The 72089-nt window shown below is 38.0% G+C and overlaps 3 protein-coding genes and 1 pseudogene across 3 annotated transcripts; 1 reads left to right on the top strand and 3 right to left on the bottom strand.

The window, feature by feature from the left end:
• Window positions 1-28970: 28970 nt before the first annotated feature.
• Window positions 28971-31420, bottom strand: LOC117299178. Its single transcript, XM_033782638.1, has 2 exons — window positions 31216-31420; window positions 28971-30181 (listed from the first exon to the last, which is right to left on the bottom strand). Exons 1-2 carry the CDS (start codon window positions 31418-31420, stop codon window positions 28971-28973), a joined length of 1416 nt encoding a protein of 471 aa, XP_033638529.1.
• A 193-nt stretch (window positions 31421-31613) lies between these two features.
• LOC117299177 lies at window positions 31614-33830 on the top strand (annotated as a pseudogene).
• A 399-nt stretch (window positions 33831-34229) lies between these two features.
• LOC117299176 lies at window positions 34230-34817 on the bottom strand. The gene has a single exon (XM_033782637.1). It carries the CDS (start codon window positions 34815-34817, stop codon window positions 34230-34232), a length of 588 nt encoding a protein of 195 aa, XP_033638528.1.
• A 34030-nt stretch (window positions 34818-68847) lies between these two features.
• LOC117299175 lies at window positions 68848-69603 on the bottom strand. Its single transcript, XM_033782636.1, has 2 exons — window positions 69091-69603; window positions 68848-68919 (listed from the first exon to the last, which is right to left on the bottom strand). Exons 1-2 carry the CDS (start codon window positions 69601-69603, stop codon window positions 68848-68850), a joined length of 585 nt encoding a protein of 194 aa, XP_033638527.1.
• Window positions 69604-72089: the final 2486 nt, after the last annotated feature.

Below are 72089 nucleotides of genomic sequence, written 5' to 3'. Positions count from 1 at the left end.
ATTACCACACAAAATTACCACAGAAACACTCCTGTGGTATTCCTGTGGTTTTTTGGGACATTACCACAGGACGATTACCACACGATTATCACACAACATTACCACACGATTACCACACAACATTACCACAGGAATACCACATGCCAGTTACCACAGGAATATCACACATTTCAATGCAATATTACCACAGAAATATCACACACCAGTTACCACGGGAATACCACACGCCAGTTACCACAGGAATACCACACACCAGTTACCACAGGAATACCATACACCAGTTACCACAGGAATACCACACGCCAGTTACCACAGGAATACCACACGCCAGTTACCACAGGAATACCACACGCCAGTTACCACAGGAATACCATACGCCAGTTACCACAGGAATACCATACACCAGTTACCACAGGAATACCACACGCCAGTTACCACAGGAATACCACACGCCAGTTACCACATGGCAGGTACCACACACCATTACCACATGGCAGGTACCACACGCCGGTTACCACAGAAATACACCACGCCAGTTACCACATGAATACCACACGCCAGTTACCACAGGAATAACACACGCCATTACCACATGGCAGGTACCACACGCCATTACCACATGGCAGGTACCAAACGCCATTACCACATGATAACACACGCCATTATTACAGGATTACCTAGCATGCTTACCATGTCAGTTACTGTGAGACAAACATACAGGCATTACCACATGATTTTGATACAACAAAACTAGACTTCAAAAAAATACCATGCACAACAAACACTTTCGAATAAATGCTTCGTTATATTCTTCGATACGTGTAATGCAAACTTTTGAACAGAAAAAAACAGACTTGGTTATATAGAGTTTAAAATATATGAGGTAGTGTGTCAACATGTTGACAAAAGCTAACATCTTTTGAATGGAATGTTACTGTATTTATAAAATGTAAAATGCAGTATTACAAAGAAACACAATTAAATATAATATAGTCACAAACAGATAGGTAGAGACGTCTTTGGCAAGTGTGGTTGTCATGACAAACCGTTTACAGAAATACAGTTGTTAAAGTGAATTTTTAGTACATATGGATACAAATATATATATTAACTATACATGTGGTAGCAAGGCGATCTGGAAAGTTTAAATGAGATGTCATGACAAACATAAACAGTCTATAAGATAATTCTTTAAAAATGTGTATAAATGAATAAATGTACATGTGAAGACAAAGGTATACATTGTACATAAATAAGTTAACATCAATAACAACGTAAAATATAATATAATCACAAACAGATAGGTAGAGACGTCTTTGGCAAGTGTGGTTGTCATGACAAACCGTTTACAGAAATACAGTTGTTAAAGTGAATTTTTAGTACATATGGATACACATATATATATTAACTATACATGGGGTAGCAAGGCTATCTGGCAAGTTTAAATGAGATGTCATGACAAACATAAACAGTCTATAAAATAATTCTTTAAAAATGTGTATAAATGAATAAATGTACATGTGAAGGCAAAGGTATACATTGTACATAAATAAGTTAACATCAGTAACAACGTAAAAATTGTAAAATGCGCTTTATAAAAACTTGTTATTATTATTAATATGACCAAGATTTAACTGACGTATGAATACTATAATCACATCTCCAGTGAGATTTTTGCCCTCTTGGAAAGTTTCCTTTCATTGGATAGCTTGTTTCTGGCAGCTTCCCGCAGGCTTTTCTTCGGGAAATCCGGAAACTGTGTTTGCACTGTGTCTGTAAAAAGTAAAAGAGAAAAAACATGAAAAAGAGATAAATAGATAACTAGATTATTATATAATTACTAGTGCCAAGTTATTCTGTTCATTTCACTTAACCTTTAAACGGTGTCGATAAACAAATATATAAAAAAAACTAAAGTAATGATTGGGAAACGGCAAAAGATTTAATGTTGTGGCCTAAAATACTATTACTAAATATATATATATATTTGTATAAATTTAATATATTATACAATGAAAAAACACGAACTTGAATAACACCTTCAGTCTGTTGATAATTATTTATTAAAAAATACATAAAGATGTAACCCAGCTGAAGAAATATCAACAGAATGAAGGTATTTATCTAGTGCTTTTATTAAAATGCTGCATTTTAAATATTGATATTATTTCAGGCCTCAACATCAATTTGTTTGCCGTTTCCCGACAATTTCTGAAGGGTTAAAAAACCTATAAAAATCGGCTTGTATTCTTCGGTCTTTTTAACCTACTAAGACAAATTACCTTATACAAGGTTCATGGTTCTAATGCTCCTCTTATATTATACACTGTATATAATGGCCAGCCCAATGCATACAACTTACTGAATATTTCCTCCATTTTGGCGGGATTTATCTGAGGGCATGCCTCCTTCGCCGGCCCATTGGCATTGGAGGTTACCCCCGTCAAACTGTGTGAAGCCATTTCCTCGCGTGAAAAGGCCTTGGTCATGAGGTCCTGCAAGTACTTGGGTGGTGCAGTAGTAGCAGGCTTTATAAACATCGATGCCTACAATGCATAAAGGGGATCGAGAGGAAAAACTCAGTCAATAAATGCAAGTTTTAGCCTCAACAACAAGATGTAAGTAGCAGGCAAATATGTAAGCCCACGTGTTGTGACCTCTAACTCGGCAGGCTTTATTTGCTCACAAAAAGAAATGTAAAGTTGATAGAATTTTAAAAGATGAAAATAATTGGAAGATTTGTGTAACTGAAGACTACTACTATACTAGCTTCTCTAAAGCAGAGAACTTGCAGGTTTACATGTACAGGAATAAATTCATGTACATGCATGTAGAGTATTACCTGACCTGAAGCGTTAGTAAAGGGAGAAATCATATCATTCCCTTCTTTTTTCTTTGTACAGGTTCCAATGGATTGTAAAGAATATATCTCTGTCCTATTAATGACTGATGACAAATGTTTTATTGTAGCATATCACTTCATATAATAATACTTAACTCAAAACCCACCTTTTTTCCCCTGATGATGAGCTATGTGGGGATGATGATGATGATGAGCCAGCAGTGCTATACGGGGGAGACGACTGTCCCTTTGTTAAGGGAGCCCTTGGTTCCTTGGTGTCTTTCAATTGCCTGAGGAGTTCCGGAAGCTCTGGATGGATTAGAAATTAGACAATAAGATAAAGATACAACTTCACTTGTGCCAAATTGCTCATAGTCATTTTCTGAATGATGAAGAAAATTCTTCTACAAAGCAGAAATGTCTATAAGCGAGGAAAACATTGATCAGTGCTTGAGCTTCATAATGAGCGCGAGTGACCATTTTAAAGTTCTGCACATCATGTTAAAAAATATCAAATACTTGCGATGCAAGTTTTAAGGTACATTATTGTAACAGAGACTGTAATGTTGAGGTTATTCAAGTATAGTTAATAAATGTGTTTCAAGAAAGAGTAGAATTAAGAGTACATGACAGCACTCCTTCCCTTCTAAATAAGGCATTTTTTTTTCGCTGCACAGAAAAAAGCTACATACTGTCATGCTACGCAGTACGCACCTTTAAGGCATGCCATTGCAGCCACTACCGTGTCCCTTTCTTTGGTGACTTTCTTCAGCTCCTCTTTGAGGGCTGCATATTCTCCCCTTCATTTTCTGGGTGTCACTTTGCTCAATCTGAAAACAAACATGATAATAAATAAGGTATTCCTAACCGTCCCTTATTACAATGAAAACTGCAGAGGTAGCAAACATAAGCCAAACAACATGATACAGGAGAAATGTTTAAAACTGATTTTGGTTGAGTTTAACCGAGATATTGGATCACTTAAAATAAAAAGCCACACTAATCATCTCTCTCCATGTACATCCAAGTACATGTTTGTATTAGAAGAAAGCTTTAAGGAAATCATCATTCTCTCCTTTATACAATTTTGATCAATCTACGCATTTATGTAAATACTGTACAATACTCTGTAACTGAGTTTCCAAGCTGTTTTTACCTTCTCACCTACTTGGTTGCCTCCTTCTTTGCCAATCTGGCTAGGAGAGCATTGTCCCGCACTGACACAATTTTAGCTTTCTTTTGCTGGAAATAAATATAAAAAAAGCATGAAAATTGCGGTCAAGGAAAGTGCTTAGTGAATGCAAATACCATGTACTTAACAATCCAACAAAAACGTGCAAATGACCTGTCAAATTTTAACAGTGTTGTCGGTTCATATAAAGTAGTTAGTACAGGACAAAACACTGTTAGATCAATCAAATTATGTCAAATGCCACAGAAATCCTTATTACTTAGTAGGGCCTACTCCTTGAACTTGATCAGACTGTAGGATTGATCAAATTCAAATACAAAGATTGCAACTTTTTTTTACTCAAATGCTATTTTGTCGACAATGTGCAAATTGTACCTTTAACTGGCGCTTGTCAGCACTGGCACTAGTGGCAGCTTCTTCTTCCTCACTGCTGGTTTCAGAAACAAATCTATGTGGTCTTTTCTGTTGTCTGCCCAGCCTTGTTGTTTGTTTGACTGTCGGGCGATCCGTCAGTTGCTTGCATTTATCAAGCATTGCTGAGTCCCGGCGATCGTCTGTTTGGTATAATTAATAATAATAGCCAGTTAAATCAGAGATAAGAAAGTCTGCCATGTGATGTTTTTTTTTATAAATTCCATCTGTTTTGGCTATTTACAAGTAATAATATTGGCACTCAATCGGTAAGTTTTCATGATGCAGATCTTTGCGGATTAAAATTCCAATGGGGCATAAGAATAGGTTTGCAGTCATGCTGAGGCCAAGGATTATTGATTTATAGCCATAGGATACAGACAGAGTGGATTGGCCATAATTGGGGCTAGATCACCCACAGTATGACAGTCACACACTGTCACTGCATGTTTTGTTGCCGTCTGAGCATGCTGAGACTAAACTAGACTATAGTCAGCTACATGTAGTTTAGTAGTACTGATGATGGCAGACGGCAAGAGTCTACAGTCACTTCACTAGTTATTGTTCCATGATTCATAGTGACAAATCAAAATGTTAAAATAATCAATGGACAAATTTCCGTAGCCTGCTGCCACTATTTAACAACTATTTTATTTCATTATGAATTAATTACAGTTAAATACTCAAATGACATATTCCTTTTTGAAAAAATTCGTGAAAAAGTGGTGGCAGGACAGAAGCTTTTCCTACTCAATGTAGCATTTTTTTTAAAGAAGACGATGAAGACAAACTTACCGGCAAAGCAAACGACTCGGGCGACATATTTTGGCGTAGGCTTGTTCCCAGCGATGCTGGTGTTACTGTTATTGGCTGCAGCAGGCCACTTCACCATAACTTCCCTGGAGAAGTTCCACTGTTCGTTCGTGAAATTTGCACCTTCACCATCCCCCAGAGAGTCTATATCGATTAAACTTGTGCTCCCAATCTCAACTGTCCCTTCCGCGAAAAAATCATACAGGCAGAACTTCATTATGCGAAAATCAAGCTCAGAATAATTTCAAAGATTCACGTAAAAATTGTGGTCGTACCGTCATACTCATATGACCGTAAGTATCTCCGAATCCTAAATTCATGAATTTGCGCCAAAATGTCGAATTACGTATCGATATGCGCATGCGCAAGGCATATACATTATTACTTTTAAAAAAATGGCAAAGAAAATAACGGTTTTATGAATGTTAACATATAATTTTAAAAAATTATTTGTATTTATCTGGGTTGTTTTAATTGAAATAATTATGAAATCACAAAAATATTTAGTAACTGTGAATACAGTTTTTTACATACAATAATACAATATCCACGCATGCGTTGGAGGGGGTACGTAATGTATGCATGCAACAGGTCAACTTGTGTACTCTCGGAAACCCGTACGCATCTCCAGTTGGTCAACTCGTCTGGGTGCGCCCACAGGGTGGGGGTACGAGCTGGTGGCCGCCAGCTCGTACCCACTGATCTCACACGTACGTACACACACAAATCGTTCGGTATCCAATACAGGGAAGAGATGATAGATAGACACCGCAGCTTGTTGGAAATGTGAAACATTTATTTTTGACATTTGGGGCTCATAATCTCCTTATAAATAGCCGAATCGTGTCTGTCTGTGTCTGTGTCTGTGTGTGTGTGTGTGTGTCTGATCTGTGTGGACGATCTAAGCGCTATTTATAGTCGGTATTACTTTAGTTGCAAGTTACCATGCTAACTGTGTAGTGTTTACCATTAATTTTTGATCATCGAATTTGATGGCATGGCTAACCCCGCACCTAACCATGAACAAGCGAGGGGAGCAAAACGGAGACATGGCTACAAGCTGTATTTGACCGATACAAATGCCAAAGTACCAAGACAAACTGTTCACAACTGGAGAAAAAAATCTAGAACTTGAATTTGAAACTGAAAGTGAAGCAGGAAGTAGTTTTGGAACTGATGCCGATCGTACTCGTAGTCCACGTCTACGTCTCCGTGATGAAGAAGATGTACATGTAGGCCTACATCATGAGTACGATGATGGAGCTGATATTGCCTTGGACTCAGAGTCTGAGACTGAAGGACATGTTGTAAGTTTGAACTTTTGGAAATGTCCTCAAAGTTATATAGTTGATATAGTACTTTTTTAGTGGTACTACCGTAGTAGACTATAGTATTAAGTAAGTAGACCCAGTAACTGGGGCGCTGTTTTACTTCTAGAAACTATAGTATAAGTAAAATAAGGCTCTGTGAGCCTTTTTTATATGGGTCTAAACTAACATTTTGGGCCTCCGTAACGCACGTTTTCAAAATGGTCATTGATAGGTGAACATTTTATGCATGGTCGTTAGCCAGCAATAACTTCAGTTTATTTTGTACTAGAAAGCTAAAACTTTCCCATCACACTAAACATAACATTCACGTGGCTTGTGTTTTTGTGAGGCCTTTTTAACGAGTTACATGCAAAAACGTCTTCAAAAAATTAAATTTACCACGCAATACTCACGGTTGTTTTGGTCTTCATCGCGGCACTCACGCGGCATTCACACATTGTGCAAAAATTAAGACGCGGAGGGATAGGCTGTTCTTCATATCCCTTAAATGTTGACTCCATACAACATTTTTGGGGAAAATATGAGTACAGCGCCCTATAGTTACTGGGTCTAGTAATAGACTAGTACGTAGTACAGTAGTAGTAGTAGATCTTTAATCAGGTTCCTCGCGAGGATGGTTGAAAACCTGTGATCAAAATTGAAAACAGAGTTCGGGAAGAGGTTTAAAAATGCGCGATGCGGGGCAGAATTTACACAAAATTGCACTCATGGACATCGTGACAGTAAACAGCACATTATACAGTGACTGAGACTACACATTCACTCCTAAAGTGAATAAGGGATGCTTTATGAATATGTTGTTTGATATTGTTTTTTTTTTAGAGGCAAAAGTGACCCCAAATTATTAAATTTAATGCTTCCCTCTACAAAAGCATATGTAATTGTTGATAGCAGTACTACACACACAAAGTAGGGAAAGATTGAAAAAGTTGTGCTATTTGATAATTTGTTGGGAAAATAATTGACTGCTCAATTAAAATATATGCATGATGCATGTATCTTTATAGGGTATGGTAAAAACATTCATTCATTGCCATAAAAGAATGGGGAAAATAAGCGTGTTGATATACTTATTTTTATAAGTCTCATTTTTGTTTAAAATGTGTTTTTTTTCCTCAGTCACTTTCAAATGAAGAGGAGACACAGACAGATGAATATGACACATCAGAAGGAAGCTTTTGCAGAGATGATAATGCATATTTTGATGGGCGGTGAGGATAATGTTAGGTTGATGTTGAAAAATGTCAAGTAAAAATTATTTAGTGGTTTATTCTTCTTCTAGCACTAACTTAATTTTTCAAGTAAAGGTGGTGTGTCTCTTTTGCAGGCTAAAAACATTAACTATGGTAAACAACAGATAATACCAACTAGAAACTCCTAGAAAAAGATTAGACTTGTTATTGCCTCTTTGTGGAATTGTATCGATCGTTAAAAATTTACACAAAGTATGCATAGAAAATAGTCTGATTTTCAAACCCTTGTACCGTATGGTTGGACGTTCTGTGCTGCGCAAAGATTCAATCAGCTAAAATTTGGCCATTACCAGAGGTGGGTTATTTCTACTATGTTTTATCATTTAATTTTTTTAAAGCTTGACATTTATTTTTTGTTCTTCTTAATTTTTCAGCATATTGATCCAGATGAAGATGGAGATCTGATTGAAGAGCACCCGGGAGGAGAAGATCCGAGCGAAACAGACGATGACGAAGATCCAGGCGAAGAAGATCCTGATGAAGATCCAGGTGAAGAAGATCCTGATGAAGATCCAGGTGAAGAAGATCCTGATGAAGATCCAGGTGAAGAAGATCCTGATGAAGATCCAAGTGAAGATCCAGGTGAAGAAGATCCTGATGACGATCCAGGTGAAGATCCAGGTGAAGATCCAGTTGAAGATCCAGGTGAAGATCCAGATGAAGGTGACCCAGAAATTCTTCATGAAAACATCACTCAGGATCAAGCATTGCTCATGATCCTAACTTATGTTCTACGTCATAACCTAACTGGTGAGGCATTACAAGACCTCCTCACAATGGTTAATCAGTTTGTTCCTGGATTATCACCTACCACAAAGTTTTTATTTAACAAATGTTTTCGGGATACCAAGGGGCAAATAGAAGTTCATTACTATTGCAAATCTTGTACAACATACATAGACAAGATGAAAATGTAGTCACCTGTCCAAATGAAGCATGTGGGGAAGGATTTGATGCTTCTCAAAACAGGAGGAGTGGTTGTTTTCTTCTCTACATTCCATTGGAGTCTCAATTGAAAGACCTCTTTGGAAGGAAAGACATAGCAATGTCTCGCATCAAAAAGGGCATAAGAAGGAATGATTTTGTAGGAGATATTTTTGATGGTAGTTGTATGCAGAAACTCATTGAGGAAGCAAACATTTGTCCTGATGACTTCACACTTCTGTGGAATTGTGATGGTGTTCCAGTGTTTAAATCTTCTGGGTTCTCTATTTGGCCAATACAGGTTGTTGTCAATGAATTACCACCAGAGATGAGGCGCAAACATGTACTGTTCTGTGGGCTATGGTTTGGGCTAAGCAAACCGGACATGAACACATTCTTTACACCTATGGTAAGTGAAGCAAATCACTTGGCTGAAGAAGGATTTGACTGGATTGACTTAAATACTGATGAGACAATACACTCAAAGGTGTTTTTCCTAACAGCTGCTTGTGACTCTGTTGCTCGGCCATTCATGAAAAATTGCATGCAGTTCAATGGCAGGTATGGGTGTGATTGGTGTTTACATCCTGGTCAGGTGGTAGAAAAAGGAGCAGGTACTGTTCGGTGTTTTCCTGATACTGACCCAGAACCAGCACCTCGTTCTCAAGCGCAGTGGGAAGATGATGTTCCCCAAGCATCTCCCGCAAATCCAGTATATGGTGTGAAAGGGCCTTCATTACTTCTCTTTCTTCCCCTTTTTAACATTATAACAGGATTTGTGCCCGATTATATGAACTGTGTTTTGTTGGGTGTGGTGAGGCAGTTTGCCAAACTTTGGTTTGATTCAAGCTACCACAACAAGCAGTGGTACTTGGGCACCAGTACACAACACTTTGATCGCAAATTGCTCAATATGAAGCCACCCAGAGAGTTGAGTCGAGCTCCGAGATCAATTTCCACCCGGAGTTACTGGAAAGCTTCAGAGTGGAAGTCATTTCTGCTTTATTATTCCCCATTTGTTCTTTGTGAATTGTTGCCAGTACAGTACTTTAAACATTGGTGTTTACTGGTGTTTGGAATCCATGTTTTGTTGCAAAACCAAGTTTCTACAAGAATGATTGACCAGGCTGAAGTAGCTCTGAAAAAGTTTGTTATAGGTGTTGAAACATTGTATGGCAAGAAGTATGTGAGTTTCAATGTTCATCTTCTGACTCACTTACCTGATTCTGTGAGTGATTGGGGCCCATTGTGGGCAGCTTCAGCATTTTCCTTTGAGGCCAATAATGGAAAGCTGTTGAAGTTTTTTCATGGTACTCAGTATGTTCCACAACAAATAGCAGCAACATTTCTCCTTTGGCGAAGTATTCCAAAGTTTCTTCATGCTCTGCATGATGCACCACTGCCTGTAAAATGCTGCGTTGAAATATTGTGGATGTGTAGTGGTACTTTGCATTTAAGTGCTGTTAAGTTAGGACATGCAGTGTTGTTTGGTAGCCATACAGAACAGCAAATACCCTTGCGTATCATAGCAGCCATTGGGCATCAGCTCGGTAATGACATTGTCAATAGGAAGGGTCTATTTTACAAGCGGATACGTATTAATGGATGCATGTTCTGTTGTCGGTCTTATCTACGCTCAAATCGTAGAATTGATACTGGTGTGCAGTTTAGGGATAACTCGTTTGGTATGCTTGAACATATAATTGTTTGTAAAATGTATTGTAATTGCACTGCAGATGTATTCTGTCAGTGCCAACAAAGCATAATTGTTGCTTGTACTTCACTTGTGAAACAGAATACTCATGTTTTTCAAGATGGTCAGATAGGTATTAACTCGACAGGCTTGATTCATGAGGTTAGACAGGGACTGGAAACAAAATGCTTTTTTGCTGCAGACATTAAGCAAAAATGTGTGGTAATTCATGATGCTAGGAAAATTTTTATTGCTCCATTGTGCAATACCTTTGAATCTGATTAGATATCATATTGTAATGATTCTGTGAACATGAAATATGTACTGATTTGAAGTGTATTTATAACTATCCTTACTGCAGTCCATTATTTCTTTTCAGAAAGTTATATACTTGTGAAGTGAAAAAAGAATCGAGATTATATGGTTTTATATTTACATGAGTATGGAATACAATCACTCTTTTTATTATGTAATAACTAGCTTCAATTTGATTTGGACATGGAAGATTTTAGTGACGATGATGGTTGCAGTGTTTGATATTTTCGTACTTCAAAATAGCAATTTCTGGTCCAAAAGTAAAAAGCAATTCAATTTTCATTAATTACAGGTGCATTTTTGAACAATTGCTGAAACGGAGCATTGTCTACAGTTCCAACAGATTCAATAGTCAGATATGGACAACTTTTAGAAGTAAAACAGGTCGATTGTAGCATTTCTCTGTGTTATTAAATGATTTTATCAACTAAAGTAAAAGCTTCTCTAAAGTGTTGGGAGCCCAACAATTTGATGGCAAAATTTAACTTATATTGTATAATGATTTGAAAGAGGATGTCATTTAGACACACTTCTGCAAGGATTTTCAAAAGAAATGTGTTCGAAGACAAATATTGGAAAAAAAAATACAAAATTTGGGTTTTTCGTTTATACTTAAACCTTTTGTTTTTATTGTTATGTTGACAAATTATTGAACTTTTCAATGAATTTTTGCAAGATTTATTTGAATGAAATGTCTTTTGAAAGTTAAGTTGAATCCTGATTTGGTAATTAAATTAAATTAATTTTTTTCTGTAAAGTTGAATCCATTTCTTCTTTGTGATTTGAGTTTGTAGTCGTGTAAAGGAAAAGTTTGGTTACCCGGTACATACAATTATGTGTAAACTCTTGAGCAGAGAATTAACAGTACATGTACTTTGTGCTTTTGGCTCTGCTTGACCAAAAAGGGATATGTGTCCAAAAGAATCCATAGGAACTGACTAAATACATACATCTGGATGCAAAGGTTTAGTCTAAAGATTTAAAGGGGGAATGGTCTTAACAAGTATTCATGTGGTATTTGAATATTAAGTACTGCACAAGTTTGTATGTGTGACATTAACATTAAACCTGTGTAGTACTTAATATTCATGTGTATTATGTATGGTAACAACAGCTACGATAGGAAAAAAACATATTATTTAGTATACCCAGTGGTGAAGCTTGATCAGACTGATGGGGGGGGGGGAAGTGGATGTGGGTTCTTTTGAAGCAGATTTGACCCTCATTCTTTTTATTTGTGTGTGAAAATATTGTTGAATTACCTCAAGAGTTCCTGCGGTACTATATATTCCTGTGGTATTTTGTGTGGTACATCAGGTACCACAGGAAATACCAACTTACCACAGCCAGCCGTTGACATTATCACACGAGTCTAGTTATATTCCTCAAGAGTTCCTGTGGTACTGAATATTCCTGTGGTATTTTGTTAGGCACGTCAGGTACCACAGAAATCACCAACTTACCACAGCCAGCAGTTGACATTATCACAAGAGTCTAGTTATATTCCTCAAGAGTTCCTGTGGTACTGAATATTCCTGTGGTATTTTGTGCGGTAACATAAGGTACCACAGGAAATACCAACTTACCACAGCCAGCCGTTGACATTATCACACGAGTCTAGTTATATTCCTCAAGAGTTCCTGTGGTACTGAATATTCCTGTGGTATTTTGTGCGGTAACATAAGGTACCACAGGAAATACCAACTTACCACAGCCAGCCCGTTGACATTACCACACAAGTTCCTGTGGTACTGAATATTCCTGTGGTATTTTGTGCGGTAACATAAGGTCCCAGGGGAAATACCAACTTACCACCGCCAGCCCGTTGACATTACCACACAAGTTCCTGTGGTACTTAATATTCCTGTGGTATTTTGTGTGGTAACATAAGGTACCACAGGAAATACCAACTTACCACAGCCAGCCCGTTGACATTACCACACAAGTTCCTGTGGTACTTAATATTCCTGTGGTATTTTGTGTGGTAACATCAGGTACCACAGGAATTACCACAGGACATTTTTGTAAGGGTCGGCACCTGCAAACTTGGCAAACAATGCGAACTTACCGTTATGTGGCTGTGTTGCTCATCATTCCAACGGTGTCTGGTTCGTTTCGGTGGTTTTAATTCAGCCTCTGGTTCCAGATACGATTTGTAAGGTCGTCTGGCCATGTCAACAACTTTCCGTCCGCGAGCGTCGTGCAACCAACATGGAGCAACATATGCATGACTCAAACAAAATGTTTTCTTGTTCCCATAAAACGTATCACATGACCTGAATTTCGAAAACAAGTTTGCTCAACCCCGCCGCAGTATGAATGGTGCTTAGTGCGACTGATCGTGAGAGTGGAACGAGGTGGTAGAAAAATTACCTGTTTTGAATCAAAAATGTTTAAATAGTTTTACAAACATTTATATGATTTTAATTTTTATTTGTCCTATTTCTTAAAGAAATATATCAAATAATTAGTCTCAACTTTTATATTGCTCCAAAAAATTACCTCAATTGTATAAAAATAATAGTACATTGTTTCATGCAGTTTATATTTTTTGTACATGGATAAACATTCAGACTGGTGCGTTCCTGCGCATGTATGCGTAATAACCTCACGCAGTCAAGTTTTCCGACCATGCAAAATGGTTCTCACGGTGTGAGCAGACGACAGAGAGACGACCGACAGCAGCAGTGACAACAAAAGGGCGGCAGATTTTTCCTGTGAAATTTAGTGCAAACTTTTACAGTGCGCTACTGTAGAGATATATAGAGATAGTTAATTCACACTACACAATTGCATGATCATCATCATCATGACGTCTGACGTTACTCCAGAATTTGCGCTTGTATATTTCACAAAAGACCGCGTTTTCGACATTATTCACGTTTCGCACATAACAAGCTTCCATCCGAAAACAGTGTCTGACTTCAAGAAGGACAAACTTTACAAAGTAGGCTGGACAGACGATGCGAGATCAAGGTTGAACAAAAAGAAAGCTGGTGCAATATCACCGACATCATTTCCGGCAGTTGTACAATTTTCAGGTGGGTTATCGTCAGTAAAACACTGCAATGTTAATTTGTTCTTCAATATAACCTAACTAAACACAATAACTATCAGTATCACTATAGCCCTATCAGCTAATCAGACTAACAAACATGATTAACTAAAAAAAAGGCAGACGTCCATTTCCTAACTTACATGGTCCATGGGTATGTACATGGGTCAATGGACCATAATTGCTATAGTTATATAGTAGAGGATAGCCCCCCCCCCCCTACATGAAAATTGGTTAACTTTTCAGCTAGGCTAACCCCCCTCGGCGGCGTGGGCTCCTGCTCTAAACATGCTTACATATTAAACAAGCTAGCCTACTACTAATTAAAAAAGCACTTAGCATGCTTAGCCATGCATTGGAACTGTAATTAATGGATTAGGCCCCTATCTCTTGCAGCAGGAATTTTTTTTAAAAGATTTCAACACACGATTAAGTGTAAAAGTGTCGTTGGATAGATGATTTAAAAAAAAATCGTTTGGTTTTTGAATGTGAAATTTTATTTGTGATTAGCCTACCTATTTGTTATTTTAAATTTTGATTGTGAAAATTGTATCACTGACTGTCATGACTGTGATAAGCACAGAGTCGGAGCTCGCGAGCATGCATGGTATTAGTACTCGACGGGTTTAAACCACTAGTTGAAAACCGATTCAACACACATTGATTCGCATTTATAAATACCTTTTGTTAATGCCCACTGGTCCTCTGTTTATAACAAGCTATTTAAAACCTCGAATTTTCAATTGTTAAAGTGTCTATAACTGTATTTTTTAATTTTTGTTAATGTTAAAACTTCGCCCTGGTCATATTGTTTACATTCTAAAGCCTTGAATGGGAATAAAAGAGTGACTCATTCTTAAATGTCCGTTTAAAACCTTGCAGGGTCTTTGCCGTGCGATAAAGGCAGCTGACCCTACCGGCTTTGGACGTACGTTGAAGAACTCTTCACTACCCCTTTATTCCCTTATAAATTAGCTCCTTAGCTCCTGATTTACCTAAAACATTTTGTGACAGTAATTGAATAGATTTGATACAAAAATTGGACTGATATTCATGCTGTTTTTTATTTAGTATTCACATAATTTATGTGGGTGTACTGTAACAGCCATTCTGTGAAGAGCTGTCAAAATGAAAACCATTAATTTGTGGACAATCACCGGAGGACAGAACTGTTGGTCCCCTGTATAGAATTATTTTCAGTGAAACAAATTTGTAGCCATGGAAAATGTTCAATGAAAACGTGTAAAAAAGAAATGAAAAGATGTTTCTCATTGACATTTTTAGCTAAGCAGTGCATATTTTTAATGCTCAAAGAGACAGCATTTCTTGCCTAGAGAAGGTGCCTCACTGCAATAGTCTAAAACCTCTTCCATTCAGTTTCTAAGCTAGTTGGCCTCAGGAGAAGTAAACTTGAATCTGTGTTTAACTTTTTTTTAAATTAAATTAGTGAGATGATATTGCTTTGTTATTTAATTTATTAAAAAATGGACACTATTGGTAATTGTCATACTTGGTGTATCTCAACATATGTATCAAATAACAAACATGTGAAAACTTGAGATCAATCGGTCATCGAAGTTGCAAGAAAATAATGAAAGAAAAAACACTCTTGTCACACTTAGTTGTGTGCTTTCAGATGCTTGATTTTTAGACCTCAAATTCTAAATGTGAGGTCTCAAAATCTAAATCGTGGAAAATTACTTCTTTCTCGAAAACTACGTCACTTCAGAGGGAGCCGTTTCTCACAATGTTTTGTACTATCAACAGCTCCCCATTACTCGTAACCAAGTAGCGTTTCATGCAAATAATTATTTTGAGTAATTACCAATAGTGTCCACTGCCTAACTGTTTTACTGTTGAACATAACTGTTTTACTATTTAACTTTAATAACATAAACATACGCATTTTGACTGTAATAGTTATATTATTCAACTGCTCCTATAACAGACCATCCGGAGTCTCACACACATGAATTAAAACAACGCACATTGCTTGAAAACGTGAAGAGGAACAAGTTATACATGCTTGAATGAACACAAATGTTCAAATAATATACATGTGCAAGACTTGCGTGCCAGGTTGTCGGGTTGTAAGTGTAGAGGAGTGAAATTTAACTTTGTTTTTATTGATCCTTATTGCAATGGGATTTTTGCCAAAGTGGTTCCCCTAAAGTTACTGATATTATAGGAGTGGCACCCCTGCATAGTTCCTTGACTTAGTTTACTCTTTACTTAATTAATGATGCGAGGCGCACCAGTCTATTGCTTTGTGTTCCACTGGCCACATGTGCTAGTGTGGGTCAGTGAGCAGCGATACAGCGTTGAGGACAGATCCAATTTCAAGTTTTCTCTTGTGTCCTCCAAAATTCTTAAAAGTTTGGACATCAAGTTGCTGTATTTCCCTGTTTGCTCAATAATTCTGGTGAGTTTTCATTTCTTTACTTATTTTATGCAATGTCTATTCTATGTACATATTTATCTTTTGTGCATTATTTTTGTTTTTGTTGAGATAAACCTTTTAGAGTATGGAAACTATTTTTTTGCCTTTGGTAGGTTTCCAAATAAAGTTTATTTCAACTAAGTGAAGCCTTGTTCAAATTGCATAAAGGTTACTGTTGAAGGTTATGAAACTTTTTGAAACTAATTATTATTCCTAAAGTCACTTTGCTAAAGACCAGTGTTTTTATGTCATTTTCCTTGTTTAGTTTGGAGGCAATTAAATCAGTACCTTGACCAAACTTTTGCATCAAGTGTTAACACTTGTGACTGGATTTTATTTACTGTGTCAATGGTTTTGGGATAAGTTGATAATGAAGAGGAATTTCTGTATGATATTAGTCTGGATTTACTTGACTGACTTTTCTTAGGACTGTTTTATACTAACTTTAAACAGAGGTTTGATGCTGTGTTTTTTATGTAGAAACCTGATTTTTCTTTTGGACCATGTTGCCTGTGCATTTCTCATTCTTCTCAAGATGTTTATTTTTGGGGATTTGCATACCTAATGAGTTCCATAGGGTTGTGTAGCTTCTTCAAGTTTATGGCTGGTTTTATTACTTAATCCCCTGCCACAGTAAACAGTTCCTTTGTTATTTAGATTTTTGAGGTGTCTTGGAGAGATGATTTTCTCTTAAGTTTTCTCAGTATAGTTTTGTACAGGAAGAGTGTACGTGCATAGTATAATTGGAAATGCATATTTTGTTAATGTTTATTTGTAACCTGATCTTTAATCATTTCTTTTACATTTTGTTCTTTGTATTTACAGGCTATTCATTATTTGTTCTGATTGTGCTTAGAGAGTAATTTGCTATTAGTGCTGTGTTGGGTTCTTACTTCTTTTTTTATATTTTGTATTTTTGAGTTTAATCTGGAGTTAACATTTGCTCTGGCTTAAAGTAAATTCTTCTGGATTGTTCGAACATCAGTGGTCAAAGTTTAATTAAAAGTTCATAGTGTTGTTTCAGTGCAAAATTTAGTGTACTTGCCCCAGTTATTTAAGGAAAATCTGCGACTCGTCATTTAGATCTTCGGTCGTCACTGCAATCCCTCTAGCTTTATTAGTTACATTTTTTTTGGTGGAGAATCCGGGTACTTGATATATTTCTTTTGGAAATTTAGCCGATTTTTGTTATTCACCTGGGGCAAAATCATTTTTTTATTAGAGACAATACATTTTTTAAAATAAACCCAACACAGTGCTTTTAGTCGGAGAGTTTTCAACGTGCATGATGGCAGATACACCAAGCCACTCAAGTCCACCAGTCCTGACTTACCATGGGAGCCCGTCCAATCCTTTTGCGCCACATCAACTCCACCCAAGGATTCCCCTTCTGACAGACTTCGACCCCCTGACACCGATGGAACCCCTAGCAGCCCATCCGACGACAACACAACAGCCATATGTGCCACTCACATACACATCACATCAACTGAAGAATGTGCCAACCTTTTCCGGGTCTTCATCGGAACGCAGTAATCTGAGAGTTGAAGACTGGGTGAGAGACATTAGATATCTGTTAGAATTAAAGGGACCCCAGCCAGACCACGTCCAGTTCCATGAGGTGGTGAGGCACACGCGAGGGAGAGCCCGAGACTTGGTGCTTAACTTGGAGTGTCGTGGTCAGAAAACAGTCGAAGCGGCCCTTACAGAGTTGTTAGAAGAGTTCGGAGAGGGGAGTACGGCTACAACACCGATAGCGACATTCTTCTCTCGTATACAGAAGTCAGACGAGACAACCACCGATTACGCCATTGCTCTGGAGGCCTTGCTGAGGCATGTGGAGGATGTGAATCGACGTCAGGGAAGACAATGGGGACAGTTAGGCGAGGACCGGGACTTACTCCTCACGACCCAGTTCATGAAGGGGTTGCAGGATGATAGTGTGAGGCAGAGACTGGCCCCGATGCAACCAAGGACAATGTCCTTCAGATCTCTCCGACAAGAGCTCCGGATCATCACAGAAGAAGCCAGACATGCCAGAGAAGTTAGACGCCAGAAGTACCAAATAAATCAGCACACTACCAACTCTCCATCAAATTGTCCTACCAAAGCCACGACGGAACCAGCCCACATGAATCCCCAGGTTGCCACCGATGTCAATAAGCAACTAGAAGAGTTGACTGGCATGATGAGGAAACACCTATCCATGCTTGATCAAGTTTCCCAGGGACAGACTTCGCTCAGCCAACGTGTCGACCACATAGAGGACGCCCTCAGACGAGTACCCCCTGTTCAGAGGCCCCCTACGCATCCACATGGGAACTACCCACCCCATCGTTTTCCTGCGTCACCAAGCCAGCAAAGATGCTACAACTGCGGAGAAGTCGGCCATTTTGCGAGGGAGTGCAATAGACCAGGCAGAAGTATGGAGCAAGGCAGATCCAGACAGAGTCCTTTAAACTAGATGGACCTGCGGATGCTGGGCAGTCGGCAGGTGGTTTAGAAAGAGAGCGCCCTAATGAGAAAGAGAAACGACAAGGCAGGATGTTGGTGCAGACCAACCAGGAACACCAATCCAATACTGATGGACTTGTAGGCCCAGTTAACATTACAAAAGTTACTATTTCAGGAAGAAAGTGTAAGGCTTTGCTAGACACCGGTTCGCAAGTGACGACCCACCCTACTCTGAAGCTTCAAAATCTGAAGAAGTCACCCATCATTATCAGTGGCGCAGGAGGCCAGAGTGTTTCACATCAGGGGTACATACTCCTCACCATGGATGCACTTGGAGAAGTTACCAAGAATGTCCCCGCCTTAGTTGTACCAGTCACAGAGTTCCGGCGATCTATTCCACTTTTGATAGGCACCAATGTAATCCTCACCTTGCGAGATTCCATCCACAAGAAGTATGGCCGGGGATTGATGTCCAAGATGAAGATAGAGTCCTTTGCTTGGCATTCAGCTTTCCAGTGTGTCAACAGTGATGGCACAGACATTGCTCGTACGAATGGAGAGATTGGTCATCTTCGCTACACAGGGCGACGTCCGCTTGAAGTACAGCCTGGGGCAGAAATAATCATAACGGCCAAAGCTCCGAAATCCACTAAAGGCAGAAGCATCACAGCACTGGTAGAGGGCAAGAGAAACAATAGTCTGGCTGTTGGGCAAATGCTGGTAGAAGTCCGAGACTGTAAAGTACCCATTCGCCTGTGCAACTTATCTCATCAGAAGGTGACGGTCAGAAAGAATACAGTTGTGGCATTGCTGTCCCATATCCAAGTAATTAATTCCACACCAGTTCCCGAGACTGCAGAACCACGAACAGCTTCGGATGAATACCCCTTACCCGACATTGATTCTGCTGATTTGACCCCCTCTGCAAAGGCAGCCATTCAGGATCTTCTCAAAACCAATTCTGATGTCTTTTCCAAAGATTCCCTTGACATTGGCATGACCCAAACCACTGAGCACGAGATTCCTTTGAGTGATGCTACCCCATTTCGTTTGCCGTACCGACGTATCCCACCCGCTGAGTTTCAAGAGGTCCAGAAGCACATTAAGGATCTTGAGAAGGAAAATGTCATCAAACCAAGTCAGAGCTCATTCGCTTCTCCAGTGGTGATCGTCCGAAAGAAGGATGGGAGCATTCGACTGTGTGTCGATTACCGAAAGCTGAACTCCAGAACAATTCGAGATGCATATCCTCTACCTCGGATCGAAGAAGCGCTGGATGCTTTGGGAAAAGCTAAGTATTTTTCTTGCTTAGATTTGACCTCTGGCTATCACCAAGTTGGTGTTGCTGAAAAGGACCAGCCAAAAACAGCTTTCACTACCCCGATGGGCCTGTACGAGTTTACCAGAATGCCATTTGGACTTGTCAACGCACCCGCCACATTTCAACGCTTGATGTCGAATGTATTCAGCGGCATGAATTTTGAAAGTATCCTGCTCTACCTCGATGATGTCATCATCTACAGCTCGACGATTGAAGAACATATGGCTCGACTAAGCCAAGTGTTTGACCGATTAAGACAGCATAACCTCAAGCTTAAACCCTCCAAGTGTCACTTCCTGAAGAGCAGTGTACAATATCTGGGTCATATTGTTTCGGCAGACGGTATTTCCACAAACCCTGAGAAAATAGCAGCTGTACAAAATTGGCCGATTCCCAAATCAAAGAAGGATGTCAGGAGTTTCCTTGGGATAACTGGCTATTATCGGAAGTTTATCCAAGGCTATGCAAAGGTAGCGCGTCCTCTCTTCGGCCTCATTGGGGGGAAACGTGGAACTCGAGACCCACTGTTTTTCTGGACGGACGAGTGTGGTGTTGCATTTCAGACGTTAATATCCAAGTTAACATCAGCTCCCATCTTAGCATATGCTGATTATGATCTTCCTTTCGTCATACAGACTGATGCATCTCTTGAAGGCCTTGGTGCAGTGCTTACCCAACAACAGGATGGCCGTGAACGTGTAGTGGCATATGCGAGCCGCACTCTCTCTTCAGCAGAAAAGAAATATCCAGCACACAAGCTAGAGTTTCGAGCATTACATTGGGCCCTGACTACTAAATTTCGAGATTATCTGTACGGACATAAGGTAACAGCGGTAACCGACAATAATCCTATGACCTATGTATTGAAGAGTGCTAAACTGGACGCTCATAGTCAACGGTGGGTAAATGACCTATCTCTTTTCGAATTAGACATACTGTATCGTCCAGGAAAGAATAACGCAAATGCTGATGCACTTTCAAGAATTACTAGAACAGAAGTAACCCGCATACTGGACGCAACCGAGAATGGCTCCGTGGAAAAGCAGACAACAGAAGATGTTGAGGTCCACGTGCAAGCTACTTTTTCGACCCATGATGTATCGACAGAGACGGACCGCCAAAGACAATCTGTAACTGATAAACCAACATCCCCACAATCTAAAGAGACTTCTGAACATGAAAATGCTTCATCAGAGAAGTACATGTATGGAACCAGTACTATTCAAGATGACGGGAAACTTCGGAAAGCTCAACAGGAAGATGAAGGTATCAGTCGCGTACTACATCTCAAAACAACCAGACGTAGCAAGTTGAGTCAAAGACAAACCAACCGTGAAGAAAAAGATGTTCAGAGACTGCTTCGTTCATGGGACCATCTTCAGGAAAAGGGGGGACTGCTGGTCTATGGAAACAGAGAAGGTAATGACGTACATTACATCCCAGTTCTACCTCGGTCACTACATAAGACAATCCTGAAGAAACTCCATGACGAGATGGGACACCTTGGATTCCAGAAGACTCTACGATCAGTGAGGAAACGTTTCTACTGGCCTGGTGCATACTGTGACGTGAAGACTTACATACAAACCTGTGAACGTTGCACTTTGCGTAAACGTCCAGAAGGAAGACGGAGCGCTGGGTTGCAGAGTATTCGTACAAGTCGTCCAGGAGAACTAGTCTGCATCGATTTCCTGAGTCTTGAGAAGTCAGCTGGCGGGTATGAACACTTACTGGTTGTAACGGACCACTTCACTCGTTATGCCAAAGCATACCCAACAAGAGACCAGAAAGCGACGACGGTGGCACGAGTATTGTGGGAGAGATACATTTCGAACTACGGTATTCCAGAGCGACTGCATTCCGACCAAGGGAAATGTTTTGAGTCTGAAGTAATCCGTCAACTCTGTGCAGTTATGGGAGTGTCCAAGAGCAAGACAACGCCCAACCATCCCCAAGGCAACGGAATGACAGAAAGGTTTAACCGAACTCTTTTATCGATGCTCGGCACCCTTGATCCAGGGAAGAAGGTGAATTGGGCATCGCACGTTGAAATTTTGACACATGCCTACAATTGCAGCCAACATGTTTCGACAGGCTACTCGCCCTTCTTCCTGATGTTTATGAGGGAACCTAAGCTGCCAGTGGACGTGATTTTCCCTTGCCAAGGAGAGGACACACAACATATTCATCGTGATTACAACTCTTTCGTCAAAATGCTGAAGGAAGAAATGACAACAGCGTTCAATTTGGCAGAGACAAATGCAGATAAGGCACGCCTGAAGCAGACCGGCGCCTATAACAAGAAGGTTAGTGAGCGTGAACTTCAAGTAGGAGATCTGGTGCTCGTGCTTAATCTAACACCGAGAGGAAAGTGTAAGCTGAAAGACCGATGGGAAGATACTCCTTACTTGGTTGTAAAGAAGCTCGATGGTATTCCAGTATACACTTTGAAGCAGTTGGAAACGCAAAAGGAGAGGACGGTCCACCGCAACCTGATATCCCTTTGCCCTTTCGAAGTTCCACTTGAGCAGGAGATATCCAATGCTGACACACCTCTTCAATCTTCTGGTATGGACGTTACCATGGAACCACCTTTCGGGTTCCAAGATGACTTAATCCTTCATCACCCTAGTATGACTGATGTAGTTCCCCCTCCAGAGGACTTCAGTGATGTTGAACTCTCTTCAGTGAACTCCTATGAATCTCCATCTACATGTACTGATGAAGCCGATTCCAGTTCTGTTGACGAGATGTGGGACACCAGCCGACCCAAGAGGATCATCCGCCCACCTAGGAGGTATCTTGATGAAGCCTGATGAAACCGAAATGGGATTTTTGCCAAAGTGGTTCCCCTAAAGTTACTGATATTATAGGAGTGGCACCCCTGCATAGTTCCTTGACTTAGTTTACTCTTTACTTAATTAATGATGCGAGGCGCACCAGTCTATTGCTTTGTGTTCCACTGGCCACATGTGCTAGTGTGGGTCAGTGAGCAGCGATACAGCGTTGAGGACAGATCCAATTTCAAGTTTCCTCTTGTGTCCTCCAAAATTCTTAAAAGTTTGGACATCAAGTTGCTGTATTTCCCTGTTTGCTCAATAATTCTGGTGAGTTTTCATTTCTTTACTTATTTTATGCAATGTCTATTCTATGTACATATTTATCTTTTGTGCATTATTTTTGTTTTTGTTGAGATAAACCTTTTAGAGTATGGAAACTATTTTTTTGCCTTTGGTAGGTTTCCAAATAAAGTTTATTTCAACTAAGTGAAGCCTTGTTCAAATTGCATAAAGGTTACTGTTGAAGGTTATGAAACTTTTTGAAACTAATTATTATTCCTAAAGTCACTTTGCTAAAGACCAGTGTTTTTATGTCATTTTCCTTGTTTAGTTTGGAGGCACTTAAATCAGTACCTTGACCAAACTTTTGCATCAAGTGTTAACACTTGTGACTGGATTTTATTTACTGTGTCAATGGTTTTGGGATAAGTTGATAATGAAGAGGAATTTCTGTATGACATTAGTCTGGATTTACTTGACTGACTTTTCTTAGGACTGTTTTATACTAACTTTAAACAGAGGTTTGATGCTGTGTTTTTTATGTAGAAACCTGATTTTTCTTTTGGACCATGTTGCCTGTGCATTTCTCATTCTTCTCAAGATGTTTATTTTTGGGGATTTGCATACCTAATGAGTTCCATAGGGTTGTGTAGCTTCTTCAAGTTTATGGCTGGTTTTATTACTTAATCCCCTGCCACAGTAAACAGTTCCTTTGTTATTTAGATTTTTGAGGTGTCTTGGAGAGATGATTTTCTCTTAAGTTTTCTCAGTATAGTTTTGTACAGGAAGAGTGTACGTGCATAGTATAATTGGAAATGCATATTTTGTTAATGTTTATTTGTAACCTGATCTTTAATCATTTCTTTTACATTTTGTTCTTTGTATTTACAGGCTATTCATTATTTGTTCTGATTGTGCTTAGAGAGTAATTCGCTATTAGTGCTGTGTTGGGTTCTTACTTCTTTTTTTATATTTTGTATTTTTGAGTTTAATCTGGAGTTAACATTTGCTCTGGCTTAAAGTAAATTCTTCTGGATTGTTCGAACATCGGTGGTCAAAGTTTAATTAAAAGTTCATTGTGTTGTTTCAGTGCAAAATTTAGTGTACTTGCCCCAGTTATTTAAGGAAAATCTGCGACTCGTCATTTAGATCTTCGGTCGTCACTGCAATCCCTCTAGCTTTATTAGTTTTATTCATTTATTTTCTAAGTGTACCCATTTTCCGGGTTACATAAGCACTTAAGTTGTGGAGTTGTCTTGATGGTGATTAGCCTTAAAAATATGGATTTTAAATAAATGTTTTTGTGACTTTTGTTGAGTTTAATTAAATGTCTTTTAACTTCTCGTTTTTATTTACAGTAAACCCAATCGAATATCAATTTTAAGTAGGAGCATAAGGTGCAGTTGTAGAAAAGTTGAAATGTTGCCTACACTGGAAATAACATTTCAAAAAGATCCAAACAAATCAAATCGGAATGTCTTTGTTCACAGGAAAAATACCATTGGGAATAAGACTGTCGAAGAGCAAGTGGTTAAATCGGGGGGGGGGGGGGGGGATCCAATGGGAGACTTTCTGAGATCTCTGTCGATAGAGGGCAGCAGACCTACCGGGTAAAATTTTCCGCGCGGAAATGTTCAATATACGACGACTGTATACAAAATGTAAACAAAACGTCCGTGAACTACAACATACTATTCCTATGATCTTCACTGGTGGTTCTTTCTTTGTGGATATGGCTACTACTTCCGGTATTCGTGTCGACTACGGCTCAAAGACCTTAAAATATCTGAGGGCAGAGCTAAAGAGAAGAAATGCCAAACAGTCGGGACGTAAACATGAACTAGTCACCAGGTAGGTTTTCCAACATCATCCATTTATAAAAAAAATTATAATCCAAATCGTCCGTGCGCCAACCATGATGTAATGCATGTATGTAATGTAATAAGGGGGCATGGCTGCCGACAGATTAGCCCCAGTGCCCATACGCTTTTGGCGGAGGGGGTCCAGCGTATGCTTCGTACATTACACTATTTATGGGGCTGCCGACAGATATCGTTAATGCTCCATTCACTGGTATATTATAGTAAAAGTATACATCATCATACCATAGAGGACCCCCCCCCCTCCATGAAAACTTGACTAAGATAAGAATTAAGACTATAATTTATAAAGGATAAAAAGTATGGATGGAACTTGAATGCGACAATTCAAGTGATAACGTTACAGATGAGAATAGATTAGGGAAGCGAGTCCAAATTACATTGGTGGCTTTATTGAAATACAGTCGTAGTAGGCCTATGTATGTTGGCTGAGATGATGTTTTTTTTCCAATAAATGACACACCTACAAATGTTCATATCCTATGTCTCGTCATGATCCTGGTTGTATGCCAGCAGCAGCCAAAGCCAGAACTAAGAAGGAAATAAAGCAATGGCAATGCTTTTTAAAAAGCAAAACAAAATCTACATTGCATTTACAATTACATTGTTTGTGTTGTCTTGAGTGATGCAGCATAGGCCTATGCCATTGTTATAATTATTCCAACTGAATGGTCATGTAATGGTTTCGTTTCTAAACCATGCAAGTGCTTCAAAGTTCAACTGAGGCCTAGCCATAGGCCTAGTATGTTATTAATACTACACTAGAGTAGGACCTACGTACTAACTACTATATGCATGATAGGGCCTACTCTTACTCTAGTCTTACTAAAATTGGCCTTTTACAAATCTTGTTTATTTAACTTTGATTTCAGACTTGAAAGTTATGACAGAAACTTTAACTTCGGACATATCCAACAACGTGAAGAGGAAGTCGGATTTCAGATAACAACACCTAAGCCAACAGATTACAAGGACATAAACACAGACAGTAAGGTATGTATTATTTATTATAAGGCACACCTGTAAAAAGATTTTTTAATTCTACTAACAATACATATATATCTTGCTTTCACTTTTCCATTTTTAATGCAAATCCCGAAGTGTTTTTTTGCATTTTACTTTAGCACATTATTGTCATTTTATGTCAATGAGACCAACTACGGCATATGTATCAACTTGTATTTGGTAGAGACTACAATTTTTATAAACAGCATTCCAATGCTGTTAGCTTGTAGCGTGGGCATCTGGCATTGTTCAATGCCACATGCCTGGAAGTACTAGTACGGATTTATAATTTAGGTACATTTCTCACACTGGTTTTTCTTGTATGGATAGCAAATCAATTGCTAGTCTCTTTATTTTAATTTTTTAAGGTCTGCTGATTTTATTTTTGTTTTACACAACTGTCATCTTTTTAATTTTCAGATTCCTGCAGTAACAAAAGATATCATCAAAAACCTTTCATGAACTTCATGGGCAAGATTTGCAAGAGAAGACAGAGGCACTGTACCAAGGAAAATTTCTGCAGTCAGTACGCTACTGCAACCAAGATGGAACTACATACATTGTTGGCAGAGTTTCTGCAGAAATGAAAACAAAGGTGACATATAAGGTTGATATAAGGATAAACAAACATGGAGTGGTCGAAGAGTCCCAGTGTGAATGCGCTGTTGGTCTGGGACCGGAAGCTCACTGCAAGCATGTATCTTTAGTACTCTTTGCTCTTACGAAAAGAAGCGAGGGCATCATAACAAGGGATACATGCACTGAAGTTCTGCAAACATTTCATCATCAGAAAAAATTTACTGGCTCACCGGTTTTGATGAGCGACTTGAAACTCCGCAAAAAAGACAACCTCCATGAACTAATAAGAACTTTGATCCAAGGCCAGTGGAGTTCCGAAACAGGCCTGGATATCCAGATTTATTCAGGAGTGTTTGGCTCAACTCTTCTGCAGATGATCTACCGATACGGCAAATGTATGCACCAGCAAACATCATGGCCATCAACAATGACCACGATTATCTACAGAAAACTCCAGAAGAATACTTTCTTGACGAGTTAGATGTGATTACCATTAGTGAGCAAAAACGAGCACAGACTGAAGAGGCAACGCGAGGGCAGAGTTCAAATAAAGTTTGGATAAGGGAAAGAGAAAAGCGCCTTCATGCTTCCAGCTATGGTAAAATTTGTAAAGCAGGTCCAAGAACAGATTTAAATAAAATGGCGCAATCACTCACAAATACTGAGACTTTCACAAGTAAATACACTGAACATGGAAAAAAATACGAGTTTGTTGCAGTGAAGGATTATTCTACTTAAACAGGTAACAAAGTTGAAAGTTGTGGTATATACGTATGTGCACAACACCCATTCTTGGGTTGTTCCCCCGACGGTCTGGTAGGCAAAGATGGAATTATTGAGGTGAAATGCCCGTACAGTTGTAAAGATCTTGAAATATCTCCAGCAAATGTACCATACTTAAAGTACAATGACCGTGGTGAAATGGCTCTGAAGGAGAATCATAACTACTACTATCAGGTTCAGGGAAACCTGATCTGCACCGGCAGACAATGGTGTGATTTTATAGTGTGGACATTTAAAGATGTGAGCATAATGAGGATCCAACGAAATAACACATTTATTGAAGAAGCCACCACAAAATTACAGTACTTCTTCAATCATCCCTTTAGGAAAGCAGTGTTGGACAAGTATTTTTACAGGGAAACTTACAAGTATGCATTTTGTTCTAAACCAATGGAGGAATGACCACAATGCTGAAAATAAACTTTCATTTCTGAGATCTACTTGGTTGGTTGTCTGTGGTTCTCCTGTAGACTTAATATCAACTGATGCATGTATGTATTTTTAATGGGCTATTGCTTCATATTTTGTTTCTACAGACTCACTTATCATGTTTTTTTTTACAGTGTGATGCCACTTTGTTAAAAGATTTCGCACTAAATTGGTGTCAATTATAATGACATTTGAAACCACCTTAACGCAAGGTTAGAGGCTTGTTAATGTTTTCACATTTTTATTAAGGGCTCTATCTATTGGAAAATGAGTGAATCACAAAACTTAATTTTACCTTTAGAGGGCCTCTTTAAACCTTCAGTATACATATTAAGCACTGTGTGATTACAGCTCCACAGTCCCACATTGATTCTAAAATGTATGTTAGATGGACTAGTACACAAACAATGGATTAATAGATCATTATACCTCATACATATTCATGAACGAGATCCGTTCTTTTTCATTTCATTTAATTGTTTTATTTTTAGAACCACCAATGATGTAGTTTTATTATAATAAAGAAAAATATTATTATTCAAATATTTACAACAGTTATTTTTTTAATTTAATTTAAAATGACATAAATATTTATTTATTTATTTAATAAAATGGTTTATTATTAGGGCAGCCTCATCACAAATCGCCATGGGTACATGTGAACCACACTAACTGGCTGTGTTGTATAGTGCAGTTTGAAAAATGCACAGTGCCTAATGACTGTATAAAACACAGCGTCATAATATTAATGTTTGTAGTGCAAGTGTTCACACTGTTCAAATATTAGTTGTGTCATTGGTATGCATAAAGGATCCTTCATGGGACTTTATGAAATGTTTATTTGTTGTACAATTTTGAGTCATCATTCCTGAGGCTGTGATTGACAAGTCTTAATGGGGAAAATCACATGGCAATATCAAAACTTGTGGGAATGAGGGCAGTAAGGGTCTGTACGGGTGAAGCCTATTTATAAACAGACACCAAGTTTCACAAATTGAATATACATGTACATGTATTCATATTCAAAGAAGTACTTTCTGGTTCAAACTTGCATGATAAATATACCAATACTTTTAAGTGTTCTCCAATTGGATTTCATACTCCTCTCTGTTGACAAGTTTGCAATGGTAATTGCATAAAATGTAATGAAAATGTAACTTGTTTGTCCTCGCCCTATGAGTTATAGTATGACTATCTTGAAACAATACATTTCCTGAAGTTAACAAGCATAAAACAAATAAATGCAATGTCTGAGGAGAGAATTGTCTCTGTGTGATTCAGTGGCAGCGTCAATATTTTATATGTTTTCCCAAGTCCAATTATCCTTTCAACATGAACTCTTTTGCTAGATATTTTTCTATCGCTTACAACAGATTGACCTGTCATTCTGTTTTTGTTCTTGAAAAAAGTAGGAATGTTAACTGTTACATCCACTGGCGCAAACAAGTCCTGTACATCAAAACCTTTATCAGCCATTATTGAATCACCTTTGTTGACTTTATTTATTAATCCACTCCTCTCAATGATCTGTCTGTCACTGGTTGAACCTCCATATGCACCAGACATATAGGACATTAAACCTCCTGGTGTTATACCAACCAGTGCCTTAGCAGTGTTACGGTTTTTGTATGTTGAAAATGTTACCTGCTGGGCAGCAGGTGCCTTGGGCTTCTTAACTGGAAACTCAAAGCCATCAAGGATACTCCGAGTGCTGGGAAACTTGGTCTTGAAATCAGATGGAGCATAAAAGAAGACCATGTCTCTATCTGCCCAGATATCAATCTCTCTCCACTGCAGATGCATAAATCTAATCCATGTTGCAAATACAGTGTATACCTCTGATTCACTGACCTTAAACATTCGACTTAATTCAAAATTGGCTGTATATCTCCTACATTTAATTATAGTCAAAAATAGTTGATCTGGCACAGATAAGGAGGGCCTTTTACCATTTACATAAGTTAACTCAAAAGCACATGGTCCAAGTGAAGCAAGTACATCCATAAAGTTGAGATAGTCTTGAAGCCCTGTGTAGTAGTGTACTCCTTTGGGGTCATTCTTGAAGTCATGAATAGTAAATCCCTGTACCTTCGTCTCAGATTCCGTCTGTGTATGTGTGGAGACTGATGTTGACAGGGTCTCTTGCAGGTCTGTCTGGATGGCCTGGTTATGTACTTTTTCATTTTCACTGTTCACATTTACCTCCATTGCAATGTCCAGATCACAGTTAACATCAACATCCATAGACAACTCATCAGAACCCTCACAGGTACCCTCTCTCTTTACACAGCGTTCTGTATAGCGTTTTGTCCTTGAGACATCTGCTGAAGTTGGTTGCTTTGTCCATGAGAACTGGCTAGGAACAGCATCTGGTTTGAGCCTCCTTCGTTGCAATTTTAGACCTGACCAAAAAAAAAATAAAGTGTAAAGAAGTTGTAAATGGACAGTTTATTTACATTTGTTTGGTAAGCTTTTGAGGAGTATTGTGCAAAATGTAGTCTCACGATGGGTGGTTCTTACATGTAGCTTCCGAGACCCAACTCTAATCAACAGCGGCGGAGCCAGGGAAGCATGCCCCCCCCCCCCCCCACCCATTAAAATGGTATCACAATGACAAGTCACAACTGCCCCTACCAGTTTGAGAATCATACAGCCATCGTTCACTCTACTGTTTGCATATTTTCATAAAATTATACAAATATTGCAGTTAGGGTAATCAATAATTATAATAACGACAGCAATATCTGGCATAGCCATTCAAAAGTGCTGATGGGAGGTGAATGGTGCACTCACATCAGGGCTGCTAATGTGTACACTGTGGACGAGAGGCACAGGGGTAAAAACCCCTGCATGCAGATTTCAAATTCTAGGTAACAAAAAGGATTCAAACATGTATGTAAACCAAAGTCATACTCATGCATCAACAAATTTAAAATGTGGCTCTCAAAAATTTAGCAGTAAACTCGGATTTGAAGAAAAAAACAGACAAATCTGAGCCGCGAGGATTAGGAACAAACCCAAAGGCCAAACTAGACCAAACTTTGAGAAAATGGGTAGAAATAATGGTTCTTTTTTTACATTATTATAGCCACCATAGGCCTAACGTTACATAGCTATAGCATATAGGCCTACAGTACAATGTTTACCCCTGCCCAGGACAAATTACAACTACATTATACAATAGATGTTAATTTTGCATCGGGATAAATAGTACATTATACAAGTAACATTAACAGTAACACTAACAGGCCTGCCTACTTATTGTCACTTTTGTTAGTACTCTTCTTTACTTAGTCTCTAGTCAATTTTGGATGCTATGAAAATTGAAATGTTATGAAGGTTAGAAAGCTTTGAAAGGCTTACGTTCGCATAAATGTTTGAGTCAGAGTATGGGAGGCCAGTCAAGGCCTAAATCTCGAAAAATTAAGTAACTTACCGGACTTTCCAAACTGCTGATAGTCTGATGTTGTGAAGTGTTCTGCGCAGACGACATCACTAAGCAATGGCCACCATGATCGTCCTGTGTCATCGTTCACTCGTCTTATGGCCACTCGCCAAGCATTGCACCTCTTTCTTTCCTTTGGAAATTCATATCCACCTCTTCCCGCACACTGCGGCACTGCACACCCAGTATTGGGCATAATTTGATTAAAGAAGCAAGTTATACAAAGTCGAAAACCTTCGTCGATACGTAAGTGTAAACAAAGAATGAAGACGCCATTTTTGTCTAGAGTTTACCCGGTAATGAGCGCCCGCTCTCGGTGACTTAGGGAGAATGGAAAGTCTCCCATTGGAAAATAAATGAAAAATTCCCAATTTAAATAGGAAAGTCCAATGGGTAAAATGTCCAATTGGAATAGGAAAGTCCAGTATTGGTTAAATGTCCAATTGGTTCCAATTCAAAATGTTGATATGGAAAATTCCAATTGGAAAATTGCAATACCTATTGGTTCCAATTGGTTTGTGCCATATCCAATGGGGAAAATATCCAATTGGTTCCAACTGAAATATTCAATTGGAAATGAATTGGAAATTTTGGTAAGGGAAGTCCTTTGCTAAACACCAGAAAAGCATGGGGAAAACCGATCTAGCCGAGTTTATCATCAACAGAGGTGAAAAAGTCGTCCGACAAGAACTAAAGGTATGTTTTTCATAATATTGCTTGTTTTTTGGTACTTTGCTCACCATTTCCAGCCATTTGTCTATGAACCTGAACTTTCACAAACTTAACTGTAGTATGAGTGAACCATGTTTCTCTATACATACGCACATAACAATGTGCTTAATATGAGACAGTTGCTTTGTCCACAATTTTTCCTATTCATGCAACTGAAATCCTATACCTAAGGATATTGTCTGCACCGATGATAAGGTCACCAATGAAAATGTAATATATTTGGAAATTATCCAAAGCTCATTGAATGCAAACTGCATATAAGTGTACAAACCAATATCCCAATCCTCAAACTAATGTATCTTTGGCAAACGAGTACTTTTAGCATAACTTTGGATCAATAGACCCCCAATTACCAGGAGCTCCTCAATATGCAAATCAAACCCATACAAATTGCACTAATGACCTTATAGTTCTGAGGAGACGATAACTCACAACTTATCCAGTGGTCATCAAAATGGGTCAAATTACTAAAACTCCAACTGACAACTTTTAGAAGTTTCTCATTTAAACTGTTTGATTGTATTTTTCTTCTATAGGATGCATGGGAATTGGAAGACTCAGAAAAGCGTCTACAGAGAGCAGGACTTAGTCGCCTGGAGATACTAGAGAAGTCACATTTGGATGAATGCATCTGCAAGGGTGAATGGCTTGCATGTGCTGAAAATGTATTAATACTTAACAATGATTTGTGCAACAAGAGTTTTTCTAAAGCAGTAACAACTCTCCTGGACGAGGGTAGGGGGAAATATCGTAACATCATGATTACTGGGCCAGGAAATTGTGGGAAAACATTTCTTTTAAATCCATTAAATAAAATATACAATGTATTCACCAACCCAGCAATCTGAAATGCAATCTGGTGCTGAGCATTCAGCAATCTGAAATTATATTCCTGAATGACTTTCGGTGGACCTCGCAATTTCTTCACCAACCCAGCAATCTGAAATGCAATCTGGTGCTGAGCAATCTGAAATTATATTCCTGAATGACTTTCGGTGGACCTCGCAAATAATACCTTGGCAAGACTTGCTATTATTACTAGAAGGTGAACTCGTCCACCTCCCCGCCCCAAAATCGCATTTTGAACAAGATTTAATTTTAAATAAGGACACCCCTATTTTTTGCACTGGCAAAAATCCAATAGTTCTTGTCAAGGGTGGGTCTGTGGATGAAAGGGAAACAGAAATGATGGCCGTGCGCTGGAAAATATTGCCATTTCACCACCATATTCCTGAAGATGAACAGAAGTGTGTACCACCTTGTACCGGGCGGGGGGGGGGGGGGTATCGGCTTTTGCATAATGTCTTAGAAAAACTTCAGGTCGCATCCACCCACCTACCCACCAATACATGTGTACACTGCAGATTGAGGACATACTTTTCATACTATCCAATGGAGGACAATGCCAAAAGTCGAATGGTACCTATCGATGTGAGGACATAACACATGGATCCTTTTTCTTGCGGTTCACTAATGTGAATGTGTATACTGGCCTTCTAGGAAATGTTTTTGGGGGTGGTACACGATTTTCTTGTTCTTTTGGGGGGGGGGGGGGCAGGCCAAAGGTCTAGACTAATCATTTGGCTGTGCCTACAGAGTCACTCTAGGTTATGACTGTACTTTGGTGGTGCATGAGACCTTAAATTTGTTTAAGTGTCATCGTGTTTCTACAAAAGTCCTTAATGTTTCTCCAAGTTCTGGTCTGCAATGCCACAGGACAGGACGATTCAATGTCACGTTTTCCTGGAATCTTCTTCAGCAAAATGAATTTCTGCAAGCCCTCGGTTACGTCTTTCTTTTCCTGGGCAGTCCAGGGGCGTCGCTTGAATTGTCGACGCTTGACTTGTCAAGCTTTTGGAGCTGGATCTGTTTAGGTTGGTGGCCTTCCTACAACACACAGGAAAGAAGAGGTAAATTAGTAAACATAATCAAATGGGGCGTATACATGACCTAAATATGTTCATTTTACCGATGTGACATTTACTCCTCGAGTAAATCAATAAGCAATTTAGCACAAAAGAATGCGATAAAGGTACCTGCAGAAAATGCCTGAGAAGAAGCAGCCATCTTGTTTCATCCTACCGTACAAAATGAGTTGCCGAGATGGGCTAATCTAGACTAATCACTTGGCTGTGCCTACAGAGTGACTCTAGGTTATGACTGTACTTTGATGGTGCATGACACCTTAAATTTGTTGAAAGCAAACGGAGTCTGGCATCTTATCGCATTTTGGTCTACGGGGGGGGGGGGGGGGGGTAAACAGGGAATACAAGTTAAAAACGGGTTTGTTTACCTCCAGTAACATGCAACTCCTCCAAAGATTTGCCATGTTGCGAAACCAAGTTGACTCTCTCCAAGCTGAGGAAAAGTCTAGATAGGTTGGTAACCCTCTGGACAGTGTCTGGCAACTGGTAGTACTCACGATGGACCAGCAAATCATGACCCATGAAGTCTGCAAGTGTTTCAAGCTGATGTTCATTCAAGGCCGGAATTTGTGAAACAGTCGCTACATGTTTACGAAGCTTTGTAGACCGCATGCTACCAGCATTCTCAAGGCCCGCCTCATTTGCATATGCTCGTAGACAGTCGCTTCCTCGTATATGACCTGAGCCTCCGTAACAACTTCGTGCGAATAAGAACATATTGTCTTGTGCCACTCCAGCTGCATTTCTATTTGCGACCAGAGCCTTCAACCACGCCTTCACATCAGTACCAAGAAGAACAGGAACAGTTCTGCCCCTCTTACCAACTATTTCAATGACTTTGAACATTTTACAGAGATGCCGTTCAAGATCAGTCATCACGCAATCACCATTCACAATGGCTGCACTACTGCGCTTGTGAAAATCTTCCAGTTTCATTTTGGTTACTTACCCCTGTCGTCTGCGGTTGAAGATAATGAGATGGCACAGTGTGACTTCATTAAATTTCTTCCAAGCTGGTGTAATTTCATGGCCTTTAGCAGAGTGTAGGAGCTGCACTTCCCTGTTGCCAGTTCATGAAGGAACGATGAGATTTTCACCACATCTGCATTTGTGGGGAGATCAGCACGTCTGTTGCGCTTTCCTGGTACAGTGTTCTGTGGGCATGGGTTGACACAAGTTCTGGCCACTTAATTTCACATAACTGCCTAAACTGTTTGGCCTGTTCCGCTTTTTGCCTAAGATTAAACTCTAAAGCACTTGCTTGCAGTATGAGTGCACATCTCTTGATGGAATGTCCAATCTTGAGTGCTAGAGATGGCACGTGATACATCTGTTTTCCTTCACTGAAGCCGGCGACATCATGAACAGCCTTGACGATATCATTCAGATGGCGGGGATGCACGAATACTTCCAGTGATGCATTTGGTTGGTGGGTATTTTGTCTCAGTTGTGTAACAAGGCGACCGAGTTCTCGTAGTTTGTTCCGAATGTAGCCATGTTGTGTAACATCGTGGCCAAGTCTGAGGTATTCACGTTTGGCAACTTCCAGAATCAAAGAATCATTCTTGACAATCAGACCAACATTGTCTCTCCTCATAGAACTAAGAACCTTGTTCAACTGGAAAGATACACCAGCAGGGGGTGGTTTTAACAAATCACTCTTGTTAGCTACTCGCCCCCTAACACGACCTATCCTACTGCTACCATCAGTCTGTGCAGGGAGCGCAGGCTTAAGTGGGCACTGATGACGCCAAAGATCAAGACGCACGTAATAGCCATAACAATGTATGCATGGTCCATATGCGTGTGGAGATGCCTCATGATTTGGTCTGTATACTATAATAAGGACACCCTTTCCCTCTCTAAGGACTTGGCAATTCCGCTGTGATTACCAATATTGCGGATGTATAACAGAAGTTTCTTGCGGGCACTTAAGTCGGTCTCCGATGCTATCTCTACAACTTCCCTCTCCTCTTTGTGACGCAACTGAAGATGACGGGGTAACTTGGCCTGAGGCTCATCACAGTAAAAGCAAAAGTGTTGTTTGTCCCATTTCCTTTGTCCACCGACATTATCGGTCTGCATGACTGTTACGGCACACTTCTCACTAGAATCATTTGTTTCACATCCTACAGCTTCATTGCTTTGGTGAAGCTTGGCAGTTTCTAAAATAGCTTGTGGGTCATCGTCATTCCAGGAACTGGTGTTGGGGTTGACAGAACTTGAAGGATCAGACTGAAAAATAGCTTGTGGGTCATCGTCATTCCAGGAACTGGTGTTGGGGTTGACAGACCTTGAAGGATCAGACTGAAAAATAGCTTGTGGGTCATCGTCATCCCAGGCACTGGTGTTGGGGTTGACAGACCTTGAAGGATCAGACTGAAAAATAGCGTGTGGGTCATCGTCATCCCTGCAATTGGTATTGGGGTTGACAGACCTTGAAGTATCACACTGAAAACCTGATGTTTGATGGGCCAGCTAGCAAGGAAAAGATAAATGACATAATTAACACCACTGAGACATAATTTTGCAAAACCTTGTGGAGACACTCTTCCTTCCTTCATGATTCAATGCAATATTGTACAATTAAGAGCTAAGAATAACACATATATTTTGTAGAACAACATTTATTTTATTCTCGCAACTTAAAACTGAATATAACATTTGTTATTAATGGCAAGAACATTTTCATTAACAGGTATAATCTTATACAAGAACAAGAAGCATTAGTTTGGGCACCAGTAAATAAAATCCATAAATCCTAATAGGCCAAGAATCCCTTGACTGACTTAATTCATATCAAAAACAGTTTCATAAATACCACTGGTAATAAATCTTAAACAAATTTTTCAAGAACAAGAAACATTCCTTTGGGCACCATCTAATAAAATCCAACAATCCTATTAGTGCAAGAATTCCTTGACTGTCCAAATTCATAGAACAAAATGTTAACATATCCTCCTGGGATTAAATAAAATAATAAAATCGTACTTAGGCAAGACTCCCTTGACTGACTAAATTCATCAAAAGAATAAAAACAGTTTCAAAAATCCACCTGGGATTGAAGACAAAAATCATTACTCAAGAACAAGATACATTCAGTTGAGCATAAACAAATAAAATTCTTCAATCCTACTAAGGCAAGAAATACTTGACTGACTTAGTTCATAGAAAAGAAAGAAGAAGAAAAATAAAAGAATCCCTTTACTGAATAAAAAAAAAAAAAAAAACAGTTTGACAAATCCTCCTGGGATTGAAAAAAGAAATACAAAATTCAAGAACATGAAACAAATAAAATCCTTAAATTCTACTGAGGCGAGAATCCCTTGACTGACTAAATTCATAGAAAGAATAAAAACAGTTTCAAAATATCCACCTGGGATTAAAAACAAAAGTCATTACTCAAGAACAAGATACATTCATTTGGGCATCAACAAATAAAATCCTTCAATCCTACCTACAAAGGCAAGAACTACCTGACTGACTAAATTCATAGAAAGAATAAAAACAGTTTCATGCTTTCCACCTGGGATTGAAAACAAAAATCATTACTCAAGAACAAGATACATTCATTTGGGCATCAACAAATAAAATCCTTCAATCCTACTAAGGCAAGAATTACTTGACTGACTTAATTCATAGAAAAGAAAGAAGAAAAGACACAAGAATCCCTTTACTGAATAAATTAAAAGCAAAAACAGTTTCATAAGTCCTCCTGGGATTGAAAAAAGAAATACAAAATTCAAGAACATGAAACAAATAAAACCCTTAAATTCTACTGACTGACTAAATTCATAGAAAGAATAAAAACAGTTTCAAAATATCCACCTGGGATTAAAAACAAAAATCATTACTCAAGAACAAGATACATTCATTTGGGCATCAACAAATAAAATCCTTCAATCCTACTAAGGCAAGAACTACCTGACTGACTAAATTCATAGAAAGAATACAGTGTCATAATATCCACCTGGGATTGAAAACAAAAATCATTACTCAAGAACAAATACATTCATTTGGGCACCAACAAATAAAATCCTTCAATCCTACTAAGGCAAGAACTACTTGACTGACTAAATTCATAGAAAGAATACAAACAGTGTCATAATATCCACCTGGGATTGAAAACAAAAATCATTACTCAAGAACAAGATACATTCATTTGGGCACCAACAAATAAAATCCTTCAATCCTACTAAGGCAAGAACTACTTGACTGACTAAATTCATAGAAAAAACAAAAACAGTTTCATAATATCCACCTGGGATTGAAAACAAAAATCATTACTCAAGAACAAGATACATTCATTTTGGCATCAACGAATGAAATCCTTCAATCCCTACTAAGGCAAGAACTACTTGACTGACTAAATTCTTAGAAAGAATAAAAAAAGTTTCATAATATCCACCTGGGATTGAAAACAAAAATTATTACTCAAGAACAAGATACATTCATTCGGGCATCAACAAATAAAATCATTCAATCCTACTGAGGCAAGAACTACTTCACAGACTAAATTCATAGAAAGAATAAAAACAGTTTCATAATATCCACCTGGGATTGAAAACAAAAATTATTACTGAAGAACAAGATACATTCATTTGGGCATCAACAAATAAAATCCTTCAATCCTACTAAGGCAAGACCTACTTGACTGACTACATTCATAGAAAGAATAAAAACAGTTTCATAATATCCACCTGGGATTGAAAACAAAAATCATTACTGAAGAACAAGATACATTCCTTTGGGCACCAACAAATAAAACCCTACAAAGGCAAGACTCCCTTGACTGACTATTAATTAACATCAAAAATCATTCCTTGACTCCCCCTGGGATTGAGAAAACATTTTCAAGAACAAGAAAGCGTCCTTTGGGATGGGCATCAACAAATAAAATCCATAAATTCTACTAGGGTTAGAATCTCTTGACTGACTAAATTCATAGAAAAAACAGTTTCATAAATCCCAATGGGATTTTAAACAATAACAAGAAACATTCCTTTTGGCAGCAACAAATATAATCCTACTATGGCAAGGAACACATGTTAAACCCGTTTAAAATGAACTAAAATAATATCATATATCCTCCTGGGATTAAATTGAATCATCATTGCTAGTCAAGAAACACTTCTTTTTACCAAGCAAACAATATTCCGAGTAAATAAGTTACCAAGATTGGAATTAATAAGCTTTTCAAGGGCAATTAGGGACTCTTGAATCATATTGTTTGATAATGTTTTTACTAGAATTGAAGTAAATCATATTTTTCATTTAAATGGGTGCAGAACTGATCTGAAATACTTAGTATTTGGTACAGTGCATAACATACTCTTTAGTAGTGTTGATTCTCATCAAGTGTACTTTTTACCTGACTTACAAAAATTATGTGAATGCTGCTAATTATAATAAAGCTACTTTATCTTCTTGAAACGAGTTACCATGTTTACTATTTTTTCCCTTTCTTCTTTGAGTTGTCTGAACTATGTTGTAAACCTTAAACTTGACACATTTCCATGTTTTATTGCTTAACACCGGGTTGGCTGCTATGCACATTTCACATGACTGCTTCCATGGTACTTGTTCATGTATAATGGAATCTTTCATGTCTTTCCATACTGCTGCTGTTTCTTCAGATTTCCATGAACCTTTTTTCCCTGTAAAAAACATTCTTAATCAGATTAAAAAGTCACTCTGATTAAAAAAAACAGTAATAAATCTATGAACATTTATATTTGTTGATCTTACCAAAACTGTGTTTATATAACATTGTAAAGCCTCTTTACAGTTTTTATGAGATAAACAAGTGTAAATGTTCACAGATTTACTCAAAACTGACATATGTACAGATGGTCATGAGAGAATACTGAAATGCCAGTCTTTTTAAAAGAATTTGTAAAAAAATTAGTAAAATAATGAGTTTTGTAATACATAAATGAAAATACATTGTCGGTTTTTGCACTGTACACTTGTAACTAAAATGACAGATTAAGCTCAAATTTACCTTGCTTAAATATGCATGTTGCCAATAGCGAAGTAAAGGCATGCCGTTTTAGTTTTGCCAAAACTGTAGGGTTATAGTGGCTTTAAAAGGACTCACTCACGCTTGATAAGACACCATGCAATCATCAATCATCAACACGGACACTTAATTTTGCCCAAAGGTGACACGTGCATGGCAATACTACTGCAATCATTGTACACTCGACAAATGTAAGTATATTATGGACATGTGCTTTTAGTTTTAGAAACTATTTAGTTAATGTAATATATTTCCAGGGTGAGATCACAAAGCCAGTCATTAATTGAATAACCTGAAATGCAATCTTCAAGAATGTTGAAAAAAAGGTTGTTGTGACGCTTAAAAATTCTTTGTTTATGTAACTTGTAAAATCAAGAAAAATAATAGGCAAAGGGAAATCTGAAACTTGCATATTAACGCAATATAAAAACTGCGTTGTAATGCTTTACTGAGTTGTGGTGGGTATGAAAAAAATCGTTGATTTCTAAAGCTGTCTTATTGCTGTTGGGAGTATTCCAGTGCTAGGAGTAAATTTTGAGGGTGTTCCTGTATTGATTATGGGACAATAGTCACCTGTTTTCTTCACAGGTCCACATGGATGAGATTAACATAATATGATGTGAAACCAAAACGTGTTACTTTATCATAAAAATAATCGTACCTGCTTGGTGGCGTGAACTGGTGTTCAGAAGTTCAAATGTATTATTTAAAAAAATAATAAATTCAAGTTTGTAACAAAGAAACGATATTAAAAATTTGACCCAATTTGACCTCGACTTCTGGTTCAAACAGTAAGATAGAATTTATTATTTGAAAAAATCATAACTCCCGAACCACATCCTGGTTGTTTATTTTCTGTACGGCGTCAGATAAAGCTTGATTGTCAAAACGAATGGAGTTCTCAGCCTTTTTTCAGATCATCGGCAAAGCTTTTGTAAAATAGTGTCCTCTTGTGGATCAACCTCTTGTGGATCAACATTGAGATCGCAAGGAGCGTGTGATACCTGACCCACCAAAAGATAATCCATCTGTTAGAAAAATTCCTAACTCTTGAACCACACATTGGTTTGACCCCGTTTGACCTTGCATTTTGGTTCAAACCAAAAGTTGAAATTTAATAATACAAATATCTTCACTTCTGAATAACACATTGGATGTTTTTGTATTCCATGACCGGTCGCTTTCGACTTAAGCAAAGTATGAATAGCGCCCCCAATGCCAAACCCAAGCATGGAACTAAATTTAGAACAAACACACGGAGAGCTTTGTGCGCATTGAACGCAACTCTTCTCTACAGCATAACTCTATATTGTAATGGAATCGAACGTTGAATCGAACCTCAATATGAAGATTGCAAAAACCGATTGATATTGTTAAAATTTAAAAAGTAGTCTTCATCATAGACCTTAGCTCATTTATAACTAATTCGCAAGGGGTGTAATTTTTCAGAAAGACTAAAACACTTCCAATCAAACATGAATAATAATTATTAGGGTGTGTTTACATACAATCGCAGTACAAACACATACAAATGACAACAGTTTTAGATTTTATAAAATGAATCTTTAACACCTGTTCATGTATTTATATGAAGCTGAAAAACTCAGAAGAAATTCTAAATTCTAAAAGTTGTATTGTTATAGAACTAAGTTATTATACAGTGGGTATACATTGATACTTACTTTAGATTATAATGAATCTTCAATGAAATGCTTCATCACTTTTGCAGGTATACCTATACTTGTACAAATATTTGCATGTATTTAAATTCATTACAAATGTAATTTTTGTTTATGTTCGATTCTTTGAATGTTAAAACACATTTCAGTGGTCCAAGTATGATATACAAAATTACCTATTTGTAAAATTATAATATTCTTGCATATTTGTTTATCAATAGTATTCCATTTGGTTTTACCACTGCTAGAGAAATAAATATTTAAGTGTTAATTGTACGACATTTTAATTTTGTGTATGATGTTCCATACTTTGAAAATCATAACTATGCACAACAGCCTTCAGGAAGTTGGCTTATACTGTTCAGTGTACAACAGTAGGCATTATTACTGTAGTTGGACACATGATTAGACTATTTAAAGACTTGTAACATATCATTTAAAGGGGGGTTACAGAATTGGTAAGAAAAAAACCTCGTTGAAAATTCCTAAGATCACAGATTTACATAACACTTACACGGTTTAATGATGATGATAGTAGAAAACATCCCTTGAAATATTTCTGTCCAAAATTCCATATTTGATGAGAAAGAAAGAAAAGTAATTTAACGGTCGGACTTTATCGCTCCGGTAGCGCTTTATTAATTTTTTTAAAATCAATTTCGTAAATACTGCCCTTACACGACAAATAGAAGCTATTTTTCACTCAATTGGGCACATGTAAATAATTCGCGAATGGTTGGTTTCTATGGTTCGCAGCAAACGTCGTTCTGAATGATGATCGATCTCGCCGCGCCCATAACACTTTAAAAACTTTTTCGAGCGCGCCAAATTAACCCACCGTTGCATACGAGCTAGTGTTGTGTTTATACACGTAGTCTGGGTCCCACACCCCAAATCTCTGACCTATGTTTACATTAAAAGAGGTCAAGGAATATGTGGTCAGGGAACTAGACTAACTTAAACTCGTGCACCCCATCCAGTACACACACGCGCGGCCCATTGAATACTTTTGGTGCACACTCCATCCACACTCGGCGCGCCGGGGGACTACCGATGCGATCAACCAATATTTGTCAGCAACAATGGATGATCGTACCAAAAACGGGCCGTCCGAAACTCGCAGAGAGTGCAAAAAAAAAGATCAAAAGCTAAATATAACAAAGACCATAAAAAGACGCTATCTCTGCTAAACACATCGATGAAGCTTCCAGTTTCCGTTATGCAGAGATGGCGTCGAACATCAGTAGAAATGAAAATGTCGTGTGCTAGTAGTTAAAAAATAATAGTAGGTTGGCCACGTTTTTACTGGATAAACACGTCGTCGGCCAACAACATGCACCATCGAGGAGAAGAAGCAGCACCGCCAGTTCCAGCCCTATGAAGTGAGTATTTTGTATTTTAGAATCCAACAAACCTTTCACATCATCCACATCATATCGAGAAAAAAAGAGAAGATTCATTAAGAAAATCTTCACCGTCAAAACTCACTAGCACTCCATCCCTGTGAATTCATGCTTTTATTTTTAGTTCACCTTTTTATTGATGTTATAATTTAAGGGAACCTTGAAAAACAAAATCTAGACAATTAGACTGGCCTCTGTATCGAATGTGTTCAGTCACTCACTGACAATATTAATTAAAGCTATCTTATTTATTTCCACATCTAGAGGCCTACCAATGGCTGTTTCAAGTTCAACACCTGTGAAAACAAAATCACTACAAACTATCATGACAGTGACTCCATTTCCTCTGGATTGTAAGTTAATTTTACTTCTATGTTTTTGCATTGCAAATAATAAAATTAATCTTTTCAAACCTCCTTTAGGTCTTCTCACAAACCTGTGAAAAGTTTAGCTCAATTTGTCGTCGAAATTGCAAGATAATAATGAAGAAAAAAACACCCTTGTCAGACAAAGTTGTGTGCATTCGGACGTCGGATGCTTGATTTCGAGACCTCTAAATCAAATTATTAGGTTTCTATATCAAATTCGTGGAAAATTACTACTTTCTGGAAAACTACGTCACTTTAGAGTACGTTTCATTACATTTTTGTGTTCTTAATTTTTTCAAATTTAGCATCAGTGTCAACTACAAGGTTGATTGGCAGTTTATGTACCCCCAGGAGTTTGAGGGTGATATAACCCTACAAGATGACGATTTGTGGAAGCCAGTGATGTCATGTAAAATAGGGCAAGTTTTTTGTCTTGTTTTTTAAACTAAAGTACCGGTATGCAATTACTTTTATTGTACATACGCAGCTGGCATTATTGTATACACAGCTGACATTATTCCATGTATTTTTTATAAAAAGCTGTGAAGGACTTCAAGTGGTTGCACATGCTGAACAAGTCCACGGAATAGCCGACGAGGATGAGGAAGAAGCTGCACAACTTGAAGATGAGGTTGCCTTCACATGGTCGGGTCTACACTGGATCATTTTAGATCTCACAGTGTTTTATACTATGAACCTCTCCCCATTACTCGTTACCAAGTAAGGTTTTATGCTAATAAATATTTTGAGTAATTACCAGTAGTGTCCACTGCCTTTAAAGTGCAGTATTGATTGAAAGTTGCTAAATGTACATACTGGATGTAAAGAAAGGCACTGCCCATGTGTATTTCTGCGACAAATACATTCTTCATCTGTTGGCATTGGTCAGCAATGTGTACAAGTACGTACACCACTCTAGAACTTGAGCAGGCCGAGGTTGGGCTGGCTGCTCTGGTTGCTCATGCAAAATGTCGAAGATGAGACCTGGGCTTCTCTCTGCAGCTTGCAGCAGCAACTGCCGAACTCCTTCGATTGACATTATTTACAATGCCCTCCTGCGTAATTAGAAATTGGCAATGTTTAATTATTTTGATTCCCTATCTATTATCAGACTAACCTTACATTAATGCCAGTTGACTACAAAAAAAATATGTTCTGGATTTGTGGCTACTGAATTTGTGCAGGTTTATGAGCTGTATACATGCAGTTCGTGCTGTAGGGTTGTCACTACCTACAGCATCCAACCATGTACACCTGTGTACATGAATCCCAGTATGTTGAATAAACACTTGGATGTGGGTGGTTTGCAAGTAAAAGGGGTCCAAGTAGTCTGCAAGTCTACAAAATCATAAGTTTCAATAGAAATATACAATGTACATGTGGGTTTGTTGTACCTTAAAAATAAACTTGTGCATTTCAATTATCTGCGCTAGTTGTGTACCCACATTTCTTGCTAGCAGTCATGGCTGATGTGTTTTAACATTGGTATTTAATTATTTATTTGATAGATTTGACAATTGAATTGATTGTAATCAAGTCCAACAAGAGCTTTGGATTTTGTTGTTCTTAGGCGTGAACATTATTTAATGTAACTCTACAGTTTGGTTGTCGAGGGATTTATCAACCATGGTAGAGCCAGAACGAAAGTTATGATTGGGTGGTGGGGGGGGGGGGGGGGAATCCCAGAATTCTAGTGGTGAATTTGTTCAGTTTACATGGTTGTTTTTTTTATCATAGGCCTTTCTGTGTAGTAAATAATTGACGAGGAATTTAAAATGTCAATAAAAAGTGAGAATATTTTTGCCCAACTTATGTACCACTACTATAGTGAATTAATTTTAAATTGATGTTTACCCTTAATCTTTGCTGCCTCTGTTCACGAAGAACAGTCACGGCCTGGGCTTGTGGCAGAGGTTGCAGTGCCGCAACCCCTCTGCCTCTAGTGCCCCTGGCTGCCCTTCCTCTCCCCCCCCCCCCCTTGATGATGCATCTCACCTTGTGCTGCCTTGTCCCGTTACTGTGCCTAAGCTTGTCCCCTTGCTCTTCTGCATTGCCCCCTGCCTTGCCCACTTCTTCTGCCCTCCCTTCCTCTGGTTGTAGTATGTAGGTTAAAGACATGATATGACTTTTTATATTTAATGATTAAAAAGAAAATAATTCAGTTCAGTCTGAAAGCTTACATAACTGTCTGTTTATAAATAATTTAATAAAAGTATGTATCATCAAAAGTATCATCAGAGAAATAGTTTTGCCTATAAATAGCTTGAGATGATGTGAAGGCTTACCAAGATGCGACTGCAACAATTACAATATGTTTACAAAGCTGGACCTCGAACATAAATTTGTCGATTTCTTTTTGGTTGAGAGGTTTATTGGATCAGTGTAGAAAAGCAGAAGATTAAAATGAATAATTGTCACTTCAAACACGCACACACGCACGCACTTCACAAATAACGCGCACACAGAAGCCCATCATGACTAGTATAATAACTTCTTCTGAAATCTGAGTTTTTTTCTAGCCAAACTACACTCTATAGGGCCATTGTATCCTTGGATTTTTCATATTCATGGTGCTTGAGTAAGCATGGATAGATGTGTACGAATTGCATCTCGTTCTTCCTAAAGTCGGAAACTTAGATTTCACATAAACACAACACTGGGTTGGGGGAGAGGGCTATCATCGATTCCTTACCTGACTTTGTCCTTCCAATTCAGGTGAGCACACTTCTTCATAGGCACGAACCACTTGTGAAGAATTCAAACTCATTTTAGTTTGTAGGCTACTACACGAGATACAGCTAGGACGACTGTTTTGTACAATAATATACAATGTAAATACTACAACATTCATTCACAGGCGCGTGTACTGTGATGTGTAGCTGCGTTTGTTGCCAACTAAAAAAAATATCTTCTGTAAACTAATGCTATATAATTACTCTCCTCCATTCTTAATTCGAGGAAATTTATATTATAATGGAACTAACCCCCTGTTATGCACTTACTACTAGAAACACACATTCTACCTCTACTCAAGATCCATGGTTGAGAAAGCCGATATGGATTAATAAAAATAAGTGTGTAAATACAAAAAATTACAAAAAAATAAATGAATCACGTGAGCCTACACGATAAGCATAAAACTGCCATTGTCACTGTCAAAAGACATTGTTGAGGCAATCTATAGGCTATGTACAGTACACCGAGTTAAAGAACCACTTGTCGTAACCCCCCTTTCAACCTTGATTTTGGCCCAAAGTTTTTTCCCTGTTTTTGTTGCTCGAAACAGAACAATTAGTCAAGAAAAAGAGACAGATTTTTTAGAATCGCAATAGATTCCTGTGTGGAGGGATGCGTCCGGGCTCGCCGGTTGCCGCATGGCCGCCCGACGGCTGTGTGTAGTCGCGGCCCGCCCGGGTTGCTTTGCGCCCGTCATGTGTGATGATCCCAGTATATTTTGTTGTCGTCGTTTACGTTTTCACATAATCCATGTACTTTACCTTATAAAATACAATGTAGGTATAGCTCCACGGACACGATTAAATTTCATTTCATTTGTAATTGAGGAGCTCATACATAGAGCTCATGAGTGATGGCATTGTAGGTCCATAACTCCCTCCGACGAGAGGGTAGTTTTGGGCCAGTTACAGAAAATAAAGCAGCTACAGTTACAAAAAATAAAGCAGCTATTAGGTCTATTATATTGTAGCGATTCCCGTCTGGTGGTCACCAGCACAGAACGAGCGGTAGTCCTGCTGGCACTTGGGGTGAGGTCGTTAGGCAACCATATATCGCCGCATGTAATAAAAATGTGGGGGAGGGGGTCTAGAAACTGTAAGAAACTACCGACTTCCAAGGAGTGAGGGCAGAGACAAGTTACTGATTGACTATTGATCCGTTTTATTTATATCTCTACAAAAGCACAGTAATTCCTGCTTCCCACTCTGTAATCCTCCTTTCCTTAAGGACAGAAATGGTCCCTTAAGACAACTGACAACACTTAAGATCACCGAGATCCCTCAAGTAACTGGAAATCCCTTAAGCAACTGGAAAATCCCTTAAGGTAACTGGAACTAACTTAAAGTAACTGAACCGCACTTACGGTAACCAAAGCTGCCTTTAGGGTCTGATAAAATCCCGGACTCCGAGCAAACAATACAATGCACAATAAAATATGCCTTAAGGGCCTGATAAAATCTCGGATACAATGCACAATAGATAACCATAAATAACACATAAAATAATCCAATAAAACCTACCCCTCGGTTACACAACTGTCGGCACCACGCACCGCAACTCCCAAGCCCGAAAGCTAGCCCTGCTACTACTCCCGACACATAAACACACTAATCACGTCGCCTCCTTAATCCTCCCTGCCAATTGTTAAACACCACTATTGAAAACACGTCTGTACCATTCGCTGTCCAGTCTGCAACTGCCCGCTACGCACTCTCCACGCACGATGCAGCAGCGTGCTACCCATAATGCCCCACCGCAGCCAGCGCCCCGCCAAACCGCCTATTCGCGCGCTAAGGGCTCCTGCTCTCGCGCTTATCCTGGAGCGCCACCGCAGGGTACCATTTCGTTACAATATCATGGATCGGTACCTCCATGATTATTTGGTCAATCGTGGAGGAAGATTCTAAAATGGTAATGTTTACTCCTTGCTCATATTGAACTATAGGCCTGACTGACTGGTTGCTCCATTTTTTATTTTATTTTTATTATCTTACTGTGAATGATTCCTCTTGTTTCATCTTATTAGACACGACACAAATGTATGAAATAAACCTCATAATTATCATGTTGTTATAAATTATCTAACAGGTAGCGCTCCATGTTCATCGACAGTACTTTTTCATTTACGTTACAAGGATAATATTAATACAATTGTTTATGAGCCTGGCGTATTTTCCCACGGTTGATGGAGTGTCCCCCCCCCCCCGGCCGTGAGTAGTAAAAGAGTATGCTGATGCTGTGTATGTATCAAAGATATAAAGCTCTATGATAATGCATAAAGTAACAAAACTGTATAGCACCAATATCAACTAGTGCCATTATCAATTACAAAAACTTAAACATTTCCAATGAACACGGCCGGCCGGACGGACGCCCGACTGACTAAATACGCCTATTGGTTGCCAGTAGCTTTCTGTCTGGGGTGGAAGAGTCTTCTGTGGTCTTGCTTATTCTTCTCAGATGAGTACAAGAACTTACAGTCAGGGCATGTTCCCAATTGTTTCTCTTGGCACTGCGGCATGTGCTCATCTGGGGATCCCCTATCTAATTGGAGTGCCTCGATGAATGAATGGAAGTGCCCAGGAAAGCTTGTGGAAGGGGTAGGGGACGGAAACTGCTTGTACATTGCCACGGCTTCTGGGTTCTTGATGGGACTGCAGTGGTCACACTGATCCGGTAGTTGACATTTGGTAAAGAATGCTAGGCCCGGTGTGACATCGAGGAGATGTTCGCGGATGTTGGCGAGTGTTGTGCCGCATTTTCCGACGGTGTCTCTCCGCCTATGCGCCTCAAAGCCATTCTCTTCCACAAACGCTCTGGCAGTGTCTACAATCCCAGGAAACATACTCTCGATGGACGGTCTACCTATCCTGCACTTCTTTGCTGCGTGCAGTTTGGTCGAGGGCATATTCGTCTTGTTACTTGGTCGGTTTTCGATACCTGCAATATGATAAAAATTAATAATAATAAATAACAAGCATTCCTTGTATGTCGCATAATACAAATGGGTCTCTATGCGCTTCTGTGATTAAAAAGGTGATTAAAAAATGTCCCTCTCTATACACGCATGATTATGTTTATTTATTTGGAATATATAATTCGTTTATTATTGTTTGAATGTAAGATGCACTGCTACTCGACACCAAGTGCAATACCTGCCAAACAACGGTCCACTGTCGGAGTTCTACACAGGGCTAAATTTTGTCCGGGCGCTTAACCAGTTTTGCACGATTGTCAAATTGCACAAACTATTCCCGCACCATCTTTGAATTGCGAAATTATCTCCTGCGTGATCGTTAAATTGCGCAAAATATGCCTACACAATCGTCATATTGCGCAAACAATTCCTGCACAATTCTACTCGAAATTGTTCATGCAAGATCGACTGATTTTGCCAAACTTTTTGTGCATACCATTAGCACGAGCAAAACCCACTGAAATCCCACACACGCAACGTTGCAAATCAATTGCATCAGACTAATTAAAATTCATAGGCCTAAAATGATCCTGAGATACCGCCCCCCCCCCCCCCCCCCCCCCACCACCGCACACACCCTAATAACACGAAAAGTTGTTGCGTTGTGTACGGCGAACGAGTTGACCAGTACAAACTAAATTAATAATTAGTTCAAAATCAAGATTTTAATGATTTTCAATAATATGCACTGTAGTCACCATCAGTTTTTATAAGAAGTTTTTATAACAATTACCTTGAAGTGGTGTTCTTGTAGTTGTGCATGCTGTTTGTGAACGTATGCTCAGCAAACGAGCAACACCTGGAAGAACCTTTCTGGTGTCAAATGTTGAAGACATCACAAACTTCTGGCACTATAGTTCTGGTGAAAACGTGCAACTCGCAAAAGAAAAGGGAACTGTGTAGCTGGATGTTTACGCTCATCTGACTCTGTTCTGTAAACATGATGTAACTATGTACAGTCCCGGGGTCCTACATGTTCAGCTAGCTCTATAGCAAGGTCAAAACATCCTTTCTCTGTGACTACCACGCCGTTTCATAGTGTTTCGCTATAATAGAAAACCTGACTTCCCAAACAATGCATCGTAGCCTCCCCCATACCCATGTATCGATCACTGTATCAATGACCCATCCACAACGTATTATGCAAAACTACAACTAAACTGCAGTTCATCCTAAATAAAATTTAAACACCAAACATTTACATGATGGTCCAACGTGTGTAATGCACAAATGTTTTAATTTGGCCTCTGGCCACGAAAACCTTTTATTGTGAATAAACCATTAAAATGATCGGAATTGGCAGCCAGTGCAAACTTGTTTTTACAAAATTAAACTTTTATTAACTAGGGTGGCAAATATTTTACATCGAATCAAACTTGTTTTTTTTATAGTAAGGGATTTATTTGGTGATGACGTACTCATAAAGTGATTAACATTTTGAGTTGTTTAGCCGGGACTCAACATATTGTGCCTTTTCAAAAATACAAGCCTCGTGAATGCCTGTTTGATGCCTGTTGAATGCCTCTGGAATGTTGAGGTTCAAAGTCGCCGATTTGGTTGACTATAATGTCTAAACATGTAGCTGGCGATTATCACGTGAGCAGGATGGTCGGCTGGCACTACCAACGTGCGTGGTGCAATGATCTTGTCGGTGCAGCCTGTCCGCTTCCAGGACGATGGTACTCACTAGTTGAAAATGTACCATTCTGGGAGAGCACGGCCGGTCCGCGTCCAAGCCGCTGATATTCATGACCTGAAAATACAACTTGTTTATTCATGAGACTTATTGTTATACCAACAATAGCGCCCGGCATGGATAGCTCATTAACTTCGCCGCGCTTCAACGCACATGGCCGTTCTTCCGCGGACTGTCCGAGGTCCTTAGCAACGGCGGTATTTGCTGTCCAGTCCGCAGACTGTCAGCGGAGGAACGCCCGGGACGTTTTGACAAGGCGCCTTAGTAAAACAAAAAGGAAGCTTAACATTTGTCGGAAGTAACTAATCAATAACAACAGTAAGTAACAATAAATATAAATATTGTATGAAAGAAAACAGTAAGAAGCAGCATGTTGAATAGAAAACGGTAAACAACAGCGCAGGGTGCAAGAACTTTAGATGTGACTGTGAATCATTGTTCACACGTTTTCTTCTTTTTCGCTGCTGTAGGATACAAAACGAAAAAGAATATCATTACAAGAATGTAATCAGTGAGTAGTTGCAATAGACATTTGTCATGGCATAGCCAATTTAATTTTGCCCCATTCAAAACAATATAACGAAACTGATGTTTGAAGAAGAAATAGTATGGTACCTGTATGTACAATGAATATTGGCATCCATGACTGTTATTAGATACAGGAAACATCAGGAAGATGGTTGCAGTATTGTAGATTTGCAAAGGTCATGGGTGTGATTGTGCACAAGCAATGTGAAGTATACAGGAAAAAGAAATAATACTTTTTGTTCTTTGTCTAGAGTTAACATTTCTTAAGGTTGTTAGTTGTATGTATTTGCAGTTATAAATTCAGTAAGCAGTTTGCGAAAGCTTTTAGTATGCTTAAAGTAAATAAAATAAGTGACACTTTTTCTATTCAAGTAGACAATGGTGTTACCTTTCACATGTTTGGGTGATGGATGTCACTGTCTTGATCGCATTATTATCATCAAACTGTACGTTGATGGAGATTGGAAGAAGCCTGCATGCCTGCTTTACTTCAGTTATGTTGCGTGCGTTCATGAAAATATCATGAGTTGTGACGTATTCTTCACCCTCTTTGGTACGGAAGATGATGTTGGTACTAAAAGCATATACGAATATTAAAATTTACTAGACAAATTAAGGGACAAAAGTGACATACTAGATGTTAATGGTAGGTTAGAAATAACTAATTAATAGCAAGATATATTGAATGTAAGGTTTAAGAATATGTAGTTACAGAACTGAGGTAGGATTTGTTTATACTGGAATATGTGATGTGTGTATTTTGTGAAGCTGGTTATACACACATGAGGTAAACACAAAACCACTGTTGTTTTGAGTAAAAGTATTTATTTTTAAAGGCATGGTTTTGTTGACGTAATGACTCTGAGATATATTTTTGTTCAAATTTCATTCATTAGGAGTCTTGTTTTAAAGATAGTCTACTAGGAAATATGCTACGAAAATATTAGTTCGAAGTGACCTCATTGATTAAAAATTGAAAACAAGTCTTGCAAATTTCTCGGGTGTGTGTATAAACATTGGGAAGATTACAGAAAGAGATGTGTTTGGTACTTCTTTTATATCCAGCTGAAGATGAATGTATTTGACATTGTTGATGAAAATGCTTGGCCAGTGTTTTGCTCTTTTCTGAACATGTGGATATTGTATTAAACTGAAACTTACACAGGTGATTGTTATTGCGAGGTCACCCTATACATTTTGCCATACATTTGTAATATATGTTGATAAAAACCAAACTATGACAACACCTTTAATATCATTAAATGGGCAAAATGACAGATGGTCAAACTTGCTTATTTACATAGGTTGATTTAAATTGCATTTGAAATAATGTGTAAACAGAAAAAAGTGATTATTGTAAAGAGCAGAATAAGAACTAACCTGTCTTCAGAAAAAGACTTCATCATCACTGTCTTCTGTGAAGATGGGTTGTCTTGAGTCTGGTTATTTAGAAGGAAAGAATATGGGTCAATCTCTTTTTTTTTTAATTATATTTAAGGACAGCAGTGTCATGGTTTTGTTTCCATGGAAAGATATGTAAGTGTAAATTTTGATAACTTAAATAAACATTCTCGAATTGGGTCTTGTATTGTTTTGTAATGTAGGTTTAGACAGAGGTGGGGTGGGGAGGGGCTATTAGACTGGAGTGGTAGTATGTGTATATTTTGCTGTGAAATTAGAAAATGATGTTGCAGTTGATGTGACGATATTTTAGGGGTTTCAAGGGACATTTTAGTGTTGTAAACGAGTATGGTTGAAGTGTACAGTAGTGGGTAGTTTTGTGGAAATTGAGGTAAACAGGAATGAGATGTACAAAGAAAAGGTCTTACCAGAAATGCAGTCTCCTGTGTGGCATTTAGCACAGTGTCATCTTTGAAAGAAGAAACTTCAACATTCTCCAGTAGAACTTTGGAACCAACGGCAGGAACCTCAATTTGAGATGAATTCCCCCAAAGATTCACACTTGTTGTCCTTTTGGGATCAGTGACATTGACAGTTTTCAGTTGATAATAATTGTCACCTTCCTTTACAGGAGATACCTGATTGCAGTAAAAATTGCAGTTGAAAAAATAGTTTGTTAGTTTATATCAACATGGCAGTAGAAGTTTAGTTGTGACATTTTAAAAACTGTTTGGTATATAATTTAGTATGTGTTTGACTTTGTCGTGTTACATTATACATGCAAAGTTTTAACTTGGCAAAAAGAATTAGACATGCGTGAAATAATTGTTGTGGTATATATGCATATTTTTGGGGTAAAGTAAATATCTGAAGTCATAATACAAATGATGGTAAACATTTTGTATGTTATACTTACAGCGTTGATCACTCCTTCAATGCTGACTCTGTTTCGTTGTGGGAGTGCTGTTGCTTCTTGAATGGTCACAGTTTTTGCATGGTAGAACCCTTGTTCAATTTCTTTGATGTTGGGAATGGTTCTAAATAGAACACCTGAGGAAAAATGTGAAGTTTATGTTGTTAGAAACACTTGGTGGTCAGGAACTAAGTTGAGAATGGTTTAATGTTGAGTATGTGTTATGTCTTGACTTGTTGTATGTCCTTAGACTTGCAGCTCTGTTGAGGGGAGCTTCTTGAAGTGTGGGCTTTGGCACCAGACTGCAGCGCAATATTCAGCCTAGGAGTACACCAGGGCGGGGGTGGAGATATGCAGCGTCTTTGTTGCAGCTCTGGAGGTGGCACCAGCGAAGCAATGTCATGTTTTGTTTAATGGTAGCAATGATATACTTACTCTAGTTTTAGGTGTTGCTCTCAATGCTGGTTTGTTTGTGGATGAAACAATGAAGCTATTACATGCCACAAGTTCGTAGAAATGACCTTGTTAAAAATGTTCCAGCAGTCTGTCAGAAAGGAACCACTCCTTGATCTCATTTTTGTCTGTTAGAACTTGGATTGCCTAGGCATATTTTGTTTTGTATTTTTCTCTTGACAGGACCTTGATATTAACATCAGCCATCTGCATTTGTGAGAAAAAGAATATAACATAAAGTTTTAGAAACTGTGTGAAAGAAGTGAGTTTTGCTTGTGTTTTTGTTTTTGTTAGTTAGTTTGTTTTTGCATTACAATTAGTTGTTCTTTTGGAGGGAAGGGGCAGGGTGTGTTATCTCATATAGAACATGTTGTACAAACTTTTATATGGTTAATTAATAGTTGGGGAAATGAATGCATATTTATAGCTTATAGGTTTAATTACAATTGGCATTAATTTTGTACAATTATGAACAATTTGGGGGACAGGTACTGTTGCAGCAGAATCTTAAAGGGAATATTTTTGTTGTTGGATATGGTTGATAAAGTTTAGCTTGGATATTCATATTTTACTTATACTTTTTAGTGACAGTTGAAAATTATTACTACAACATTGTTATTACTATTACTTAGAATAAACACTTAGATATGCAAGTTAAAGCAACATTGCACAGAATAAAAACATGTATGGAAGTTCTAATTTAGTTTATTTTGTGATCAGATTATTAATTAAATAACATGTTTACAGGATCAGGACTTAAGTTGAGAAAGTTTGAAACATTATTATTGTAGGTTTTTTCCTAGCAATAAGATTGGTTTGTTGGATATTCGATAGGCCTAGACAGTATTGAAATGTATACACATCCATTTGAAGTTACTTTATTTTAATTTATTAATAATGTGAACTTTTTATAGTCTGTCAATTCATAAAATTATCACTCTATCAATGGCTATTGCATTTGTAAAATTATTTCATTGTGTAAACAAACCATTGAGAGCTGCAACAGTGACTGACACTTTGAGGTTGACTGTGGCCTGATTTGTTGATACTGGACAGGACTATAAGTATAAGAAACATGATAAAGAGTGGGGGCGCGGCCCTGACGTATGTGTTGTGTTTTGCAAATTCTAAAAATTAAAGCATGGATGGACTCGGACATTTGTTCGAGAAAGGGAATGTAAAGAGCAAAAGAGTGTAGTTTTCAGACTTAAGAGTAACGGTAGGGGTTTTACTTTGGTTAACCATGGAGGTAGAGCTAACTGAATTGGTAAAACTGAATTTTTCTTACCGTTGTTGATCTGGAATGAAATGGTAGTGTTGGAATGGTAGTACTTCGTTCCTTGCTGTTGTTGCAGTTTTGGTTACTTCTTAAATACTGTAGTAAGTGGGCGAGTAGAGTGAATGGCAGAAACCATAGGGCACAGGGAAATTGACTAGGGCCCAATTTCATTTTCATAGCTCTGCTTACTACATCATTCTGCGCTTACGAAGACCATTCGCCGCTTACGAGGTTAGCGCCGAATTTCTGCGCTAGCTGTATAAGCGAGAAATCTTTAGTTACGTGAACTACGCACGCGCACAAGCAAAAAGTCCTTGCTAACCCGGGAAAACACGCTTAAGTAAGTGCGGAATTTTCTGCTTCCACAAGCGCAGATTTTTTGCTTACGGTAAGCAGAGCCATGAGCACACTGAGGCGCGCATGGTCGATCTACTCAACTCGAGTGCTGTGTAGTCACTCTAGTTGGCCACGCGAACTTGCACAAGATAATATCACAATTAAAAATGATGGATGCGTCTTGCATAATATGTGCAGTGCCTTTTTAACATGCAGTATACGTTTCGTGGAGTTTATTTAACTTCCTTTTATTGGGGCATGCAGCAATCGAAAATGTGGTGCGTGATTGAAACCGACGATGAGAACGAGGTTCAATTACTTCTCCTAGTTCACATGACTCTTACATTGCATTGAAGATAAACATGATGTTCAGAGTAACAGTTTAAGAACATTTAGTATATAAACAGCGTATACACATGCCAAATTGCATACACACACTGTGTGACTGTGTTTGCTGCTCATTTTGTGATATTGACTAACATTTTTTGTACGTGGTTAATGTTTGTTTTATAAATGTCAATATTATCTTTTAATAAAAATGTGAAAGTTGTGTCTGATAGTAGACGGACTCATGTACAGAAATGAAATGAGCCATTTTCCACCTCCCTGTACTGCATGCGTTCTAATTCACGGAATACACGGCTGTCATTTCTGGAAAGCGTTTTTTTTCTGCAGTTTAAAATTGCCATCTTCAAAAATTTTGCTAATTCTGTTTAAGGATTCCCTTTTTTGAATCGATTTGGAAAAAAAAATTGCTCATTCAAAAGCACTACGACAGTGGCAATTTGGACTGCAGAAAAAAAAAAAAGTTTCCGGAAATACGCGGGTGGCTCATCACTCTCTAATAATATCAGTGGGCTGGCTATAATTATTTCGGTTGCAGTAATACTACTACATGCTGGTATCAGTTTGGTGAAAGTATCTGTTTTATGATCCTTTTTTGTTTGAGACCTTTTGTTGTGTATGTAACGGGATTGACATTGCATTGTTGTATAAAACAATGTTCGTGACCTACATGTTTATATTCATGACATGAACTGCGAGCTGCTCAATTTTTGTATGCGTGATGTCATGAACTTGCCAAGTGCATGGTGGGATACCTTGTCCGAAGCGACTTCGGCTACAGTTATGGAAGATGGCTGCTAGAGTGTAAGTTGTAAGAATGACAATAGCTAAAATAAATCATAAATATAAAGCGACTTGGAAACGTGAAATCAATAGTGTGTAGCTTATTATGAATTTAAAATGTGTGTGGCAACCATACCAGTTGGCTGATTGATAAGCCTGTACTACTACTACGTGACTGTACTGTGAATTTGACATGAGTTTCTTATGTTTGTTTGTTTGTTTTTGTTGTTGTTTTTTTTTTTTTTTTTTTTGGGGGGGGGGGTTCGGTCTCCTGTGTACTTGAGAATGAAGTAGTTAGTTATTGCATGGAGGTTGGTCATGAATGATTTGTGAGATGTTTGACTATTTTAGATGATTAAATAATAATTATAGATGTGGTTCTTTGTTGTTTTTTTTTGTTGTGTAGTGTTAGGCGTAGTAAGTAGTATTAAACAAAAATAGTTTACGAACAATTAAAATAAGAGCTCTAGAGAAAAACAGGGCTGCAGGGCTAGGGGGAGAGGAGAGTATGGAGAGATGACAAGGCTATGAGAACAAAAGTTGTAGATTTGCGTGTAATGCCTGCAAGTCCAAAAGACTACCACTGAAAATTGTTATTATTTTTATTTGTTTTCAATCATTATTGGAAAAAGGGCACAGCTTCATCATAGATTTGAAGTTTCAAATTATCTAAACACTTGGTGGTAAACGATCATAATGACATATTAAAACCTACACCATGCTGCAAACCGTTATATTATTCAGTGGTGAGCTATAAAGTGATCATTGCCATCCACGGTGTCCCTGTCATTGCTCAATCTGCATGTTGTGAGTTGTGCACGATTGCTCAATTTGAGTGATTGACTGAATGCACTGTGCTATTTGAAGATCTATTGTTGACACAGCCATCAGTGAATTGCACAGCCATTGATCAATTGTGCAACGGACATGTTTTTTAGAACAGACTGATCATGGAGGAATGGTTTTGCTCGATCAGTTGATCGTGCAGGAATGGTTTTGCATGGTCAGTTGATTGTGCAGGAATGGTTTTGCGCAATCAGTCGATCTTTGCGTGTTTGGTCAATGGCTGCGCAATTGACCGATGGCTGCATCAACAACAGAATGATCAATAAGAAAATAATGAATAATGAAAAATGAAAAAAAGACTCATATGTTTTCATTCTTGTAGCCTAGGCATGATGGGGGGGGGGGGGGGATGAACAATATTGTCATGTAAATGCAATGGTAACCGTCCATGCCATTTACACTGATTGGAGGGATTAGTATGACATAACTGTGACAGCCACTCCACTGTTCTTGCTTGGGGGGTTATGTCAGTTTAAATAGTCATGAGTGAGACTTAGAGATTTTATGTTGTTGATATGGAATGTGATCTTTTTTTATTCTTTTGAGGTGAAAGTGCCTGTGTCAAAATGATTTTTCAGGCCTTAGCTTGTAATATTTTGTTGTGGTTATTGAAACTTTTGCTTCTTGGTTTTCTTTTTAATGTTGTATCATTTACTTTTCAATAGATTATGCCAAAGTACCGGGCTAAACTGCAAGCAAAGAGAGAGGCAGTGTGTCAGTTTCGAGCAAAGCAGATGGCTGAAAAGAGATTGTCCTGTCCATGGACTGATGTCTCTCACTGTCCATGTGACATTTCCCTTCCTACTTGTAATGGTTTGGGATTTTGTACATCTCCTCAAGACATTAAAGACAGTCTAAAAGATGTACATAGATCTGACTTAAGGTTGACATCTCCTGAAGTCAGTAAGGACAGTCTAAAAGATGTACCTGACTTGAGGTTGGCACCTCCTCGGGGCAGTGTGAGCAGTCGAAAAGGTGCAACAAACTATGAATCAAGCTATGAATACAAAGCGTTAATAAAGTCTGACTATGAAGCTCAAATGAAATCTGTGACATCTGCTGAAAGAAAATGTGGTGGAAGTGCTGAAGGCAAGCTTGGAGTTGAAGATGGTGGCACACAAGAAGGAAGGTATGAGAAAAATTGTGGAAGTAACGAGAGAGATAAAGAAGGTAACAGAGGATAGTAAGTTGAGAGATAGGAAAAAGGGCAATAAAGTAAGGCATGACAAAGAGGCTGGATTAGTAAAATGTGTCAAAGTGGTTGCCATGAGCTGGAAAGGAAAGTGATGAAGTTGAAGAATTTCAGAGTGAAGAGAATGACCAGACAAAGAGTAAGTAATTGGAAAGCATTGGGTGAGTTGCAGGCAAGGAAACAAACTTGTTGTAGCAGGAGTCAGGTACTGGAATGTGTAATAGAGTATTGTCATGAGAAGAAAGTTTCAAAACCCAACACAAAGAAGATCAGAAGAAATGAGCGGAAGAAGATGCTACGAAGGCATAAGAATGGCAAGGTGGTGGAAGTTTGTATGTCCAAAGAAGAGGGAGAGAAATATGACAAGGCACGGAAGAATATTGAAAGTCATACAAGAAGAAGTTTGAGTTTTGTTCTGAATAACATGCTTGCTGAGACGGTATTGCACAGAAGGAAGCATAATGACAGAGAAAGCTTCAATAAGAAGAGTGTGTGTACAAAGGTAGTAAAGGAGAATCAAAAAGCAAGGATTTTCTGTAAGAAACAAAGCATTGAGGTTCAAAAGAAAAGGGAAGTTAGTCAGTGTTGGATATGTGATGAAAAATTGAGTCCATCAGTAAGAACAATGGAATGTAATAGCTGTGATGTAGCATATCATGTACATTGTATGGGATTTTCGAATGTGCAACTTTGTGTAGTAAACAAGCCAGTATTATGGATGTGTTCCAAATGTGGACGATGTAATTACACAATGTCTTTGTTTTATGATTTTGCAATTTCTACAGATGAGAACATATATGAGAGCAACATGGAAGAAGAAGTAGTTGAGTCGTTTGCTGACAGTGATTCTTGTAGTGACGATTCGAAAATCAAAGTAACTGAAGGTGAGCTACAAATTGATAATGTCGTTATGGATTATGTAATTGTTGATAAAGTGCTGAACAGGTATGCATTTCATGTTGCAGGTAAGAAACAAAATACTGTTCATCAAACTGGAGGATATAATTTAAGGAACAAGAAAAATAAAAATAAATGTGAAGGAAATGATTTGAAGCAGAGCCAAGAGCAAAGGGACACAAATCAGTGAGTCAAAGTCTGGAGGCACTGTTGAATCTCATGTGTGTTTACCAGTGGTCAGTCAAATAGACAATGATGTCAAGAAGTTAAGTAAGAGAAAATCTGAAGTATATGTTGAAAGCTTGAATGAAGGCACAGTACATGTAACTAAGAAAAGGCGTATGAAAATCAAACCAAGGAAGTGTAAGAATATTGAATTAAAAGGAAATGTGAAAAATAAACATGACGAAGTGGTTGTTGATAACAGTAATGAAATGTTGGATGCAAATGCTCAATTAAGACAATTACATGGATCAATACTTGCACAAGGAAGTTTTCATCAAGGAGATGAAGGATTTGGAGTAAATCGTGGTAAACAGTGTGTTGCTAATTGTCTAGTGCCAATGATGTATAGCAAGAAAAAACATTTGAGGAATTGGATGTGTAGTGATCTGGATAATATTCTCAAGACTGGGAATGAATTGTATAGTTTCTTACAAGAAAGCTCAACATTGAACATTACTTATTGATTAATGAATTGCCAACTGACTTGGATGTGTTTGACACACAGTATAGTATGAAGTATCATGTGTCTGTATCGGGTACATTTGTTGAAAATGCTTGTCACTTGATTGAATTTAATATGATGCCATTGAAAACTGCACTTGAACAAAATCTTCAGAAATATCATGCATGCTTCATAAGTTTCCATGGAAACACATTTGCTGTAATTGCTCAAGATGGCATGTATTTTGTATTTGATTCCCATTCCAGAAGTATCCACGGCTGTATGGTTGAAGATGGAACAAGTATTCTGATGCAAGCGAATGCATTTGAACAGGTATACACCTATTGTAAAAATTTAGCTCATTCCATGAATCTGTCTGATAATGAGCAGTATGAATTAACTGGTGTATCTCTTTGTATCAATGGTGAGGCTGTAACGTGTACATGTACAGATGATGAAATTTCAAGTGATCAACAGGGCATAGTAGAACCCATAGAGTTGTGTTTTAATATGGAGGAGTGTGACTTGTTTGAAGTACCACAGATGACAGATGACACAAACACAAAAAAAGATGTAAATATTGGTCATCAAGATACAGAGAGTTTAAATAAGGAATATTGTAATGTTGAAGATGATTTTGATAAGCCAAGTAATCCGATTAGAAGAGATATATATTGTAGTGACAGTGCAGACAGTGAATCCAGTAATGAAGTGGAAGTAGTTGAAGTAAGTGGACCTGGTCTTATGAAATTCTCTCCGTTAACCTTCGATGCTAAGGTCACTCTTTGTAATGCATATGGTTTTGATGTATCACACTTGAAGTCCAACACAGTTAATGTACAATGCCAAGTCATAGGTAAACCCAGATCTGTAAGATGTATAAGCGGTGATGGTAATTGTTTCTTCAGAGCTATATCATTTGCCATGTCAGGAACTGAAGGTAACCATGTTCAATTGAGAGTTGCTTGTGTCAATCATCTGTTGAGGAATGCTGATAAATTGACATGTTTTTTGCGAGATGGATATGCTGATGTGGAGGATTATGTAATTAGACAGAGAATGTTTGATACTGGTACATGGGCAACAGAAGTTGAAATTATGGCAATGAGCCACATGCTTTGTATTGATATATACACATTTGATGAAGTATATAACTGGTGTCAATTTTCTGCAAAGAATGTTGAGGGAAGTGCTGACACATCTGAAATAGGAATTTATCTGGATCACAAACACAGAGTGCATTATGATGTTGTCACATCAGTAAATGAGTTGGTGCCACAAGTAAGTGATATTCACAAAAAACAAGAAGATTGTTATAAAACATTTGATGGCTGTGCAGAAAACACTGAACAGAGTGATGACAAACAGTCTGAACAATGTGAGAAGCAGGTTACAAATAAGAGTACTAATGATAAGACTACAGTAAGGAAAGAATCCGTGAAAAGAAGTACTCCAAACAAAAGAAAACGTCTAAATGTAGTGAAAGTCAGACAATTAGCAAAAGAACGGATGATAGAAAAACGTAGAGGAAGTACAAGTACTAGTCAAAGTGAAGTGACTAAACGTCGAAAAAGGAAACATGAGAGTGATAAATACAAGAATGATGTTGTTTTTAGAGAGACAAAGAAAGCAAAGATTAGAGAGCACAAAAAAAAGAAATACAAGTTTGATGAGAAATACAGAGAAAAGTTTATTGGGTCAGTGAAAGTTCAAAATAAAGAAAAATATCATATCAGTGAGAAACAAAGGGCTATGGAAATTGATCAAAGTCAAAGAAAGTACAAGACTAATTTAAAGTTTCAAGAAGAAGTAAAAAATGCAAGTAAATGAAGTATAAAGAAAAGGAAAATTAGAGGAATAAAGTGAAGAATGCAAGCAAAGTGAAGTACCAAGAAAATGATGAATTTAGGAGTGATGTAAAGACTGCAAGCAAAGTGAAGTACCAAGAAAATGAAGAATTTAGGAGTGATGTGAAGAAAGGAAGCAAAGTGAAGTATAAAGAAAATGAAGAATTTAGAAGTAATGTGAAGAATGCAAGCAAAGTGAAGTACCAAGAAAATGATGAATTTAGGAGTGATGTGAAGAATGCAAGCAAAGTGAAGTATCAAGAAAATGAAGAATTTAGGAGTGATGTGAAGAAAGGAACCAAAGTGAAGTATCAAGAAAATGAAGAATTTAGAAGTAATGTGAAGAATGCAAGCAAAGTGAAGTACCAAGAAAATGATGAATTTAGGAGTGATTTGAAAAATGCAAGCAGAGTGAAGTATCAAGAAAATTAAGAATTTAGGAGTGATGTGAAGAACGTAAGCAAAGTAAAGTACCAAAAAAATGATAAATTTAGGAGTGATGTAAGGAATGCAAGCAAAGTGAAGTACCAAGAAAATGATGAATTTAGGAGTGATGTGAAGAATGCAAGCAAAGTGAAGTATCAAGAAAATGATGAATTTAGGAGTGATGTGAAAAATGCAAGCAAAGTAAAGTACCATGAAAATGAGACTTTCAGGAACAAAGTTATTAATGGGATCAAATTGAAATATTGCCATAACCCACAATACAAGAAAAGAACAATTGAGAGAACAGCTCACATGTATAATGTTGATGTTTTTTATAGAAATAAAGTGAAGAAGGCTTCAACATCCAAGTATCAGAAAAATGAAGAATTCAGGAAGAGTATTAAAAGAAAGAATAAGAGTCGATCAATGCTTAAGAAAGTGAAGAAACGTGATATAAAGCATGTGATATCTGAGTTTAACATGGAAATATCGAATGGACCAGAGTATGTGTGCGCAGTGTGTTTGAGACTGTTGTTTCGTAAGCAAGTCATCAAATGTAACAAGAATAAATATGAGAATAGTGATTGTATCAGTGAACAATATCTACACAATTGTGATCATAATTGTAGATTGCAGTGTACTGTGCGTGAGTCAAGCAGGTCCTGTTTGTGGATATGTTATACATGTCATCGCAAGTTATTGAATGATAAGATACCTGCTGAAGCTTCTTGTAATAATTTGCATGTAGTAGACATTCCTGAAGAGTTTGCATGTTTGAATAAGTTAGAAGAGCATCTAATTGCCCTGAATGTTCCATTTCTAAAGTTGATGGCATTACCTAAAGGTGGACAGCATGGTGTACATGGACCTGTAGTATGTGTACCATCAGATGTGTCTGAAACAGTGAAATGTTAACCGAGATCTCAAAATGTTGATCAAATAATACGTGTCAAGCTCAAGCGGAAATTGACTTTTAAAGGATACTATCAGTATCAATTTGTGAATAAGGAGCACATACAAACTGCTTTACAGTACCTGAAACACAATAACAAGTGGTACCATGAGATTGAAATAGACGCAGACTGGAATAATGATTTGGAAGAGGAAGATAATGGAAGTGAAGTTACAGAGAATGTTGGAGACAATATTGATGATGACAATGCTAATGAGATAGAAACAGATGAAGAACGTTTGAGAGGAATACCTTTAGATACATGTTTACAGACTGCAAATATTGGACAAGAGGTTTTGGATCAGTATTTTGATGATGTGTATTGTGTAGCACCATGTGAAGGAAATAATCCAATCAGAGTGCTTATGGACCCATCTAATGAGTGCAAATGTTTTCCAGTCTTGTTCCCTAAAGGTGGGCCAGTATTTAGTGATAAGCGTGATGTGGAGATAACACTTAGTAGATATTTTAACAACAGACTGATGAATGTGGATAATAGATTTGCAAAGAGTACACAGTACATCTTTTATGCTCAATATCTGTCTGAATTAAATCAAGTCATTTCAAGTGTTTCTATTGCATTAAGAAAAGGCTCAGGTAAAATGAATGATGGTGAGAATGTCACTGCTAAAATGCTTAATGATAAAGTCAAGTTGAAAGACATGTTGAAATCAGATCAGGGATACAAGTTCTTGAAACCTATCAGAGGAACTCCTCCGTATTGGCAATCGTGTCAGAAGAATATATTAGCAATGGTAAGACAGCTTGGTATACCAACATGGTTCTGTTCATTTTCTGCAGCTGATATGAGATGGCCTGAATTAATCAATACACTACTCATACAACAAGGTGACTCAAGGAGTATTGAAGAATTAGATTGGAATGACAAATGTCTGTTATTGAGGAGTAATCCTGTAACTGTCGCGAGAATGTTTGATAAACGATTTCATACATTTTTGAAAGATGTGATCATGTCAAAGGCAGCACCAATTGGGAAAGTGAAAAATTATTTTTATCGAGTAGAATTCCAGCAAAGAGGCTCACCGCACACTCATTGTATATTTTGGATTGAAGATGCACCTAAGTTGAGTACAGAGAGTGATGATGAAGTGGCACAGTTTGTTGATAGGTATGTAAGTTGTGCATTGCCAACAAAGAAAGAAGATGAAGAGTTGAATGAGATTGTAAGCAGTGTACAGCAACATAGTAAGAGACATTCTAAGTCATGTAAGAAGAAAGGAACACAGTGTAGATTCAATTTCCCAAGGCCGCCATCAATGAGAACATTTATTGCCAATCCTGAGCCAATGGACGTGGATAATTGTGAAGATAATTCTGATAATGCACTAATTGAACATGATGCTAAGGAATTGTTGAAATCGGTGTGGAATGCTGTTAATGAGGAGGAAAATCAACACATGACAACTGATGAACTGTTCAGAACAATTGGTATAACACAGGATGATTTTGAAGAAGCCAATAATGTGCTCACTAAAAAAGTGAACATTGTGTTGAAAAGAGAGCCACAAGATGCTTGGGTTACTCATTACAATCCTGACTTGTTAAGATGCTGGAATGCCAATATGGATATTCAATTTATCACTGATGTTTATGCGTGTGTATGTTATGTTATCAGTTACATGAGCAAAGCAGAACGTGAGATGGGACAATTACTGAAGCATGCACAGAGTGAGGCTGAAGAAGGTAACCAAGATGCTAAACAGAGTATGAAACAGATTGGGAGTGTTTATCTACAAAATTGGAAGTGTCAGCCCAAGAAGCAGTTTATCGCTGTTGTTCATTGAGACTTCAAGAGTGTTCTAGAAAGGTTGAGTTCATACCATTAGGAGAAAATTCAGTACGAATGACCTTGCCCTTGAGTGTTATTCAGAACAATGCAAGGAATCATGATGATAATGATGATGATGATAGTAATGAAGACAACGTGTGGATGATTAGCAGAATAGATCGTTATAAAGCAAGGCCAGATATTGATACATTTGAATCAATGTGTCTATCTAAATTTTATTCAGAGTACAGAGTGCTGTACAACAATTATAAAGTACCCAGTAATAAGAGACAGTCACCAGTGTATGCATTGAAGAATGACTTGGGACATGTAATGAAACGCTCCAGAACTGATCCAGCTGTCATAAGATATCCAAGATTTTCAGTCACCAAATGTCCTGAGAAGTATTATCAAAGTATTCTACAGCTATTTCTCCCATACCGTATTAATGCCCATTTGAGACCACCAACATTTGAAACATATTGTGACTTTTATGAGAATGGGTTTGTCAATTTACTTGAAAAATTAGAGTCTGTTAAAAAGATTGTTGATAGTAATCGTTGCATATTTGAAGTTGATCTTGAATCATTTGAAAATGCAGAGCTACACCTTGAGAAGTTTGGTGTACAGGAAGATGCTTGGGCATTAAGCAGTCCAGAAACTGAACAGCAGAGAGATGAATGTGAAGAGCAAATGCAGCCTGTCATAGATGAAGGTGAAGATGAGTTGAGTATTCCAGACTTGAAAGGTGATAAGAAAGAGGAGAGAGTCTGTGACATTGAAGCTCACACCTCCAGAGTAGCAAAGTCAGATGCGTTCAATATGATGAGGTCATTAAATGCCAAACAGAGAGAGGTGTTTTACAACATTCGGCAATGGTGCATAGACAAGACTAATGGTACAAACCCTGAAGCATTTCAAGTGTTTGTTACTGGTGGTGCAGGTACAGGGAAATCTCAGTTAATAAAGTGTATTGATTATGAAGCAACCAGAATACTGGGATCAATGATGAGAAATCCTGACGATGTGTCTGTAATGCTAACTGCTCCTACAGGTGTGGCTGCATTTTATGTACATGGTGCTACAATCATAATGCATTGTCTATACCAATAGATGTGAGACTACCATATCAACCACTTGGTGAAGAGAAGATCAGTACACTTCGTAGTAAGCTCAGTCAGCTGCAGATTTTGATTATAGATGAAGTTTCAATGGTTAGTCAGAAATTATTGTATTACATCCATGGACGTCTAAGACAGATTAAGCAATCCAGGAATCATAATCCTTTTGGCAATGTCAGCATTTTAGCTGTTGGAGATTTTTATCAGTTACCTCCAGTGAAAGCAAAACCTTTGTATGACAGAACTGCAACATGTGATTTGTGGAATGACAATTTCAAGTTAGTTGAACTGAATGAGATCATGAGGCAAAAGGAAGATGCAAAATTTGCAGAGATACTCAATAGACTTAGAGTTAGAAAGAAAGATGAAGCCTTACAGGATGATGATGTAACAATTTTGAAAGAACGTGAGACAGGTGAAGAGTGGAATGAGGCTTGCCATATACTCCCATGTAACAAACAAGTGGATAAACAAAACATGAAGATTCTGCATTCACAGTGTTGAGATTGTGTTTTTATTGAAGCAAAGGATTATGAGACAGATTCACACAATGCTAAGAAGCTCAGACAAGGAACAAATTTAAAGAAGTCTGGAAGCTTGCCACTGTCACTGTTGCTTGGTGTTGGTGCTCGAGTTATGCTAACGAAGAACATTGATGTATCTGATGGCCTTGTTAATGGAGTGTTTGGTACCGTATCACAATTAGTAATGTCACACAATAAATCTGATGAAGTAAAATGTATCTATGTTAAGTTTGATAACAACAAGGTTGGAATGAAGTTGAGGAAACAATTTGCATCATCTTCAAATGAAGGTTATAGTGTACCAATAGAGATTCAGGAAGAAAGTATTGGTAAAAAAATGGGTACGTCATCAGTTTCCATTGAAGTTAAGTTGGGCATGCACAGCTCATAAGGTACAAGGAATGACAACAGACAAAGCCGTAGTGTGTCTTGATAAAACGTTTACTGCAGGGCAAGCTTATGTTAGTCTGAGTCGTGTCACATCACTGAATGGTCTGGTCATTGAAGGTTTTCATGAGAAATTCATATACTGTAATGAAGCTGTTGCTGATTCTTTGAAGCATATGCCATCATTTATTGATAAACAAAGTATTGGCTGTACAAACACACCTGCTATTGTAAGCATCATTTTGCATAACATCCAGGGTTTGAGAGCTCATTATATGGACTTGAAATGCAACAGTGAAATAATGAAATCAGATGTCATTTGTCTGACAGAAACCTGGACTGAAGATCAACAGCAGTATGACTTGCACTTAGATAACTTCAAAAGCTACCATCAGCCAAGATGTCTTTCTTATGATAACTCCACTCAGCTGACTGAAACATTACAACAGCAATGTCATGGTGGTATAGCAGTATACAGTAGAAGAGACAAAGCAACCATGAAACTCACATTGCCAGTACAAAACATTGAGTATATTGCATTTCATATCATTTCCAATGTGTCATTCACAGTTGTTGTTATCTATCGACCAGTTTCATATGTGTTTCGGGAATTCATGTCCAGTCTGAAAAATCTTTTAGATGAACTTCACAAAGTATCCAACAGATGTATCATAATGGAAGATTTCAATGAAGATATTCTGAAAGTCAAAAGTACACAGTCATCAAGTATTGTGAATATGATGAGAGAGCATGGTTATAAGCAGTGTGTTGTGGATGCTACTACTGAGAAGGGAACATTGATTGATCATGTTTATGTCAGAGGGATAGAATCAGTTGAGTGTGATGTCATTCCCACATATTACAGTTATCATGAGGCTGTACGTATTCAGTGTGAGCAAGTGTGAGACATGTGAAAGGTAGCTTATTTAAAGAAACACTAATAAAATGCAACAAATAAGTGAAATGAAAATATTTTATGTTTACACAATTTACGCAAAAGTAATGATACAGAAAGGAAAAACAGGTGAAAGCACAGATTGTATCATTGGTAAAGTTATTCAGAACAAAGGAGTAATAGCAATTAATATTGCAAACTTGAAAGAAAACAGATTGCATAAGCTCACTTACAATGAGTGTACAAAAATGTATCATCAATGAGAAAACATCAATAAGAGTCATCAAAGTTAAACTAAAATAGCGGAGTCAGTGTGTGAATTGTTTATTTTTTTTTATCCAAGACATGTATTTTCCATTAATAGTTTATTATGAATTTTCAATTTGTTTAACGAATTAAAAAAATTAGTAATGCATGTAGTTCGACAACCCTTAAGTAAACTGAAGGAAGTATTATAATATTTGTTCTTTTTTGATGAACAGATAGAGTATCACAATACAAGAGCTATGCAAAAGATGTACTCCATAATGAATCTTTGTAACAGTTGGAATTTCTGGTCAAGCCATACACAATATCCTGTAAGTATTGATTAAAATTCAAAACATTCAAGTACAGATCTTGTTGAAAAATTTGACACAATAACAATATTGTAATTGTAATCATCACTAAATCACTATGAAACTGTAAATCTTTGTCACAAACAATGTTCTTTCTACATAAATGAGTAGCCATAGTAACCCTGCTCACCTGGGAGTCTTCTGCACTTACTGAGTCTGATGTACTGAAGTGGGGTGACATCATGACCCTGCTCACCTGGGAGTCTTCTTCATTTACTGAGTCTGGTGTACTGGAGTGGGGTGCCATCATGACCCTGCTCACTTGAGAGTCTTCTTCACCTACTGAGTCTGATGTACTGGATTGGGGTGACATCATGACCCTGCTCACTTGAGAGTCTTCTTCACCTACTGAGTCTGATGTACTGGATTGGGGTGACATCATGACCCTGCTCACCTGGGAGTCTTCTTCATTTACTGAGTCTGGTGTACTGGAGTGGGGTGCCATCATGTCCCTGCTCACTTGAGAGTCTTCTTCACCTACTGAGTCTGATGTACTGGATTGGGGTGACATCATGACCCTGCTCACCTGGGAGTCTTCTTCATTTACTGAGTCTGGTGTACTGGAGTGGGGTGCCATCATGACCCTGCTCACTTGAGAGTCTTCTTCACCTACTGAGTCTGATGTACTGGATTGGGGTGCCATCATGACCCCTTGCTTACCTGGGAGTCTTCTTCACTTACTGAGTCTGATGTACTGAAGTGGGGTGACATCATGACCCTGCTCACTTGAGAGTCTTTTTCACTTACTGAGTCTGATGTACTGAAGTGGGGTGACATCATGACCCTGCTCACTTGAGAGTCTTCTTCACTTACTGAGTCTGATGTACTGAAGTGGGGTGACATCATGACCCTGCTCACTTGAGAGTCTTCTTCACTTACTGAGTCAGATGTTTTGAAGTTGGATCACATCATGACCCTGCTCACGTGGGAGTCTTCTTCACCTACTGAGTCTGATGTACTTTAGTTGGGTGAAGTCATAACGCTGTCCAACTAAAAGTCTAAACTTAAGAGTTATAGTACATTCCATAGCTTCACTCCACTGAAGTAAACAATGGAACTGTTCGGAAACTCATGTCCAGGTACACATTTTCAAATTGCAATACTGCCATGCATTTTAAAACATGTATATGTATATGTTTGCATTGTTTGCCTGTGTGGAACGTCTCTCAGGACTCTCCTCACTGTTTAAGAGAATGTTGACTAAGTGAGTTGTAAATGTTGGTCAAATTATTTTGCCAAATACAATATCAAGATCTTTAGAGAATAATTAAATGAGTCATTGTGTTATCATGCATTACAAAACTCTTACAAACTAAGAGGTTTGGCCAGTGTATGATCTAATACTCAATATCTTCTTGTCCTTTATGACATCAAACCAAACTGTTTGGACCTATATTGAATGTTTTCTCTTTGATAAACACTTGTTTTGATTTTTTACCATTGACAATTTGCTAAATTTATCAACATTTAATTTCATTATAGAATTGTAATGCCGAGTGTACATCAGAACATCATTGCTGGAATGTCATCATGAGGAACAGTTACTTGTGCTGTGACAGTTGCATATGTTGTAAAAATCAAGGTTTTGGTAATGTTTTTCATGATATCTTAGAGTCATACGTATACAAATACATGGGTGCTCTGCAACTTCATGTATTCTTTAAAAATACTGTTAACTCATCACAAAAACCGTTCTTTAATGTACAGTTGCAAACAAAATTATGGATTTATATGTACTAGCAAAATAGGGTATTTGGAAAACCCTGAGTTTGTGAACAACATGAGCATTTCTGTATTGCTTATTTAAAGTTTGCTTAAATTGATCAGTAATGTAAATTTCTTTTGAAAGACACAGTATTTATTTGCTGTTTCGTAGCGAAGCGCAGCGAAACAGCTCTTGTTTTTGTTAAAGTTTTTTTTATTATTTATTTATTTTTTCTTTTTATTTGTCTGATTCAGTACTCGCAATTTTTTGCATAGTTCCCAAAGAGCAATTGCAATGAAACTTTCAGGGATTGAAGGTTATGGTGCAATAATGATCCTAAAGCAAGGATGTCATGATGACCTCATCACTGGTCACGTGACGTCATCTTAAAGGTGTTTTATGTTAAATGTTTGAAAATCTATATCAAATCAGCCAAACGAGACCGTAGGTTTCTGTTTGCGGGATGTGGTAGGGATAAATTAGGTCTTCATTTTGTTTCGTGTGCGTGACCTCACATGACCTCTACTTCTGGTTGAAACGGGCAAAAAACGGAAGTGCCCTGTAACTCAAAATCGGTAAAAGTTATGAAGTTGCTTTCCAAGGACGTAAGTGTCTAGCAAGGGTGGGCAGTTCAAAAAAATATTGATGACGTCACAAATTGCAACAGCGCCCTCTAGCGGCAGGTTGAAAATTCGTCAAAATGGACTTTTTGAAGATGTGTGTGGTGAAGTTTTTTGTAATCACTTCAAATTTTACACACACGTTAACTGTCAGGCAGCCATCATATGTGTGAAGTTTCAGATCAATGACGTCATCGGGATTCACGTGACGCGGCCTTAAAGGGGCACTTTTTGAAGTCGTATAACTCTCGAAGTAATGACGCGATTTTTTCGAAACTTTGTAGATTGTTAGATATTGGCAGGTTCTCGTGAATTGTGAAATGACGTCATATTGACGTCATCACAAGATTTTTTATGATTTTTTCTATTTTTGCACCTTTAACACATAAATGACTATCCGAACATGGTATAATCCAAATTATTTTTTTAAATAGCCTGGATTGGTCGTGACTGCTGTAAAAAAAATGAATAAATTTCAAATTCAGTTGACAAAATTTAAAATGTCATTAACGAAACAGCTCTGCATTTGTGCACAAATGCAATTATGTCTAGTTTTTTAGTTGTATTTGACGTATTGCATGACAACTACATTTGACAATTAAAACAAGATTTGACATCATTCTTATTTGTGCAGGTAAAAGACCATGTCATCCGATCTCCTTCAGTTGAAGACTTCATCAGGATAAAGACCATATGCTATCGCCCTTGGTTATATGATCACATTTGACATTATACTATGGTGTGAGGTTTGAGAATTTTTAAAAGCAAGGTTTTGACTGAAGTATAATGACATTGGCACAGAAG

The sequence above is a fragment of the Asterias rubens genome, chromosome 14 (genome assembly GCF_902459465.1).
Source record: "Asterias rubens chromosome 14, eAstRub1.3, whole genome shotgun sequence".
NCBI lineage: Eukaryota > Metazoa > Echinodermata > Asteroidea > Forcipulatida > Asteriidae > Asterias > Asterias rubens.
Note: the sequence above shows the minus strand (reverse complement) of the source record. Positions and strands in the feature narration are given on the sequence as shown.

Bases quoted from the DNA above. Each gene is read 5' to 3' on its own strand.
- LOC117299178 (XM_033782638.1), bottom strand. From the start codon at position 31,420: ATGCCCAATACTGGGTGTGCAGTGCCGCAGTGTGCGGGAAGAGGTGGA. The intron at 30,182-31,215 runs GTAAGTTACTTA...TTTTTTGGTCAG, and splicing joins TCAGCAGTTTGGAAAGTCCG to GTCTAAAATTGCAACGAAGG.
- LOC117299175 (XM_033782636.1), bottom strand. From the start codon at position 69,603: ATGGCACCCCAATCCAGTACATCAGACTCAGTAGGTGAAGAAGACTCT. The intron at 68,920-69,090 runs GTGAGCAGGGTT...CAATACTTACAG, and splicing joins TAAGTGCAGAAGACTCCCAG to GATATTGTGTATGGCTTGAC.
- LOC117299176 (XM_033782637.1), bottom strand. From the start codon at position 34,817: ATGAAACTGGAAGATTTTCACAAGCGCAGTAGTGCAGCCATTGTGAAT.